At 41.8% G+C, this 56,527-nt stretch overlaps 1 protein-coding gene across 1 annotated transcript; it reads left to right on the forward strand.

Annotated features, from left to right (window-relative positions):
* Positions 1 to 452: 452 nt before the first annotated feature.
* Positions 453 to 28,481, forward strand: LOC128714111 (uncharacterized). The gene is made up of 9 exons (XM_053808986.1): positions 453 to 597; positions 5,314 to 5,421; positions 8,966 to 9,044; positions 9,341 to 9,358; positions 18,584 to 19,128; positions 22,558 to 22,695; positions 22,762 to 23,066; positions 28,069 to 28,293; positions 28,377 to 28,481. The coding sequence occupies exons 1-9, from the start codon at positions 453 to 455 to the stop codon at positions 28,479 to 28,481; spliced, it is 1,668 nt and encodes a 555-aa protein (XP_053664961.1).
* Positions 28,482 to 56,527: the final 28,046 nt, after the last annotated feature.

The following is a 56,527-nucleotide window of genomic DNA, read 5'->3' on the forward strand; positions in this document are numbered from 1 at the left end:
GTCTTCTGAACATTCCAGCCAGCACTCCACCACGAAATGTCCCAAGCAGACACGGTTTAGTTGCAATTGGAAAGATGATTTTTTTTTTATTTCACTCACACCACCGAGAGCGGTGGCTGCTTTACTTAATCGTTTCTTAAACGATGTCCTTTTCCCGGTAGTGTCTGGATCACTTACACGATTTACTGCGCTCGAGAAGCGTAAAAGGCGTATGCGAGCATATTTTTGGGAAGAATTTAATAAATGTACAACCGTCAGGCTCTGGGTATTTTCAGCGGGAAACAGGAATGTGAATGTCGAGTTGCTTGAAATAAACTGCTTTTATCGATCGTTCTGTAGTCGATTCCCTGTACTGATCATCACTCACTTACCAAGAATCTGTTTCCATTTGTTTCGTTTCATACTCTCCTGCAGGGTAGCCTTGTCGGGCTGTACCACAATAACCGGCCAAGATGAAGATGTCAAAACTCTCCAATCAGACCAACTCGCAGGACCCCCAGGCGGTGAACTCGAGAGTTTTCGTCGGCAACCTGAACACATTTCAGTGCTCCAAGACGGATGTGGAGCGAATGTTCCAGCGCTACGGACGGTTGGCGGGTAAGTTTTAGCAACAGTTTTTATTGTTTTATCGTTAATATTTTATTGCTGCCTTCACCCAGAGCATTCCAAGCGAGTTTCCACCATGAGAGATCTAGCTCTTAAAGATGTGCATTTTGTGTGGAATATGAGCGCTGCTCTATGCGCTTAAAGGTTCGAGCCAATCAAGGGCATTAGCCTCCCAGTTTTCGTCTAAACATCATTCGAACGGGACAAAAAATCGATAACCATGTGGATGCAGCGTAGGCAGGCAACAGCATAAAATGCTGGAAAATGTAGAACCAAAAATCAGGGACTGCAAACGTCAACCGACACTTTGCCGGTCGCTCACCATTTGGAAGCCATTTATCGCATCAATAATTCGTGCGTTTGATGTCTGAGAGCAGTCACATTGGTTATTCGATTTCTTCCCTTGCCGCTGCCTATAAAGTGTGCTCAAAGTTGTAGAACAAATCGATCGAGAGATTCGTTTCGAACTGCAACGAAAGGGAAAAAGTATAAACTACAAATGGGGTAATTGAATTTACAATAGTCTATTAGGGAAAGTTTCCCATTCGGCTTGAGACGGTGTCGTCTGCCAACAACGAACGATCGAACATCGTTGCTTCTTAGTAAGGATTTCCACCATCGGTCTACTGGCATGTAGCTGATTTGAACGAATGAAGAAAAAACAGGTAACGCTCTGCAAAATGAGAACAAATCGATGCCACTCTAGACGTCCAGACGAAAAAGACCAACTGTTGGGAAGGGAAAGCCACTACGCTGGACACTGGACCGTCGCTCCCCGGAAGGCGGAACTTCTCGTGTGGATAAGAAAGTGGAAAATCGTCTTAAGAAACTTAATTGTAAGCTCCTTTCAGCAACCATACCCGCTGTGCTACTCGTGTCAAAGTTCGTCAGTATCAAATGAATGTGTTTCTGCACCGTTTGCCATCCACTGCAGAACATTGAAGACGGGTCGGTGTCCAGTGATGTTTTCAGTTTTATTTTCTAGTGCTAGTGCAGTAGTGCATCCACTGCAAAATAACTTCGGTGGATGAAAAAAAACAAGGAACAAGCGTCAAAGAATCAAACGGCTATTAAAGTTCATTTAAAGCATGGGAAATCTATTTCCCAATCATTCAGCTATTGGCTAGTTGGAATTTGAAGGAGGAAAAAACGGAAGTTGATCTCAATAGAATTACAGAGCAGAGCGTTCGAGTGCATCGAGGACGTTTTCGGAAGCGAAAGTTTTATGTTGACCATTTACCACAATTTGTAAATCGCGAACTCAAATGATCGAATAAAATGAGCGTGATTTCTTGGTTGTTTCGGGTTCTGCGATTGGGATATTTAAGTATAGAAATACCAACAAATGTTTATCGGTTATGTCAATACAAATTAGCTAATTGTTGAATGTTTTAATTGGACGTTTCGCTTGACAAATATTCATTAATATTACTATTGTGTTATACAATACAGGGAGGGATACTTTTTCCACAAGCATAATATACTTGATAAAGCTATAGCCAAATATTGTGTATTATACAAAAAAGTTAATTATTTTAGTACAAAAATGCAGTTTTAGAAAAAAAAAACAGCTTTTGTTTGACGTTTTTCTACTTCCTTCATATATTTACACTATCTTTTTCGATGTGCACGATTCAAGGTAGACATTTCCATCAATTCTACACAATCCCAGTCCACATTACATTGCTGCGGCACTATTAATTTGAAACAAGCGCACCATCGCATGAGCGGTTGCTAAACCCCTTGCGGTATGCATCGCGCTCACCAAAACGAACCTTATAGCTACTAATTCGTCTGCAGCAACATTAATGGCCGCGGCCCCACTCGACACAAGGTGTATTCACACCTTGTCAAACTGTCATGCACAATACTGCGGAAATGGCAATGCAATTTTCACTCCATTGCATTTGCTTTCCCGCGGAGTGTCTTGCTTCGACAGCGGGCGCGACTTCCAGCGTCCATTTCCACCGGGGCGATTGTAAATAAAAGTTTATTGCATGCTTTTAATTACAAACTTTCCTCACCGTTTCTTTGCAGCAAACGTCGTCGGGAGTGAGCAGTATGAAACTTTTCATTTCCCACGTTTTATTTCAGTTCCACTATTCCGATCCTGATTGCTTGATGGTGTTTTGCTTTTCCCTTCAAAACAACCGAACGGTTGATTCTAGTGGAAAATGGGAAGTTAATGTACAGTACATCGAACGCACGAATGTGGCTCGATTAGTACATTTCAACTCACTTCCCTTACACAAGGTTTGCTGCTTTTTCTTTGCCAAAAGACCAACGACTCTGGCCCGGACGGGCGAAAAAGTTTACGTCCGGAAATCACGATCATTACGGTCACGGCTGTACTGCTCGGTGCTCACACCATGCGACGTATGTTTCCGTTTACGGGTGCAGTTTTGTTGCGAAAAAAAATAAGGAAACTTCCTTGCTAATTTCATGCTTCCCTGGCGTTGTATGCTTGGCAAAAATGCACAGCAAGGATGTTTGCAAAGCGTAGCGGCACAGTTTTACAAGTTTTATCAATTTTTAATATCACTCAACCGAGGGGAGTTCCCACTGTTGTTGGTTTGCTACCGGGCAGTTTTGCCACCGAAATCCGGCACTATTTTGATTGCTGTTTTGCGCCTGCAATGCGACGCCAATTGCAGACAAAGAAACCACCAAATTGTTGCTCGTTAGTTTTCACCGATTCATCATAGCACGGGCAGGTGTCCACACCGACAGAGATCCACCCTCTGGTTCAGGGGTGGTTTTGCAGCAGTCCCACCTGATTGCGTCATTATCACTGACGCAGTGGACTCGGTGATTTGTTCACAAAGAGCTCACTCCGTAAGGGGTACAATGGTAAATAAATCTCATCTAACGAAGCCGTGTACGAGCGCACGAGAGGATAAAAGAATTCTATCTTGCTAAGCTAAATAAACAGGAATGGGAGAAAAAGAGGCAAAATAGGCACACAATCCACGCTGCACATTTTTACCTTACCCTTTAAAAAATGTATCAGACACGCTAATGCAGGACGGTGCAAAAAACCAATCCCTAAACCTAAACATCCAACGGCACCAGCCGTCTGGCGCTGGTCGGACAGAATACACGAACATCCTGCTGCCCAAAGATGTAAAGCCTTGGGGTGAGGCACTCCACCAGAGATCCAATGGATGGATCGATGGATGGTTGGATGGATGTAAAACAATTCCCTCTTAACGAACGGGAACACTCAGCCAAGAGCGATTCGAAATAATTCCATACCATAGCCATTGGTGTTTCGCTACCGTTCGAACCGTGGCTGCATCCTTGTCTCCCAAAACCCGTGCGGATGGGATTGAATGATTTTTTGTGTGCGTGTTTTTTCAGATTGAAATATCCCATAGTTGGCACATGTAAAGATAGGGAGATTAGTCAGTGGTATGGTAAAGGTAATAAAAAAGAAATAGTGGGAATTATACCCCTAGAAACGCTTGGAACTCAACCCTCGAGCTAGCGATGAGCTGAACATCACTGATATCTGTGAATTCAAGGAAATAAAAGTATACTGAAAATCCCAATTTTTCAGTGATTAACTCGACATTCATGCGTGTGGCTGCGTAGCAGTTGTTTAGCAGGTAGTGATCGAAATTCAATATTTGACTGATTCAAACTTTAATTTGATTGGGAATTTCCTTGGGATTTCCTGTTCAGATCGAGTTATGATGTTTGTCTTTTTGTCTTTTGTATGTGAAATATGAAGCACCTTCAGTGAATTTTTGCTTGAATTAAATTAGTAATAGATATTAATTGATTTTTTAATAGCTCAGCTTACATTAATAATCATAATATAATTATACATAAACCAGTACTAGCATTAACACCACTGGAAACTAAAGTTTTATAAAAAAAATAGTTGTCCATTGTTGCACTATGCGCAGAATTGTACATTCTTTCCGAGATTTTTTCATCACACCACAAACTTCAACCAACGTCACATCATTCCTGCTTCTCACACACAGGAATGCTTCCACTCGAACATCACCTCACCGACAGTGTCGAGCTGCCAGCAGTTGCGTCAGAAAAAGAGTTTGAATGTTTGAATCCCGTGCGCCAGATAATCCTTTCTCTATTTCTGCCCATGCATGCGTGAATTATTCAGTCGATGAAATTGGGATTTTTTTTTTCCTTTCCGAGCTACAATTTCGATCACCGGCGTACAGCGAACGCGCGCCTCCAGAAACTCCCCAACGGTTGCACATTTTGGGCACATGTGCTGAAAAATGCATCACTTTCCCGCGTGGTCGAACAGCAATCCATCCAGCACTTTTCACGGCCTGCTGTGTGCATTTGTGCTGTGTAACACCTTCACAGGTGGTACATTCTTTTCCGATTGTGTTGCTCAATTGCAGTCATTCGGCAACATTGGCAGTAGTGGATGTGGTGTATGTGTGTGTGTGAAGCGTGTAAAACTCTGTTGCAAATGGTACACAAAGTAAGTTGTTAAAAAAAGAGAATATAAAAGCAACAAGAAAGATGAAAGTGAGATACAAATCATGAAATGATACGAGTGCGTTGGATGAATGATTGCATTTTGTTCGTCCTTCAGTCCAGCAGCCCTCCAATTGAGCCGTAATTGGTGTTTTATTTCTACACCTCGTTATCATAATCTAGAGCATCCATGGAGACTTTATCGTTAATTTATGTATTGTTTCTGTTACTTTCTCGTTTGTACAGGAATTTCCATGCATAAAGGATACGCATTTGTGCAGTTTACGAATCCATTCGATGCGCGGAACGCCTGCCACGGTGAGGATGGCCGAACGGTGCTGAGTCAAACTTTAGGTAAGTAATAAAAATTAGTTAGAAAAAAATTGTATGTTTAAAAAATAAAATGGTACACACATGAGGCATGTTTGCAAAATTTCATACTCGTGAGAATGACATGAGTCCTAGGTAAACATACACAATTAGCTTAAGGATGTTCGTTAAGCGTTCAAAGCTGATAGTGAATTTATCATCCATAAATCACTTTGCTTTGAACAAGTCCACCAATTCAGTTTAGAACATTGATTAGAATAGTTTTAGTGTTGTTAGTACAAAGGATATAACGCTAGAAGAAGTTGGCTACAATTGGACCAACTAAAAATGGATACATCATGTTATGATTGTACCCGTACCACACATACGAAAGAAAGCCGCCTTGTATACCCATCATCAATCATGGCTAGAAAATGATAAAAACTGGAAAACTTTCGCTGTCATGTCATACATAAATTATTTTCTTCTCCATCAAATGGAAAACTAATGCCCGGATGGACGCAAACAACAAGCCGCCAGTGAAAGTGCGTGCCAGACGCTGTTACGCTTAACGTTGCTTCTCTTCGTTGCTGCTTTGGTTCAGCAGTGTTTGTGCTAACCCTTTTTTTAAGGGCTATGGGAACGTGTTGAACAACGGCCTGGCGGAATGTTAGCAGGAGTTGTGCATGTTTTCGGTAATTTCCACAATGAATGCGTATCGTGTTGGCCAAAATAGGGGTTTGCTGATGTGAAATGAGTGTTTCATTTCCGTGAACAAACGACAAATAAGTTCTTCCTTCCTGGTCATTTGTTTCTTTTAATTTATGACATTCGTGGCTTCGCTCGGAAGGTCACATGTTGGAAGAACATATTTCACTGCACAGAACGTCGGTGAATTTGCAATATGTTATCAAGATACGTAAACACAGCATTGAGCCAGAAACCTCACACTTCTAATTGTTTCATATCCGCATGAAGTTTATAATAGATTTATTTATAAACGCTGTGAACTGTGAAGCATATAAAATAGTGCAGCCCTTTTGATTCACGCATTTCAAACAGATGTCTAATCCAAAGCTTGCGTTTATTATAAATCAACGCGGCGGACACGACATTGTTGCAATAAAATTAAATACCACAAAACAGCATTTACATTCGCAGCTGTTCGCACAGATCAGGGTGGTTTTATTTATCCGCATTTTTGTCAGCTGATGTTTGGTTGTTTTAGGTAGTTGAACAAAAAAATACATGTTTGCGCTATGATTAGCTTTTGCCATTAAAATAGAGATCTATTTGAAGATTGCAGTATGGTGTCCTTCGTAGCAAGTAGTGCTCGTTGCTTAAGCAATTAAATGTGTTGAAATAAAGCAAAAATATTGCAACTGTATGCGCTGTTGAGGTTTGTTTCGTATCCAGACAACATATTGCTGAAGTTGCACTTTAGCCTCATGTCATAAAATTGCAACATTTGCATATTCCATCACTCCAATTTTTGATGGCTTGGAAATGAACCCGTCCAAACTGTCCGAAATGGATGGAATTATCAAGCAATTAAATCCATCTTCTCACCGATCGAGTCAATGGATATCGTTTCGAAGCAAACCAAGACTGTATCCAGCGATGGATGGTCAAATGTACGGGTAATTTATGAGCGGCACCGGGACGGGAGATGGAAATGTTCTAATTTTAAAGTGTCACCAGACGATGCCAGATCATCGCGGTAAGTGGGAAGATCATCGGTGTCGCATATTAGCCATCTCTACCAACAACATCACCCGGAGCGATATACCTCGGTAATGGGAGAATGGATGGGAAACGGTGGTGTTTGGACGAGATGGATTCGTAATGTGCTTACATAACGCTTCTCAGCCATTTATTGCTGGCAGTAAAAGTGCTACACGGTGCGTGTAATGGTGTTGCCTTGCAACACGAATGATTGACAGGTGGAAAATTATAGACCCTCGAAGGTGTTGATGATGAGTCAGGCGGGAAATGATACATTGAGATTGAGAGATACGGGAATATCATAGTGAGAATGGGATAAAGAGATATGGAACGAAAGCAAACAATGAAAAACATTAGTTAATATATAACTATTTAAAAATACTTTAAAGATATATTAAAAGGATATTCGACAACAACAGTACAATTGCGTACTGCCACTATAATAATTGAGGAAAACGTCCTTTTGAATGTTATAAAAAACCTAAATTTTCCAAGCTCCGTAAATAGCTTGTCATTTTTTTTTGTAAATATTTATTCAGAAAAACATTCCAATACCTTGTAGACATACAATAAATCTATTTGGACCAAGTACAACCATTTGGTATTGCTCCTTTCCAATTGAATTTATTTAGTTTTCTTATCGCCACGATCATCTAAATCCTCCCAAAATAGACACCTTAATCACCATCAAACATACGATTGTATATAATCCCATCGCAGACATGTTTGCCCTCGCTCTCTTTCTAAACGTTTTGCGTTCATTCCACGCATGTGTATCCTGCTATGTAATTTCTGAGAAAACGCGACCATCGTAGACTAGGTCGATGACACACCATCCCATCACCTTGTCGGCACGTGATTTAAAAACGCGTACTTCGATATGGTCCACCACGCGGATCTGGTTTAGTGCGGTGGGTTTGCTATAATTTCGCCTGCCGCCAGCATCAAATCTACTCGGCGATGCTGCTTTTCCATCCCACAACAATTGTGTCCGCGTGGTGGAAATCTGAACAGTAACGTAGTGTTGGCCCACCTATCGGTCGACCGATTGGTTGCTTCCTTCGCGGAACAGTAGCTGACATTAATAAAGTGATCGTCGGTCCGATCGCGCTAAAGGTGGTCGACAAAAATAGTTGTTACGATCGTCAGGAAAATTTATCTTTCATGTATCGTTGTGACATACAGCGGCACAGCGGTTTAGATGCGTGTGAGATACCGATGCTCGACATACAGACCACTGCCGCCTCACCATGGCATAATAATTCGCAGAATCAAGGCGTCAATGGTCGTCGGAAAATATCATATGTAACGCAGCGAGTAAAGAAAAGTTTCGGAAAATGCCACCCATACTTGCACACCCAACACACATCAGCATGAATGTGGCGCGTCACGGTAAGCAGCATCCGTTCATTGTTTGCGAAATGACGCGAGCATGACAATTGAACTAATTATAATTAGCAAAAACGCGCTTGTTAGTGAACTATCTGCCGCTCCGGCCCATACATGGTGCCATCATGCCTGTCACCCATACGTTCCATCTGTGATCGGACCGCGAGATGGGATCGGGTTGGAGTTGGTTCATAACTTTGCCCATCAAACAAAACAAAAACCATCAGCTGGCAGTTGGCAGATGGCTAGCAGCCAAAGGGATGCGGGGTGTGGTACGACATCCCCGAGAATGCAGCGAGCCGTGGTGAAACACTAAAATTAACCTCCCCAAAAATGTCGCACGTCTAGCACAGGCTGGCATTGCATTGACGCTGCCCTCATTAACATTCTTTCGGCCGTTGGCCCTTTTTTGACCCTGTTCTTTTGAGGTGAACTTTCGTTTGATCGCATACTTTTCGTAACCTTTTTATTACAGATGTGAACATGGTAGCGGAACCGAAACCACATCAAACCGGTCGGAAACGGCAAAACAAATCCAAAACTGGAAATGATTGGTAAGTAAGGAATTGAAGCAGATATATTGTGGTTTGCAATTACATTTACTTTATGCTATTGGCTTAACGTTTAAATTCATTTGTTAGATATTGATTTGTGTTAATTACAATCCTCCAAATAAGTAAGATCGTACGATCAGATCTGATTTTCAATGATGCTAATGTAGTTCTAATTTGGGTCTTGCGTTTGGGTGTCTTGCGGGACTAAATCTTGAAAACGGTTTTTTTTCAATGCTAGACACTTAATGTCTTGTGGAAAGATTCCTAATCCGTGAATATCTTAATCTTTCTTACAGGGACTACTACTACGACAGGTAAGTACGGAACGATGCCGTCACGTTTTGCCAACAAGTGCTAACAACGTATAGCCGGGTGCCAGCTGTTAGAACTTCATCACTCATTTACTCATTCAACCGGCAGCCCCTACTGCTCCGACGCCGCCATTCGTTGTACACACATGATTTAACTAATTGGCTGCTTTTATGATGCGTGATGCTATCCACCACAGCCAGCACGGAATACTTGCCCATACCGTCTGCCCATTTCCAGCAGCTGCCAGATTCTTCCGCTATTGGCCTTATCTCCTTATGTTTATGTTGCGAGCGAAAACAAAATCCCCACACTCCACCGCCACAGTTTAATCGAGACGACAGCGGAAACACTAACGGCAACCCGGAAAATCATTAACGCCTTGGCGGGAGCGTTGCGAAAAGACGATGTTGAACAAGCGGAGCATTTATGAAATGAGTTATCCTCCCAGTTTTCTCGTTATAACGACGTACGGGAGTGTAAAGCTGGAAAATGATGCCGTTAAAAGTTCAAATTTTAAGCCCTTTCCTGGACGGAAGGTCTGTGAACATGGGTCGGAGGGGAGAAAGAATGTTTCGTTTTTGACATTGACCTGACGGAAACCATAGCAACTTTCTCACTGTATCTAAAGCACTTCCGTGTTCCATTTTTTTTCGCAATCCGCCGTTGAGTAGCAAGAAATGCAATGAATTTTGAACAGCTAGAGAACACGTTTTGCTGTGGGAGAAAGTGTTGAACATGTAATGGGACGGATGTACAGCCATACTTTCGCTCCTGAGTGGGAAAGTGGGAAGGAAAAACGATTAACGCAGAGCCAACCAACGTTCTGCATCGGTCGTTGGGCTGTTACAAAAATATTAGCCAATTATATTCTTCCGATGGTAGAACCAATGTTATGCGGTGGACCAAGGCAGTGTGCAAAGGTACTTGTGATATTTTTTCCTACCATAAAGGTTGTAGGTGAATGCGAAAAATAAACCCCAAAAAATGGCTAACCAGAGCCGGTGACGTTGGTCAAAAATCTGCCCTCAAAGCCAAACACTGCACTGCATTGGCCGGCCGACCGTGGACCATCTGTAGGATGAGCTAAAATGAAAGTTTAATCTTTTTATTGCACGCCGGTCGTTTTACTCGACCATTCATATTCATCGTCTAACCGAGCATCCCCGAGTTCGGGATTTCCTCATCCTGGAAACAAAGTGCTGGAATCCTCTTTCCCCTGTATGGTTAGTTGCCGTAAAATGAGAGGAAAAAAAGCATCACTCACGATTGTTGAAGCTCGCATCGTTTCCCTTCGTCTGCTTCTACGCTTAGCTTAACTTTACTGACCCGCATTCGGGACAGGTCGGTATTAAGTGAGTAAGCACGCGGGAAAACCGCACTGCCTGCGCCATACCCGACAGCCATCCATATTGTTTACCGTACGTAAATTGCTGTACGAACCGCTCCAATCTGTTCCGGGGCTGTTGCAGCTGCAGCTAGCGTACTTGCACTCTCTAATGCACATGGCTTTATAGTTTTCCTTTGCTTTTATACATTTTCGACGTTTTGGACTCCCTGCTAACCGGAGTTAATCTTTGTGGTTATTAAAGCTTAAGCAAGCTTTTTCATTCACTTTCACTGTGTTTCACTCGACCACCACGGTCGCTGATGAGCTTTCTCGGTAGGTTCCTTCTGTGAGCCAGTTAGACTTGGTTTATGCACATTCGCTTCCGTCTGTGAATAATAGTTTATGCCGTTCCTTTAGTCCTGTATGGCGTATAAATGGGATAAGTTTTTAGTAACTTTACTTTTGCGCTAGACTAATTATCAACCATAATTGGTGTTGCTTTTTAGGAGATCAACTAGGACGGTTGTAATGCGGATGAGTATTTTGTTGCTAATGTAACTTGTTTCGTTTGTTGTCTTTTTCCTCGCAACATGTAACATTAAAAGACTAGTGAAACTTAGATATGTTTGCTGCTGTAATTTGTTTGTATTTCTATTGAAAAAAAATAAAAGCAATGATAGTTCATTGCAAAAGGATTCTTTTTAGATGGTTTAAAATATAAATTAATTCGTGATCATGCTAAATTAAGGCGATTTCAAGGCATCGGTTCTCGAGGTACAATCATCAGAAGTTAGATTATTGCAAGATTGTGTATCATTTTTTCAATATTGCTTCTCTGTTCTGTCCACGCAAGAAGTGTATGATCTCAATTTTAATTCCGTGAAATTCCTTCAATATTTATGTTTCCTCGATGCAGTAATAAATCTGAATTAATTACAATCAATTTCATTACCGCGTGATGTATCGACGGTATCAAAACACTTGATGTCGCACAAATTGCTTTTTCAATCGTAGGAAAAACACGCCTCTTACTTACGGTCTTGGGTCATTTTTCTTCCAAATCGACTGGATCACCGTAATGAGCGCATGCCATCGCTTCGCCATGGAGGATGTGCTGCCCTAATTCGACCGACGAGCAATCGAACGTACTTCCGGTCAAAGTTTATTTATTTTCATTGCGCTAGCATTCAGTGGTATTTCCGGGCGTAGGAAACGTAAGAGAATGGTGCGAGAAGTGAAAGTTGAAGGTTAAGTAAATCTACAAACAAATTACATTTTCTCGTTTCCGAACTAACAATTTTTCCCGGTTCCATTGCTAGGGGAAAAAATTGGGCCTGATGTGCGCAAACAAAACCGACCGCCGGAGCGAATCGAAAAGTCGGAAAGATAAACAATCAATTATTTATGAAACAAAGGCGAAAGTACTTGCCACCACCTCGGAAGTTCCTATTGTTTGGAATCGATCGACTTCAACGACCGCATACCGAACGAGCTTTTTCGTTCTTGGTTTCCTTCACCGTACGCTAAGCGGGATTTTTTCCCAAAGGAGCGTTAATGTTTTTCTCTTTTCTCTTATCGCGTTTGTTGTTGTTTTTTGTTGTTCAAAATCAAAATCCATCTCAAACCGATGATGGCAATTTCAACAAGCAACAAGCGTTTGGTGGTTTATTCACTGCTTTTTTCCTTAAAGCATTGCCTTTATTTTTTCTGTTTTCAAGAAACAAACGACCTACCGGCAGATGAGCATACCCCGCCCAAGCACGATAACGATAGATTTCATCGGCGATAAGCCCCCGGTTCGTTCATAAATAAGTGAAATAACCCAATAAATCTTCTAATGTAATCTTTTAATAATGTTGATTTTAAAATTTATGAGATTTACCCTCACCGACTCACACACGCCACTCGTCGAGCGTTGTGGCAAAAGGTCGGGTTCGCGGGGATGTTAAAGGTTAGATCCACCGAATGTCAACGGTGCCGCGCTGAAGCACACTGGTGAAAGCCATTTATATTTCCGCCCGCCGTTCGGGGATGAATTTTTCATTAATCTCGCGCAATGGATTGGTATTGATGGAGGCAGGAAACAACGAAGCAGATGAGAACTCCGTGTGACCAAGCATACTGGTGGATAGAAATCGAATCGTTTAAGAGAAACAGAGATTTTAAACGGGCATTGCAGCCTCGTGGTATATTGATCAGTTGAGAAGGGAAAAAGTATGGGTTAAAACAAAAGAAATCTCTTAAGAGTCAATCGAATAACAATGCAACCGAACTTTTACCGAACTTACTGAAACGAAGAATATTTGTTGGTCTGTTTGTGTATTGAATATTTATACACCTAGGTTGAGTTTAAGAATTATAATTTTCTACTTAAAAGAAAAGAAAAAATGATATAAAATAGTATTAAAGGTTAGCTTCGGCGTAAATAGATTTTGTACGCCTAAAAGTATGCAACTTTTAACATTTCGTTGTTAATAACAGAAGCCTTTTTCAGGTGACTGTGAAGGGTAACTAGGAAGCTTAGTAATAGGTTTTCTTAGTTACGCTATTGATGGACAATACAATTAATCGCTTAAACGTTTCTTTTGGGTGCATTCGATACCTTCGGTGATTAGCTTCAATTTTTACTCGAATTTCACTTCGCTTCAAGAAGAAAGTGAAAAGAAATAAAAATACATTTGCCTATCCGTCTTGACAAAATCAATATCTCCCCCGAAATAACGATTCACCTGTTTCGACCTTTCGTGGTGATGTTACACTTTTATCGCTCTTTCAAGGCGTCACGCATGGGCCACGACACGCTTCCTTAATTTACGTAAGCCAAAGAAAATACCGTTTTGCCTTCTTAATCCACTTTCCTGCTTAGTCACTGTTTGGTGAATGGTTTTCGTCGCTCTATCTAGGTGAGGGTGGTACCAAATAAAAAAAAATACAGCTCATGCCCCGGTGGGTGGCTTTCCAGACAGATCACCTTCACCATTCCTGGAATTTCTCAACCATCAAAGTTTCGTTCCTTTCTGCTGGAAGGGACTTAGGGAGGTTGGGTTTTTTTTATTTGCCGCATGACGCGTGTCGTGTCGTGACTAGCAGTCGTTTCTGCTATTTTTCAATCTATTAACCACCGTCGCAACCACTTCTCCTTTTCGATGCGCATTAATTCGCTCATCCGTATTTGTCGGCCACCCAGGGAGCAAACATGGTAGGAAAGAAAATCCATCCAAACGCTACTTCACCTCCTCATGCCAAACCGCTCAACCCGCTGTGTGGAAGTTTATCGGGCTATCATAATCAATTAATATCCAGTTTGTCTCGGTTTCACGGCACATGGTTCACTGTTTGCCACAGGGCTTTTCTTGCCGCATATTTTAACGGTGCAAAGTAAAAGAATGGCGATGGATTTTGCCCACCACTACCAACGCATGTAAAACCATATGGTATCGATTCCATGGAGAATCGTTCGTATACTGTAGCCGCTGCTGCTGGAACTTCCCGGTTGGTTGTCAGCTCAAGACATTGAATGAAGTTAACCTACTGCCTGTTTGGCTTCTTCATCGACTTTATCGACAAACGAGCCCATATCACGCCATGAGTTGGCACGTTCAAATCGTTGTTGTATTAACTTTTCGGCTCTCTTTATCGACTTCCACAAGCCATCACTCAAACGTGGCCTCTGAGGAAGATATAAGCTGTTGAATAAAAAAGAAAACAATACTATACACATACACACTCACACGTGTCATGGTACGCACACAACTACAAAAAAAAACACAGGAATCCGGATCGTGATCCGAAACCATTCGAACCAACCAGCCACCCTGCTGTGAAGATGAAAAATTAACCTTTACTTCAGGCACGAACATACGAATGGACAGAAACGCTTTGGGGGGTATCGCTTCCAAGGTATGAGCCGAGTGAGTTGACATTAACCCCGACGGTTTGTGGGTCGATCCAGGGTGATGATGATGATGATACGAAAGTGAACCGACAGCTTCTTCTAATTGCTAATGCTAAATTATTTGATCAATAGGATATCAATTTGCTTTTCACGTGGTGTTCCGGAGCATTCTTCGGGAAGGCAAGTAGTAGAAGTAAGGTTCTAGGACCGGATGATTGATGACTATTTAGAAGGATAGATTTTCCATATGGCGAAGCAACAGAAGGTATTTTAGATGATGAAATAATAGCGGTACGGCTATTTTTGTTAATTTATAAGCATACAATGATTACTTTTTTACGTTTTAAACAACTAACGTAAAGCTTAATTGCCTTTAAAATTGACTTCAAATGATGTGCTTAAATTAAGTACTCAATTAAATGTAATATAATTAAATCCATATTTACAAAATTGAAAGCAAAAAAAAATCAAACAATCTTAAACCTAAACTAATAAAATCAACAAAATTTGTGATACGTTATATTATTGAAAATATTGACCCGAAATTAGCGGATTTTTGTTTTCCCAATATTAAACCATATAAAATACAAAATTTTCTTCAAACTGACTTTATTGTACAGTGGACTTTATTTTGGATGGAATATTCATTTCGATAAAGAGACTCGAAGCATTGAGTGTCTACGTAGTTACAATTATTGCTATTAAATACAGCTGCAGTCAATAGCTAATCCGGTGATAATAAGACAAACAATGAACTAGCAACCTTTTTATAATCACTCAACAAAAAGAAAGCAAAGGCAGACGATCAATCCTTTTTACTGATGAAGAATACAAAAACGCACGACTGTAAAAGCACATCGCTTCGTTCTACCAGTTCTCTACCGGCATGGCGATCGCTCATAAACACCATGCCACTGGTTCGGTGCAAAAAAAAGGTCCACAAAACAATGTGGCCATGTTCTTTGTTTGCACTTGCATACTTTTTATGGCTATTATCACCGGTCCAGTTGTAGCGATGTTATTGTAAAACAAACAAATACCGTACCAGGTGACAGTGAACGAAAGAACAGACGAACTGCAGACAAGGAGCATACTTTGGCAGCGTTAAGAGCGGTAGAATTACGACCCTCCAGCAACACGTCCACCGCACCGTGTAATGTTGAGCAAGTGATGCAAAAAAGAAAACATTTACCCACATTACCACCACATCGGTGCGCATCGGTCCCTCTCATTGTGTCCCGCAGTGCCTTTTCCAAACATTTTCCACACCTTTTCCACGGAAGGAATCATGAGACAGAAGAAGAAGGAAAATTCACGTTAATTCAACAGACTGCATAAAAAGTTGTCGCTTGCTTTTGTTTCCATTTCCTTAGGCTTATCCTCATCGAAGGATACATTTCTCTGTTTCCACTATAACCTCATCTTCGTCCACAACACGTTTGCCATTGTTTTACCGCCTGGTTTGGACCGTGTTTAGGGTTTTCGCTGTACTTTTAATGCCATGGTTTGCTTTCCCCGGCTTCGTGTTTCAGATGTTGTGTTTTCATTCTCCCTTCGTCTATTTATACCCCATGGCGGGAAAATATCTGCTTTATGTTTCGTTGCCAATACCACCGGAAGGAGAAGCAAAGCCACTTTCATCTTTTTTTATGATGACTTTTTTGTTGTTGCTGTTTTGCTTAGTGGCATTTGTCACAAGTCCGGAAGCAACAGTACACGGGACGAGATGAGCTGATTGTATAATTTTGAATTTTAATGATGCGCGTGATTGTCGTCCGGTTTTGGGAAGGTTGTTTTGTTTTTGTTTTTTTGTTTTAGTGTTACTTCGCTATGCAAGTAAGAAGGTTAGCAGGAGTTTATGATTATTTTTTCAATTCAATTTCTCCATTATTATCACTTGTCGCCGGTGCGCTGGATTCCATTCCTTCACTTACAGGGCGCTTCAGTTTCCACTGCTACACACGAAGATAACTTGCGTTTGTTTGTTTTGCCGCCAATTACGCACCTTAGCTTGAGTGCCAATCTATGATCCATCAGCAAACAGGAAGCTAATTCAAATTCATATTTCTTCGAGTGCGATAACGATGCAAATTAGGTTAGTGATGATTCGTTAATTTTTGCATTCTGCTTTAAAGATGAAATGGAGCTTGCTTTCATTGAAGACATTCTATCAGTAATTGAAAGAAACGATTTGATGTGAACAGGTTGAAAGTGAGAGAACTGACGTCTAGGTATTTAGCAAAAAGTTTAGTTTTTTCCTTTTTTTGCACGGCATTAAATGCTACACATTTGTAGATTGCCTACGTTTAAGAGCTGGCAACACATGATACAGGAGCAATACATGATTTATTCAAATGTAATTTTTCTATGTTCTCAATTTTTCTATCTAAAAAGTACATATTTTTTCCTTTGATGATGGATGGCTCATCTTCCCAGTAGTACTAACGTTAACTGTAATGTTATGTATGGCGGATTGCCTAAGCAAAGGCGCGATCAAAAATTATTTTATCGTAATATATTGTTTTCCAAGCAAACATCGCAAAATTTACTGCAAATTGACAACACTTGATATGAATTCGTGCATTTTCTTACTCTCGAGGACCAAGCACGAGCAGATTGAATTTTAATGAACCATTAGTCGTCACTGGCTGTATGCAAAGCAAATATGAACAAATTACTTTGCACAATAATCTCATTCATCTGTTGACTAGTTTCATGCACTTCACAGAAACAGAACAATACGGCTTAAAAGCAATCTTTTATGCAAATAAAACAATTCCACAGCCGGAGCACAATGCCATTTGCTGTCTTTTATCTGGCTTTATCCGGTCCCGTCACCTTCTCATCGCCCCGATGGAAAGAACGATTTAAATCATTTCCGTAAACACTGCCGATAGCTTTCTACTGGCACTGTTGACTCAATCACCGCTTCTGCTGCATGATTCTGTCTCACACACACACAAAGACCAACTTGCCAAGTGTTGTCATACAATGCTCGAGTGAATCTATTCACTACTTCAGCCCGATGAATGATAGTCGAGTGTCTGAAGTGGTGCTCGGTTGCCAGCGAACTTGCAGGGATCGTCCAAGTGGCCTCTTATGGTATCCGTTCTAGGTGCAAGATAGTCTTCCGCCGTGTAGTCCTCGCCCACCATCCAAGGTTCAACGTACCGAATGGTACGAAAAAGCGATAAGCAACTTGTCATCCAAATAACAATGAACACATTTTCCTGCTTCTTCGTAACAGCAACAAGCAGGCGTTGTACTCGTTGCTCAACCGTATCCAGCCTGCTTTTCCTGGCAGTGAAGTTGTGAGGAAACGCTGTCGATTTTCGCGAAGAGTTTTCCACTCCCTGCCAGTTCACCCTCATTGAATGAGCCAAACAACAAAGAGCTAAACAAATAATCATTATATTGTAATTTAATTGAACGCACCGTATGGAAGGAAAACCCGGGAAGCAAAGTTCAAAAAGACTTTTTCCCCATGGTTCGCTTCCTGTTTCTTTGCTTCGATCGGTTCGATCGAAACCGAACGAGAAGCGTGCATCGAAGCGGAAGGCAAGTTTTTCCACGCGGAAACTTTTTCTCATCCCTGCAGTTGGTTCATTTGAAGTTGTACAAGTCGTCACCTTCCGGTGCAGAAGCACTGGCAGCATGCAGAGACAAAGTTTACTCTCATTACCATCAACGGCATCGGTCGGCATCATTAACGTCTTTGTGCAAATGTTGCCGTGGCTGCTACTGATGTCGCCATATTCTTCTGTCGGCAGCAGGTCTCGGTCAAGCCCGTTATCGGAACGCCAGAAGTTGTGCCACCTAATTGTTTGTTTATGCTGTCGTTTCGTTTTATTCGATTGATCCAACATTTGGCACCTCATTTGCGGGTGGTAAAGCACAACTTTCTGCGCTTTATTTCCTCTTAGTCACCCTCGTCATGTGCGCTAATGAGGTGATTTCTTGACTTTTACTATATTTGCTGGATTCTGTTTTTTCTGTTGGTTTCAGCTACTACGCTTCAACACTATTCGGACCACTGCAGCAGCAACCGAATGCACAACCACGGCCCCTGAAGCGTCAGCGACTGATGGCACCGAGCCGTATGGGAATGACACCGAAAATGAACGGTGCAGGACCCATCCTTGGACACAGTCACCAGCAGCAACAGCAGCAACAGGTTCTCTCGCAACAACAGCAGCAGGTACAGCAACAACAGCAGCAGGTGCAGCAACAACAGCAGCAGATGCACCTGGTGGCACACTCTCAGCAACTGCAGCAACAAATGCAGGCCGTTGCTGCGGCGAGTCCCGTGACCGGGGGATCTTGCAACCTTGGGAACTACTATACCACACCGGGCGGCAACATTGGTTCGAGCAATGGCGTACCGATGCAAGTACCGAACGGATGCATTGGTTCGAATGGTTACATCAACAACAACAACTGTTTGATGAATGGAGTGGAACTGAGCGGATCGGTCGGTGGAGCCATTGGTGGGTGTAATATGTCGAGTTATACCAACGGGCAGCACGTAGTTGGACCATTCAAAACGTACAGTAAGTATTTTTGAATATTAAACATCAAGTTTCGACAAATACCTGGCAATATTTCTTTACTTTTATGTGTGGCATCATATTGGGTTAAAGATTAACTTAATTGAAATATTTCACCATTTTGATATTCCAACACTTTACAACTTTTGAGATAGTCCACAATTTATCATACTCTGCAACGTTTCTTACTGTATTATCAAATGCATTGAGTTTTCTCTAACTTTTTCGGAGGAAAACATACCAACCAGTACACCGAACACGATACCATCGTCTTTAAACCGCAAATATTAAAAGCCCTTCGTTCGAGATCACAATCTTTTCACGACGGATTAAAGCAACTCATCCTTCAACCCGGGCGGGAAGTTCACGCTTAACCCACAAACATTTCAAATATTGATTGCCACAAAAACCATCGTGGTTCGGACCATGGCAGCCATGCAGGCCAAACCCCTTTATCGAACGAAAGCTGGCCAAGGCTACCGGTTGTGGCAAAATAGTCCACCGCTGACAGTCACTTCCCTTGCCACTTTGTACGCTGACGGCAGTAACCAGCGGACAGGCGGAACTTGCACAATCTCATCGCATGCCACCATCATCGGTGCGGTGTCGAAGCCATCGTTCAAGCGTAAACTGTAAGGAAACCCTGGCCAAAGGATTCGCCTGCGGGCCTCTGTCTTCGCCGAGCGGACAAGAAAATGTTCTCATTTACAATTCATTGAATTTACATTCATAATTATACTCCCACTTGTCGAATGGGCGTTCGGTAGTTGGGCTCCCAACCGACCTGAAGCAGTGTGCGGATGGGAGTGTCCTGTTATGTCTTTCGCTTTCCCTCCAAACTGTATCAACTCTTTTTGCACTCAAAGTGTTCTTTGGGAAGAAAGGAAGCCACTACTGCAAAGTCGTCTACGTGCAGGAATTTCCAAGAGTGTGTGTGTGTGTTTCAAGGAACTTTCCACACCGTCCTTGTAGTTTCTACGCTAATGGTTGTTGACTGTTGCTTTTGGTAGGTCTTCCTCCGGTTTAAAATGTGTGTCCGAGGGCTGTGTGTAAGTTTCGCTGGGAAAGGTTTTCTTTTGATTTTCACGGTGACTTCCATGTAATGAGCTGCGAGAGCTTCCAAACCGGCAATCGACGTCGTTTTAAGGGGAAGCGGACTTCATCCATCGAGAAATCCTCATAACGGAAACATCGCCAACAACGCAACAAGCCATACGATTATCATCATCATCGTGATCATTATAACCGGGCCGGAAGTAACATTTCTACAGCAACACTCCGTTACTTCGCAGCTAATGACTCGCTACCGCAAGGACTCGCCGGACCGCGAGGGATGTTTCACCGCAGGAGATTCCTTTCCGAACGTTAGGCCTCGCTACCCTAAGTACCTTTCTCTCACTCACACACCCTGCACGAAGAAGAAATAGAACGCACCAATTTCGCCTGCCAAGCCCGACGGCCTGTTCGGGGAAAACTTTTCATTACACCGAGACGATCTTTCGCACTTGTCGCCCGGGGTCATATGGAGTGGGACTGGGTCTTCTCCTCTGCTGCTGGCAAACCTTCCCACCAACGGACGGTATCACTTCGATGAGGTGTTGAAGTTTGCCTTATCGTTGTTAATGTTTTATGGGAAATGGACTACTGCTGGGAGAGGTTTGTAACCGTTGGGCACCACTGCTCTACACTGGCTTTAGTTGATCCTTGATGTGGTTGGTCTCCCGGAGAGCTGGAGATGGCGAAGCAGACCCCGATGGTGTTAAAGATGGCTAAGCCTAGGTCTAGGAAAAATAAGACATAAATCATGTGGTGTAATTATGTGTCGGTGTGATTAAGATTTGTAGAATGCACCCGGAGAAGATGGTAGATGTTTTCTGAGGAGGAAAAATACGTGTAATTCTCGTTGATACGCAGTTTTTTCAACTTTCCAGAACTTTGGCAATTTAGTTTGAAAAAAATTAAAACAGATAGATGAACTTTGCCAAAGGAAAAAATAAACCCAGAAGAGCATAACGGTTAAGAACTTTGCTAAATCTACTACACAACATTCCTTGAAGTTGTCATTGCAAATTAGAATTGTGCAGAAATCGGTTCATTGCGGTGGATCACATTTCAGCACACAATTTGTCTATTCGTAATCTTTTTATTTCTAACCTCATTCTATAAATCGTTTTACTGGAGTTCGTTGCTTCACTACCTTACCGCACACATAACCCACCTTGTTTACTATCCAACCAGCTGACAGGATGACGGAAATAACACAAACACTATCAAACCATTTCAAACCACACCACAGATACTAGCATTTCTTCGGTTAAGCCCTTGATGAAGTAACAAAACAAACCCTTACACCGACCGACCCGACCGACCGAGTCCAGCTTCAAAGCTTCGTACCTTTGTGCTAGGATATGCATAGTTGGAAAAGCATCAAACACACTACCAAGGCACCCGCAAACAGACGAGCGTATTTTTCATCATTTTTTCTCACCAAACGCCACCAGGCGCCTCCATTACGTGGGCCAACCGAATGAACTGCCGGCACTATTCCTTCGTCACGTCGACACTAGCAGTCTGACAGTCTCAAAACATACCTGTTCTACCACACTAGCCCCTTCCCGGGTCATCCTATCTGTTGTGGAGGAGCGTGGTGTTCGGTTTCGGTTCACCGGCTCCAGCGCAGCACAGTTCCTCGTATTTGTAACAAATAAATGAATGGGGTCGCCTAGTAGCGGATAAAATATTCATATTTTAATTAAAGCACGGAAATAAAACTCGGTGATGATTTCGTTGCTACTGTCGCTGGTTGTAGCACAATATTTCAGCGTGTGCATGTATGTGTGTGTCGCAACGAAGTGCTTTAACTGTTGTAGGGTTTTTGTTGTTCCGGTTCTACCGCATCGGTTTCGGGGTCATGCAACTACTTCCGCATAACGTGCGGCACACACGCTCGTACTGCCGATGATGTACGACGAACAGAGCATAGCCCCGTGTAAAAGCGTTTGGAAATTCCGATACAAAGCGAGTGTCTTCCGTGCATTCGGTTGTCTCCGGACAAGAACATGCTCATATACACACCGTGGCATCACGTGCACGTAACTGATTCAACCACGAACGATGGCGGTGAAAAGGTGGCAAAGTTGGGTCGTAAATTTCAATCTCCGCCACGTGCAACACATCAACGAGCAAACGAACCTATTTCGGGAGGGAGAAGGGGCGAGCACTATGGATATGACTATGGGCCCGTTGCATATCGTTCCGCAACTGCCTGCACAGGACAAAAACCTAGTGCTGCGGAATGAGCTGGATAAATTGGATCATAACAACTTCCGCCTGCTAAAGGGGCAACTTTTAGCGACACCTACGGGTGCGCTTTATCCTCTTTCAATTACTGATCTTTGGCGGTGTTGTCTTGGTTTTTGTCTTGCCCCGCAGGTAATCCCGACACACTCATCTGCGGCAACTGCCGGGAACTGTTCACCGACCTGACCGAGCTGCTGGATCACAAGCGCAGCTACTGCAAGCTTCGATTTACCTGCAAGTGTCTCAGTACCTCACCGGTGCAGAAAGTTTGTAAGTGTGACCTCGCCAGCCCGGGAATGCAATTTGCTTACCTTCCTCCTTTATACCCCGCTGTAGATCCGACTCCGCAGGCTAAGCTGGTGTGCGTGGCGTGTAAGGATTCGTTCTCCAATCCCTGGGATCTAATGGTGCATGCACAGGCCGCACACATGGTAAACATCTACGAGCTGGGCGAATGTACGACCGGGGAGGATGGGAAGACGCCAGCGATGGGAGGTGACCGCACCACCAACAGTACGCCCACGATGCCTTGCTCGCCGCCTGCTTTGGAACTTGGCAAACTGAACGGAACGGGAGCGGTCAACAACCCTATGGGGAATGGAATCCACGAGCTCGATGACGACAAGCATGATCATGCGGAGGTGAGTAAGCAAGACATGTTTGAGTTAGACATCTTGTCAAAATTAAACAGCTTTAGCTGTAGGGTTACAAAATGTGAAGCTTTTTTGACATGAGTATTCCTTGTTTCTTAACCAGATTGATTTTCACAATCATGAGTAGTTAGTGACTTCAACAGCTCTAAAATGTCTTTTATGAATTAAATAAAACCTAGAACTGACATTCCGCTTTGTTTAAAATTTATGCAAATTCATATCTAAATTTAAATAACCACTCCGGGAGCTCAAAATAGACACTTAAACTTCTCTTAAATTTACATCACAATGACCTCAAAGTAATACTTGCTCTCTTACTCTAATGAATGAAGTAACAGTCTCACAAGTTCACAACACTTCCCTTCCACAAGAAAAGTCAACATCAATAAACGCTCCAGTAAAAGGTTTATCAATTTCTCAAATCTGATACTTTCTAATCTCGTCACGTCGATAAAAACAGTGACACAACATTTCACTCTCCCACCGAAAACCCCAAAACGTGACCGGGCCCCAAACGTTCCGTAGTTCCGAATGCGCCTTGCCCCTGCACTGTGCATGTAACTGATTTTAATCAAGAATCAATTACTTTCAACACCGGCCCTTGCTAATTTTCCCGGTTAGAAGGGGCTCCCACACTTCCTACATGCCGGGGAAAAATCGGACGTGACGGAATTTCCCATTTTCACCGCTGTTACGGATTACCGATTTCACATTACCGCTGCAATATCGCCTTCCTCATGCTGGCCAAACGGAAAAGTCCCGGCAACGTTTGAGATTCGGAGTTTGCTTTCTTTCTTTCCCGTGCCGTGCTTGGCCGCATCTTCTCTTCCCGTTGCGAACACGATGAAATTCGACAAGAAACCCAATCGGACATCATTTTTAATCTTCTCCAACTCATCGCAAAATCCGATCCGTTCGGGCACCGAGGAAAAGGGCGTGAAAAATGTTCGGCGAAATACAAAAAAATACAAAATGCTGGTGTTGAGTCGACACGATTAGGTGGAACGTACGAAGCGAACATGAACGGAGCAGACGGTTTCGATTTTATTTTGCTCCCTTTTTATGCTGGGAACATCGTGTCCTACATTGGCAACGTCCCGATATCACTCCATCTTCGCATCTTCGCAACGGGCACGGCCTCATTGCGGACATAAAAATTTATTCGAGCCCATAAAAATCACTTCGGACGTCTCTGCTCGCAAGCTCGGTGGGGCAGGGGTTGGCAAGCAAATTTCCCTTCGATAGCCTCCGGGAAAGGAGCTTAGCACGGGCGAAAATCGAACATGGATTCACTTCCACGCCCCCAACCGCTCGACCTCCAATCAATCGGCCCGTTCTCACACTTCGACCAGCGCATAATCTATTTCCTATCGGGGAAAACCATTCAATCTGCATTTGCTGTTGGTGTTGGTGGAAGAATACCAGGAACGTACAAGGAAGGAGTTTTGTTTCGACCAGGCCACTGACATTAAAACCATCCGGAGAAGAAAGCAAACATGCTCGGTTGCGATGCTGACGGCCAGTCCGGTTCGGGACTGAAGATTGCTTCAGTCGGGATTATGCATTTACGGGACTTCTCGGCTTGACTTGTCGTTGCCATTCTTTTTTTTTACCGAAAGTTAAACCACCGATGGAAGGCAACAGCAACAAGGTAGAGAAAAAAAACATAGTTTAAGCTGTGAAAAAACAGACTTCAAGCTGACAGGGAAGCAAAAGCGAACCAAAGATGAGAGCAGCAATATGTTGCACATGTTTGGTATGGTTTGCATTGCGAAGTTATTTCATTCGTCTTGTTTGCTATTTTGTGCTCGTTTGAAATGCATGTAGAATTATAGTAACAATTGTAAGCCAAAAAATATGTCCTTCGCAATGAGAATAGAACAAACGCAGATGATCATCTATTTATAATTAGAAATTATTGTACTTTTGGGATTATGCTGAATTGAAAATGATTCACTCATTTTGAACAGAAATAACATAACTTTAATAGAATTCAGAATTAGTTTTGTCAGTAGAACGGAAAAACCATGTAAACTTCCGTTTGATGCACAATTGCAACTAATGGACTCTAAAATAAGTAGCCGTAATACTTACATCTCTCCGAAAATCGTCTCGTTCAAGCGTAATTGATGAACTCAACCAAAGAATAGCTTCCCTCTCAGCAGTAAAATTCAATCAATATTTCATGATTTTAAACCACGAAAATACCTCACCTCATACAATGGCGTCCAGTTGACCATGTCCAACTGTATCACGACGCTACCCAACCAATCTTCCTGCTCTCCCTTGCGGATGTGGGCAAAATTGGTCGCAAATGGATGGAACCGTAAATTGAAAATGAAGATTTCAGATTACCACTATCGGGTGAATCTTTTTTCCGCAACGTTTCCACCCATCCCGAGGTTGTCGGATTGAGTGGTAAAAGTGATACTTCCTCTTACTAGCATTTCTCCTTTCTTCTGCCTGGAGCAAGCACAGGAACGGGGAAGTTAACTTTTCCACACCGTGCCACGGCTGACAGGTGTCCTACTGCACATGCACACCGGCCAACCATCTTCCAGATGTTTGTGCTCGCTTGTTTGGCTGATTTACGAACAGACGGAACTACCACAACTGTCTCACTATGGGCCGTGCCTTTCTACTCGCCCCATCCATACCTAGTGAAACTGTCTCACTATTTTAGGACTACATTCAAAATTCAACAGATTTATCCCAAATTTGTCGCTGATAGTAGCCGGAATTGGCCGTCCCACTCCTTTTTTTCGAGATGGAGTGAGAATTTTTCCTTTCGGTCCAGCATCCAGCACCAGCACGGTGCTATTTGTCTGGCATGAAAGACATCGTTATCTAGGCGAGCTGGATAGACACGGTGCAGCTGGCATACTTTCTCACACACGAACCGAACACCGTCTCAAACAGGGCCCATGAGACAAACGCTTTCTTTTGCGCACACACACACACACGTACTCCACACCCACAAGTTTATGTTCTTTGCCTGTTGAAGTGAAAACAACACTTTTGCTTTTGTACTTTTGTGCTGGCTTCTCCAAGACTCGGCAACTTCCAACTCCGATCGGCAGCCAGTTTATCAAGAAAGTTTGATCTTCGGCTTCGTGCGTGGCAGATGTTCAACGTTCCGGTGTGAAATGCTGCCGTAACCGTTCAAAGGATACATTTCCCCAAGGAGCATCGTTGTTGATTCTGCTTTTCTTCGAAGTTCGAACCTCTAAGCCCGTGGAGTGTAAACTTTGGTGGCAAATAAATCAAGATCCGTTTGTCTCTTTTTTTGTTGGTGACCTTTTCTTGGCCTTTCGCGTTGTGATGTAGTGAACTGTTTTGGGGTAGCCTTATCATGTTGAGACAAATGTAGCTAATTTCATCACATTAGGGAAAGATTACTGCATTAGCTAATATTTACTAATTTAATTCTAACGACTATTTTTAGCATGTTGTGATGTATCAACTTAGCATATTAACAATTTTAATAAATTAAGGACACTGAGAAGTTTAAAAGAAAAAAAAAACACCATAAGTTAAAGTTGCTACATTTGGCTTTAGTCATGATTACCTGATAATTAGCAACCGGTATGAATGACACCTGAAACCAATCGGTCATTCCATAGTCAGTCGACTACGTTCACAAGTACGCCTCGCTATGAATGTCTGAAACCATATCTAGCCTTCCGAATAGGCCACCCCGAACGACAGACACCAGAGACCGTCTGCCAAAGTAACCGCAGTCGGTGAAGAAAAAAAATCCACCCGAAAGCCATTCATTCATCCATCCATGCTCATATCACGCTCAGCTGTCCATCCATCGGTCCGTGGTTAGCCGGTCCCTGTTCGAATTCGCAACCAACAAACCGTATACCACACGTACCGAACGATAGCGAACGAATCGTCCGAATAGCCGGATATGCAACGTGCATTCACCGTTGCCATCCCGGCCAGTTAGGGTCGGTCGGAAATAAAAGAAACCGGCTCCGTCTACGCTTTCCCGGTGGAAGAAACGCCCGCCGAAGAGATAAGTCCAATGATAAAAATATATTATTCATTCGAAATAATTTTCCTAAAAGGTTCTTTGCCATGCCTCGCCGCACGCACACTGCCAATGCCGATACAGTTTCAGCGTTCCCCGATATTTATGTGTTCCCTCGTTTGGTTACCTTTTGGATGGAAAATTCTGGCCCCAAGATGGACTTGGTACCGTCGCTCGCATGAAGGGCTTGATGGTGGGTTGGGATATTCATAGTAGCGTGATGATGCGCTCTCCGTATGTACGGCACTACTTTGTCCACACCCACCCATTTACGGGTATCTAAACGTCATCCAGTATCATCCATTGGAACAGTCACGAACATCCGGTTCGGGGGGGCGGTGCGAAGCTAAGCGAAACTAACGTCGGATTAGAAATGAGGCAAAACAGGAATTTCGAGGGTATGTTGGGCGTTTCGATACGTACTCGTCCATACCTGTTCGTCGGGATTATTCATCCGTTTGCATTCGTGCAGGGACTTTTGCTCGCGAAACGGTAAAGAATGGCATAACTTCATACGCTCCAAGGGTTGCAAAATGGAATCGAAATGCTTGACCACCTCTCGTTTTTTTTTTCCTCCACCTCCAAGCTAATCCTTTTTCTTCGGAACGTGATTCCCCGCTTAAATAATGCCTTCATTCTATCAGCTCTGCTTGTTGACTAGCCGTCCTACTTACAGCGTTGTACAGCGGAACACACGTACCACTCATTATCGCATTTGTCGATCTAATAAACTAAATCACGGACAGGACCGGGTTGGGTAGTGTTTCCTTTCCCGGATAAAACGCCGGATTGACGCGATTTCAAGGTGTGTCTTTCGGGCCCGTAAAACGTAGGAGTGGCCATTTAATCTACGATCGCACCGCTCAATCACGGTACACTACGGAGTGACCTTCCCAGCTCGAAAGCCTTACAGCTCTCATTCCCTTCCCGGTGATGGCTTTCTCTTCGCAGGATACTCAATCGCAGGCGACTCCCAGCTCACCGGAAGCATGCTTACAGACGGCTTCCTCCAGCGAGGACATTTCTTCCATGAACGATTCACCCGTGAACAACGTCATCGCGAAGACGGAACCATCGTCCCTGCTGGGCAACGGGTTTGCGAATGCTACCGCAATGGACGCAGGGTTGAAGACGAACGGCCCAGCAAGGGCGTGCATCATGACCGCATTAAGTATAGTGAGTGTCTTGCAATGTTCAACATTTCAAAGCAAACTAATTCGTTGCTACGTGACGCTTAACCATTGGTACCTCTTTTGCAGGACACAAAGCCTAGCCAGGATCCAACGGTAGCACTGAAAATGGTATCATCCTCGATGGGCATAACGCTTACTAACGGCGCGGCAGTAACGGCCGTTACACAGTAAAGCATTTGTTATAAGTTGATTCGTGATTTTTCTATCGTGTGTATATGTTAATCTTTAGTTTTGTTTTAGTATTGCAACCGTTTTTCCAAGGCTTATTGTCATCCTTTCATATTTTTATTCTTCTGATTCTGAACTGTCTTATTTATTTTTCTTAAGTAGACTATTGAATCCATTTTATTTCCTTTTTATTTACAAAAATTTCTTTTGTTTACAATTTATGATCTATCAAATTGTTTCATAGGTGTAATGAAAACTTTAAAACAACAACACATCAACCGTTCTTCTAATGAGGGAAACGAAAAGTATTCTATTATCGTAGCTAGTAAGACAAACGTTTATATATATACACACACACAAACACATTAAAAAGGGATTTATGCAAATAAAAAAAAAACAATACAAAAACCCGCAAATAATCTAAATAAATTGAACAAGCGTTAATCTGACGCTAGATTTATAAACAAAAGCTGACAGCAGACACAGTGCTTAACAACCAAACACAAACATACGAGAAAAAAAAAAACCCCAAGAGCATAAACCAACTGTACGTAACAATACAAATATGGTTCGTCTTAACGGGAGGGCTTTGCCTGCCAATCCAAGCATTATGCCAGAAAAAAAGACGTGTGCAAACACACAAACACAGAAACAAGATGGCAAGCGGCTAAAAACGTTTCGAATCTCCAAACAAAACTTCCAAACCCTCCCTCGGACTGTGGACGATAAATGAATACAAAACAATGAGAGCTTATGGTATGATTTATGTTTATAAACTACACAGACCTGAGGGAACAAAACGCTGTGGCTCGTTCGTTCGTTTTTTTTTGTTGCTGGTGCTCGGTCGAGTGTTAATGTATCTTGTGGAGGTGAACGGAAAAAATCAGACACCGTTAAATAAATCTCTGTTTCTGCTACCAAACCATTGTTGATTAGATAATACCCCAAGAAGCCCAGAACACAAGCTGGCATCACGTTTCACAAACATTTGGCTCGGTTCGTGCAGCGAAGAAGAGGGCGTGTAAGATAAACCGAAAGGGGTAGCTAGGATTTGACTTAAACGTAAACCTACCCGCTAGTGCGAAATCCTTCTACTTGCACGATATGGAAATCACCTTGATATGCAAGGCGTGAAGATGTGTGTTAAACGTGTACATATCACCCACAAAACCCTACCGACACACCAGCACGCGTCTAAAGCTATTGAAAACCGGTGGCAAAATGTAACAGTCAGCACGTGACAGGCTACGATTCCAAACCGAAGCGAAGAAGCTTCACGAAACAGGTTTAAATCACTTACCGGTAAGCGTCGAGAACTTCCCGTCGTTTATCCCTTCCCGTATGGTATTTTATAAAAATTATTACAACTACTACAGAAGCGGGCTGAACATAATCAAAACCTCCCTTGCCTGCTGCCCACCAATAAGGCAATCCGAATATCGATGTTATAATGTTTGTACGTGGCAGCTTAAAAAAAAAATGGTCCCTACCCAGTTTTCTTTTTGGCGTTCTGATTGTTGTAAATCTTAAATTATCTTAACAGTAACAAACGTATGAGACATGCTATTCAGTGCGGGGCTCGTGGCCGGAGTAATACATAGCTTATGAAGTGTTAACTCATGTTCAGTTCAACCACACAAGGCAACATAATTTCTCTTGCGGTAGCGATTACTTAGTTTAACTAGTTGTTCCAATGTTTCCAGCAGATCGATTAACCATAAGAGAAGCTAATAAATTTTGTTTGTCCGTTGCAACACATTCTACAGCCGAGTTGTTACTGTGTTTCTGTTTGGTGATACATTTGTATCTTGGTAAACGGGTACATTTATTCATCTATTAATAATTAGCTAATTTTCCTCCCATGCAAGTAAGTATACGTGGTTCTTATTTCAGCATGATTAAATTTTATGTATATTTCTAATTAATTCCGGGAAATTTCGAAATTTTCATGTAATTCCTCTACGAAAAGAGCATGGCGAACACCCAAAACATCTCGAAACGTGAAATTTTTTCAGATGAAGGGTAGAATCTTGCATGTTATCATTACTACAACTCATACCAAAACAATCATTAAAAAGTACGAGTACTTGTTCTACAAAATCGATCCTGTCTCGTTCCCCAACAGCATACTTTTAAGCGGGTTTTTTCATCGTGCTCTGAATCGCAATGGAATTAAACCCTTATCTCAACTCTCAACCGCAGCAAATTATACACTGTAGCTCCAATTTCATCCCCTTATCATAACCTATCATTACCCAAAACTCCGCCAATTTCAATCGTTGCATCAAAAATGAATGCTTAAAGCTCGGTACGCAGTTTCATTTTACGACCACTCTTATCGGGGTTGGTGTGTCCAGGAACAACAAAAAAAACTGAAGCATATTAATTAATTACACCACTATTGCTACCGAGGGGACCGCAGCTGATTATGCAAGCTAGGTGCAATGTGCATCTCTAGCATTCAAACCACTGATAAACTCGGCGCCATGCCGTCCCACACGCTCTCTATCTCTCTCTCATGATTTACTAATTGTGACGATCCTTTAGTAATATTTGTAACATAAACATCGCTTGCACCCACTTTCACTGTTTGGTGTCCACTTCGGTCCGTTTATCGCCAAACACATCCAAATTATGCATTATTCAAATTCCCACACGAGTTGTGCAGTAGTAATGAAAGTGTCATCTGATGTACCGGTGATTTCAACTTGCACATTGGATTGTGTTTGCTTTATTTGTGCTTGGTATATTCTAGGGTAAGCTAACACATGATGTGACTGTTTAATGTTTGTACAAAACTGTACATTAACCTTTTTCCAAATCGTTTATAAAATGCGTTGAAGGAATTTTCGTTACGAATCAATGCAAAAATGGCATGACTTTTCAGTGTGTTTAATTTTTATATTTCTCCGTGGAAAGCAATTAAATTAAGAACTACAAATCGTTGTAAGTTCACTAGATATTAACTGTTCAAATGTTATGTTAAAATATTTAAATATTTATACAAAAGAAAAGACTACTTATCACAATGTAATAATAATTTCTTTTATATATCTGCAAAATCATTCAAAATGGAAGATCTGCCTTAAATCCGAAAAACCGAAAGAAACCGACCTAGAGAACATTTTTGTTCTAACCAAAAGAACTATCGATTTTTGTGATGCTGCAAGCTGCTTATGTAGTGGTTTTCGTTTTTCGTTTCGCAATAATCCTTTCACACATGATGATCCCTTTCAACATCCAGCCGTCATCTTTTCTTTCGTTCCACTGTTGACGGCATTCCAACACATAATTTACTAGCCTGAGACAGAGCGGAAAGAAACAGCCATTTGATCGACTTCCACCGTGCGAGTCCATCGTCAGACCGTCAGATCACAATCAACACATCGAGAGTCACTTCCTTCGGCCTTCCCTTTTCGGCCGTCCCATGCACGCCAAGTTCCACAAAGTAAGAAACGATTATCCTGTTGCGAACGTTGCAAGCGTTTCCTTAGCAATCTTCATAATGCATGGTGAAAATGTTGGAAGGTTTTCTCGTTCCCCTGTCCGGGCGCTTTCCATCACTGTGCCAGCGTTCGGGTTCGGCTGCCATTCGGTGAAAGGTGGAAGTTTTATCGATAATGTATGGGGCGGATGGAGGCTTTGGATTATATCCGAGCTGCAAACCGGGCAGAACATGCCACGGGACTAACACATAGTGGGGAGTTAGTATAATAGTGAAAAGCACTTATCATCGTCATCATCAGCTTGTTTCGGTTCCGTAAGGTTATTTCTTGCATTGTTTCCGTTTTCTACAACTTGTTTAAGTTTTTGTTTGGCTTGAAATGTAGGAATAAGATGTGAAAGAGAAGGCAGCGAAATCTGACAAATTAGCATATTTTATATGAAAAGGTGATATATTTTTTTAAATTATTGAATGTTCCAAAGTGTGCTATTTTCTTATACCTACCGCCAGTGCAATTTTATTGCAATCGTATTATTAAACACAAGTCACCATCAACCGTACCGTCCAAAAGCTGCAGGAAACTTTATTTACACTACTCCAACCAATAAAAACGCACTAAATAGTCCGGCCTGCCGTTGGATCAAATATAAATCGTCCCCGATCGGAACGGAGAGGATGACAGACAAATAACGAGCTTGTTGACATATTGTGCGTTTCCACACCGAACACAAAGTCCCGACTGGGCGCATCGGGCGTAATAAGGCCACAAGTGCTACCGCTTAAATTATGTCGACGATAATGATGTGTGTCGGTAATTAATTGTTTAAACTTTATTAAAAATTATCATAAATTTCATTTAATTGGATTGAACTTTTGCGCAATTGTGTCACGGACTCGTTGCTCATTCGTGGTGCTTCCTGTTGGAATTAAATACAATGGATTGTTCTCTTCGATGCACTCAACAAAACTCAAGCCGAGCTGGTGTTTGATTTGCTTCATGTGGTATGATTGGGTATGAATGTAAACAACTAGTTACCCTATGGACAGATGAGCTCTACGGGAAATAAGGTTTTTATTTGTTTCGTATGCTTGTTTCGTGCTTTTTATTAGAAAAAAAACAATTAGACCAGTCTATATAAATATATCAAAAAATAATAAATATATCAAATAGAAGAATTTATAACAATTTTACTACACAATGTAACTCTGACACTATTGTAAATAACTTACTAAATGTCGATATTCATTTAAAAGTCCTCACATCGTATATTCTATCTACTCTTAATCTATTCACCCCTTTGACGTCCCCATAAGTAAATGCGACAGGTGAAATAATGTTGTTCTTTGTTTGGCAATCTATTTTTCTCTGATCATTCGAAAAACCTTCACAACTGACGTTCAACGACTACCTTTGATCAGTGCTCGAGAGGAAGAAAAAGCTTCCCATCCCACGGACATCCCTTCCGTGAGTCACCTTTACCAAGGACCGGAAAAAGTAAATCTCCCCCGGGGGGTTGAGGTTGCTACGCGGAGCAATACAAGCAAACTGTTCCCACAGTTTGGGAAAAAAGACGACTTTAGCATTTCTGCAACGGCTACAGCTGACCGACTCTCTAACCGATCCTATCAAGCAATTTTACATTCTGCGTAAAGCCATCTCCAAAACGTTACTCACTGATGATGAATGGTCGCGATAATATTTCACAAGAAACGATCTCACCCACTGATCAAAGGCAAAATGATAAGAAAATATTTTCATTTCCCTGCATATCTTTTGACGATTCACCAACGGTGAAGCCTGTGAAACGGGAATCACCCTCTTCCGTTTTTGCAGTTGAAATCCGGAACGGCATTGTGTTACCTTCGCGTGGCTGCTTTTTTTCCTTCTTCAACCTTCAAAAAGATCCAAGCAGCCGGAGCAAAATGGAAAGCACCAATCGAGACGCCCTCCACAGCAATTGCACAAACAAGCGGAAGATCTCGCCTAGATGGGTACGAGGACATGAACGTGACATGTAGATAATTGCCTCGGTAGCAAAGATCCCGCTGTCGCTTAAACGTCAAACGAAGACGATTCGTGGGAAGTCGTTGAAGCGGAAGAAGCAAATTCAAAGGATCTTTCGGCAGGTTTGGCCGGGGTTAATGGTGTCGTTAACTGTGAAATTATATTCTTTTTAGAAACAACTGTTGGTCTAATGATACTCGCCCCTACCCTCACAACACCAGCACTACATTTTTCTCTCAAGCTAATGAGATCTTCTCAGCGCTGGACAAGCACGGTATGAAAAATTCATCATTTCTGTCGCTGTGTCCCATGAAGAACGGAACCGACTGGTGTGCGCGAGAGAACGGCTTAAGGGCAGTAGGGCAATAGGGCAACAAATGATCATCCATTAGTCTTTGATGTCATTAGCGGATGTAGGAATTAATGGATTTCATAAATTTATTCCACGTTACGCCCCGAGTGGCGGGTGTTATTCATCTCCGTACCCGCGTGGAACGCGTTGGGTCGTATTTCATGTTCCATGCCCGATCATATTGGAACGAATTAGTTTTAATGTGCACGATTTGCGTTGAAACGTTCTCGTTGGCAGTGGCACTATTTGAAGGAGGTTTTTGGCTGACGAAATAAACAAGTAATTAATGGGTAAACCGATTGGCTAGTGTAGTTGTAAAATCCAAATTGCTGAGTAAGTTATCTGAAAGAATGCTTTTGAATAAGTTAATAGATTTTTTTCAAATAAATACTTCACATTAAAAGTATTCAAAGTGTAATAACTTTAAGTTTTAAAAATTTACAAAAATGTTAGAAAAATTAGATAACAAAATGACCATAAATCACACCCTGACGTTAACCTTTACGCCTGTAACTGATGTATTCCCCGTAATAAACCCCACCATGGTAACTCCGGAAGCGATTTGTTAAGCTGTGTTGTTCAACATCCCTTTTGACCGTATCACACCAAAACCTGCTTTGTACCAGTATGAAGGTAGTAAAAAAATCAATTATTGTTAACCACAGCGCCCATCTCTTGCCCAATGTCCGAGAGGGAAGAGTGTAAATGTTACACGTGTTTAAGAAAGGTATTAGAAGCCGTCCACACAGGCAACAGAAAAGGGACGTGATTGTTTGTTGTGGCCTCAGGTCCAACCATTGAGATTCACCACGCACCTTCACACCTCCTCCCGGCAAAGCCTTCCCAGCCACAACAGGCCCAGCAGTTAATGAGTCAGAAAATCACCGAAACGAGGGTTTCCCTCTCATTAGCGGCGGGCTCTTGTTCGACACCGGAGGAAAAGTCCGCCGGGCAGACGGACTGGAGGAAAAATATGTTGCTGAGTGTGAAACATAAACGCGTCATTGAGAGATTTTCGTGACCGTAGGGCCACCTCTGTAACATGCAGCAGAGGGTTCAAACGTTTTAAGCACGATGATTAGTGGTTTTTAATTGGTGGTTCTTTTTTTTGTGGGAAACGTGCAAACGATATGGGACTCTTTACCTTTTGCCAATTCGCCAACATTTCCAACGTTTCATGCAAACAAGTGTATAGAAACGCATCCCGCTTTGCTGCCTAGGAAAAAAGGGGATCATCCGCCAATCCGGAATGGAATGGAACCCATCTCGGGAAGACTACAATTTGCACCGCAAAGAGCAACGCGCTAGGAAAGATTGTTTCATCAGCGTAACGTTTCCATCGAAATGGAAAACAATTTGCAATTTCACAAAAGCCACCTAGCCATTTAATCCGCCATTTAGCAAAAACCTTTGAAATGTGCAAGGATTTTCTCATTTCATTCGGCAGAGCACAGAGGGCAAGGTTGGTCGAGACGCGAATCGTTGCCCGAACCGAATGAAATGATTTAATTGTTGCTTTTAAATAATAAATGTCAATTTAACAAATAGCTACGAAGGGAAGCATTTTGAAAGGGTTTTTGATGGTATTACCGATGTTTCAGAAGGACTCTCGTGGAACGGTTGTTGCTGTTCCAAATTGGATAGTGATTTGCTGGAAAAGAACAATTTGCGATGATCAGAGATTAATGTTTAGAATAAAATTGTGTACGTAGTAATTCAGCTCAAAATATTGTTAAGTTGTTTTATTGCTTGTGTTTAATAAACACGCTTATGTGTAATGAATATCGATTGCCACTCATAAAAAAAAAACCAAACAAGAAGCACCACGAAATTAAAGGCAAAATTGGCTTACTCGCATGAAGATTACATAGTGACGCTTTAAGTTGATTTGAAGATCTAACAAACTGGTTATTGGGAAACTTCCACTTCACAAAAAAGGTTGGCCGTAAACGTAACATCAACGAACATTTCTACAACATTTCATCTTTTTACGATCTCCTGTTGACATTTTATAGCTTTATTACTGCTAGTGTTGATGCACACGGGCAAGGAACTCACACAGTCTCACAACACGGTTCCAACCATTCAACAACAGATAGGCCAAGAAACATATGGGAGTTTACACCGGACAGGAGATGAGTTATTGCAAAGTGTTTCACCGTTTTTCTTTTACGGTCAAAGGTAGCTGATGATGTTTTCCTTCCGCCGGAATATTTTCTCTCAAACACGGTGGAAAGGGCCAAATTGTTCACGTGGGAATTAATAGAAAAATGATACAAACAACTTCGGCAAAACCATTCCAAGGGAAGAACATAAATAGACGTACACAAAACATCTACATCGGGTTGATTTCAAAATAGGACAAGAATCGTGCTTATGCTGTTTGGTTACATTTTAGGTTATGTTTCCACTTGTTTTTTTTTTCTTGGAAACTTATGAAACCATTCCAATCAGTCCCAGGAGCAGTATAAAAACTTACCATTTCACTTCAATATTAATTGACTTCGAAGAAAAGGCCTCTGAGCGGTTAACATTCTCGCTCGAGCAACCTCATATTTCGACTGTTCTACCATGATATTCTTTTGTAGGTAATGTTGCACAACCCGAAAAGAATGTCCGTAACCGGATGGAAGAAAAAATAACACCAGAAAATGAATCGCCATTACGCGATGACAATACAGTGTCCCGAAAACTTTCACTACCATTCCGTGCACGGGAAGGGGTTTCCTTTTTTGTTGCCCAAAAGGTACTTTGCCTAAGACACGAAGCCCTGTCACAAAAGTACACAATCGTACAAAATGGATGGAACAACTGTCGAAGGGAAATGGACTACATTTTGCATTTTGATGAACCAAACAGACAGTCGTATACTGCCGACAAATACTAATTGTTATGCTGGAACTGCTTTTGCGGCGGGTTGCACATTGCTCATTCTACCAGTCTGTCGCTCATTATCGTACTTTGGGAGCGAATTATTCGTCCGCTTAAATGAACAAATTATCATACTTAACCTGGAACTGGTGCCATCATAAGTTATTCATCTTGCGTTTCGAGCGGCTGCTTCCGAAGTTGGACTTTCGCTTTCTTGAAGTGGTGTCTTCAATTAAGTTCTACTCTTTATATTATTTTACATATGTATCACCATTTTATTAAAACCTTGTGCATTTATTTTTTCCATATTTTTAATAGATTAAGTTTTCATGTAATAACTTTGCTTTGAGCGATAAAGAAAAATGTTAAAGATTTATTCTTAAAAAACTGGATTGAAATAAGAATAGCAACACCAACATAGGGACGAAAGAAAAACTCAACTTTCAAAATCAATAATGAATTTGATCTCACCTCATGCAAGTGCAACCATTCTTCAAAGTACTAATGCAAAAGTAAGACTTCAAGTAAATCAAGCAATTATGAGAACACGTGAAGAAACAAAAGAAGGGAAGGAGAATAAAAAGAATAACAAAACCGATGGAAAATGTTTGACGAACAGCATTAACGCGGAGAGGTTCCCAATCGAAATTGTTTTTCAATCTTCCCACGCGGGTGGAAAACTTTAATATAATTGTTTTGCCTTTTCGAACTCAATCAAAATTTTCCACTGTTACATAATGATGATGATGATGTTGAAGAAGCTCGCTCATTCGATGTTCGACTTCGTGGGTCACATTTGCAACTTCCGACCCCGGCCTGATAAGAAGTCACTTTCGCCCGCTGTTTACAATCTCAATTTGCTTACGTCAGCTCACTTCTCGACTTCTTCATGCATCTTACGCCACATAAGGAACTGGAGGAAAGAAAGTTTCATCGCATTCTTTCGTGCTTCCCTCAAATCTTTTTTTCCGTCGGTAAATGAATGATAAGAAGGGAGAAAAATTCGAAAGAAATTGATTCAAAAACACACACCGAGAGCCTCCATCCATTCGTCCAGGGCAATCGGAAGAAGCGAAAGATCACGAATCAAGAATCCCCACCTTCAAACCACTTGCACTAAAAAAAACTTTCACTTGTTCACACGAGCTATTCGAGGCTTTCACCGTGGCGTATGTTGTCTTTCCGAGCTGGTAATTCTTGGGAGTGCAAATGGCAGGAACTTTTACCACTCACCCACGCAGGGTGCAAACGGGCGGGTCAGCGTTTAAGTGTGGGGCATCACCGGAAAAGGTGAAAGATAAAATGTTCCACAAAACTTTTGAATTTTCATTTTCAATCTCACTACGAAACGGAGGAAACAAAATCGAAAAGGAAATGCTGAAGCAAAACAAGCACAGCAAAAACCCAATGTAAAACAAAGTTTTAAGAACAACGTGGTAGGAAAATGATGTTAAAATAATGCACCAACACAGAGATACTTACACAGTCACCATTCTCGTAAAGTGGTAAACCAAGAGTGCCAATGGAAAAATCGTTTTCTGTGACAGTAGAGCTTTTTCTTTCTATATTCCCTTTTACAGTGAGATTTTTTTAGTTCATTCCCACTTTTCGCACCTTTTTTTCGTAACAATTCTCAGATTTCACAACGCCTGGCAGCAAATCAGCAAATGGAAGAGTAATAAGATGAGGTCAAACTTTTCGTATTATACGTTCAATTGGAGCACTTTATTGCATGAGCTGATGATGCTACTGATGGGGGAATTGCATTTTTTGTGTTTGCTTTTAAGGATAATAGAATGTAAAACAACGCTGTTTTGAAGGTATTCAATGTTCTTTGCAACGAGTTTTGTACTCCCGTGTGTAAACGAAGTATGACATTTGTAAAACAATTCAGAAGTACCATGCGCCTCCATTTCCAATTATTTTTGTTTATAAGCATATTTGTGTTTTCTTGAAGTAAAATAATTTATAACATTTTTTATGAGTATTTTTTGAGCTTTACTAAAAAAATTAAAATTATTACATAGCCAAAACATGAGAAATTTTTTTTCCGCTTCCTTTTTGATTTCTATTCAGTAGAGTGAAACTTCGCATCAGAAGTCATAACTGAAAGACAGACTATTTCCAAAATAGAAAAAAAATCTCCTTATCACTCTTACCAGATGGTATTAGCTTACCTGCAAACACATTGGAAAAGAACCATCGTACGATGGGTTTTCAGCTGTACCTGAACTGTGTGACGCAGTAGCCAGCGATCCTTCACGTCTTCATCCAAAACACCAAAAACCTTCGTCCCTTACCCGTGTTTGACGATGGCTTCCATCAGTTTTGGTGCTCGATTTGTATTTTCTTTTTGTTCCAATAGTGTTTCACACCAACAGCACCACATCCCAAAACTCTTATCTTTTCTGGCTAACTCGTGCGCCAAACACGCATGAAAACCATTTAGCTAATAAGATGAAACTATTGCCAGGGCAACATTGAGGGACGGATTGAACAGAGTGGTGTAGCACGAGTGACACAACTGGATGATGGATGGAAATGTGGTAAAAAAGCGTATGCTGATGTGTTGACGACATAACTTTATCACTCTTCACTTCGGCTAATGCGGTTCGTTCCGGTGGTGAGAAAATGAGTGGGGATGAAAAAAAAACTAGAGAAATCTGCGGAAGAGAGAGTCATACAGCATTTGGTAATAAATCCACACTGTCCAGTGATGATAAATTTTTAATGTACTCTTTAGATGAAGAGTTATCACATTTTTCATTTGATATACTTATTTACGATCTAATTAAAATGGATCCATCAATCAACAAGCATATCTTACTTAGCAATCTTAGCTAAACTGATAACCATTGAAATGATTTTTATATCGAGCGATGATCAATAATACATGTCAAATGGGTGTAGTTTATCAAATATAATACCGGTTTATTAATTCCATCTATTTTATTTAAACTTCATATATGTTTTCTCTTAATTTCACATCTGCCCTTTAAAGCTCTTTAAAGTAATGGATTAAAATCATTGTGTATTTTTCTCACCTAAATTGGTATTTAATGCTAGTCCTCTTTTTCTAGCCAGTTATTTTAAAGCTCCTATACCATCTGTTTATCCTCGAACCACCGGGAAGCTGTCCCACAGACTGCCCACTACCCAACGGTCCCAAGGACGTGCATGGAAGGCATTCATCCGCATTAACACCTACCATAAAATATGCACTAATGTGACGGAGCTGTCTGCCCCGTGGTACGCACACGAATGGCGAAGTGCATAAACCTTACAGAGACGAGTAGACACACAGTGGAAGGTTCGTGTCTGGTTCGCTGTATATAGACTCGCTTTACAATGGTGGCCATCATACCACACATCGTGGTGCGCTTAGAGTGTGCGAGTTTCGGGTGGCAATACGCTATTGACCGGAGCGTCTGGCTCGCCTCGACGGTCAACAGCTTGATCCTGTTTACGCAAAACAAGCCACAGCTAATCAGAGGCATTTTATTTATCACCGCAGCTTGCAGTGGCGTGGGTGTTGCGCACCGTGGATACCTTGGTGCACGTGGAGCTGACGCGTACATGCGATGATGCGAACGCACCATTTGCCAATTTCGAACGTCAACAACCTTACCGGAAGCACCGGTGCGTAGGACATGAGGTAGGCTACAGCCTTCTGCTGGAGCAAACCCAACCTTGTCCCGGCTACATATCCGTGTGCGTATCATTTCATTTACGGTTTTGCTTGTGTGGGAAGTGGAAAGAAAACTCAACCCCGAGGAATCGTATTACCGTTCTGGAACACTCTTGGGTCTACTCAGCACAAGCGTGACCGTGCTTTCATGCGCACTAAACATACATTTTCATTACGGTTGCATATTTTGCAACCCATTTGGCAACATATTACGTGCGGTACGAATGAAGCAAAATGGTTGCAAAATCAATAACACCCGTACGCATGATGGGAACGGTCTAATATGCAATTGGGAAGCGATTATCCACAAAATATCGCACCAATTTCTAGAATGCGCTGCGATATTTTTGACATATTTGAGTGTGATTTACATAATCTTTTAAATTGTTTAGGTTGTGGGGATGATAATATTTTAAACAGTTCCATGAAACTATTTCATGAGGGCTTAATAATTCGCTCCTACACGCACACATTTCAAAACGAATTTCCTTGAAATAATTTAATTTACTCGCAAACGTTACTGACATTAATTAAACATCCATAAGGTGAAATATTAATTTTCCCCCATTAACATGTAACCTACTCTGAACGTAGAAATAAAAATCACCCCGGTTTTTCTGGATGTGTTGAATTATTAATTGAAATGGTTTATTATTGAAGCTGTCCATCAATCAGGGTTTGGAATTTTGGCACAGCAAATTTAATTACGCCATCAAGTGAACGATGATTGTGTGACATCTTTCGATGACGATAATCTAATTTATCTTCACGCGGTCATTAAAAAATGATGGAAATGAGGACTACCACTACTACCTATATGGCGACATCAAATAACTCCGTCGGTGGTACTCCGTTACGCTATGACGAGACACATGAGTGATTTGGAGAAACGATCACAAAAGTCAAGTTGGAATGATTTTTTTTTAAGTTTATGTTTTAATAAATCAGTTTAGAGCGATATTGACATAGTTTAACGATTTATAAAATCATAAGGATAAAATTAACTCAAATGACAACAACATTTGTAATATTTGATAAAAGCCACAGGAGAATATTTCAGATAATTTTTCAATTGCATGGAAACCATTTATCTAACGAATATTATATCAAGAACTTGAAACTAAAGTGTTATGGTTTTCTCTTGAAATTGAAATTTTCAAATTAAAAAGATGATTCTGTTGGTTTACTGAATGTTCTGCTCAAGGCGTTTACTTTAGTGGAATAATCCGTATTTATGAGTCCTGTATGTTTACTGTGAATCCACAGTGAAAAGTCACACAACACAGTCAGTGGTCAATCCTACTAACCACATAAGACTTTCCGTACAGAGAAACTAGTTCTGCAAAGATAGAGACAAACAAATACAAAGAAAAAATCTAAACTTCAGCAGCAACAACTGTGCAGCAAGAAATAAGTATGTAGCACCACTATACACGAACCATAACAGTGTTTCAACCGTCTCGGTTTCGGTTTCATGCGTGGTCACAGGCGCATAAATGCACCGCCACTTGATTTTCACCCGATGCTTACGCTGTACTTTATTATTAAATACATGCGCAACACCCACAACACACAGTGTCTGCATGCGGCCGTAACCGAGGTCATTGAGAATGTCTGCAACAACAACAGTCAAACTTACCGTGAACCACTAACAAACGCTCACGACCTGCTCTCTCGCGTCTAATCCTGCCCCGAGTCGGGTCCAAGTGCTACAATGCAAGGAAAAATAATCACATCTCTGCACTGCTACCAGCTCGCTTACCTGGCACAAGTGGGTCGGTTTGTCGAGACGATGCAAACATCATAAAAATATGCTCCGACTAGCGTGTCCTTGCGACCCGGGCACAAACATAACGTCAAGAATCATAAATCGGATCCCGCACAATGCGCGTCCCGGTGCAGGAAAAAGGCAACGGCCACGGCTGTTGGGTGAAAAATGAACCTCGCAAGTTTAAAGAAATCCGTTTGCCCCTAGGACATGAGCGTTCTTTTTTTTTTGTGTGTACGTATGTGAGACGACTGTTTAACTGCTACCACAATAAGTACACCTCTACTAAGGCCCAACCACACCGCTGAGTTAATCCACTGCAACGGTGTGGAATTAGAAGTCTGAGTTGGACAAAATGTTTCCCTTTTTTTTTTCGTTGCAGTTGTTGTTCATTTCTCTTCACAAACATTTGAAGGTTTGTTTATTTTGTACGGCGCTGAAAAAGTCACAATATGAGCGCGATGCCAGTTTGACAACAAAACGGCAGCGTTCGTTTCGTATGTCATTGTGGCTGGCGTGGAATATGTGGCATTCGGCATACGGTGGTGCAGCGTAGCACGACTTCCGGCTGTCGTTTGTTAGCTTTTTGGGGGGCAATTTTCTGGAAAACCCCATTTTGCTACGGTTAAAGAAGGTGGCATTGCCTGTTTCTTTTCTCGCAAAGCAATGCGTCGGGAAAACGGCTTTCTTTACCTTTTTAGATGAGCGGACCGAGAAAATTGCCCGCTTATTGTGACGGTACCGTTTTCTACTGGCTTTTGTAGAGTTTTTTTTTTTGGTGTTTACTCTTGCAGGTAAAGCAGGTTCGGATTGTGTGAGATGTTTGGGTGTGGAATTTGCGTACACAGTTGATACTGAAAGACTGCGTGAATGCAACTCCATACATCCAATTCCAAAGAGTTTTACTGAGGGTTGAAGAAAGTAAAATGTGTGATGGTTTCATTCTTTGCAACATCCTTTCATATGGAATAAATGCATTTTTTTTAAATAAAGATGAAGGACATAATTAGATTAAATTTTATTATTAGACCAAAGTTACAGCTAGAAGTAATTTCATGTACTTTTTTCTAAACGATTGTTAGTAATAAAACCCACTCAAGACTTACCATCTTGCACATAACATAAAATAAATCATGTCCTTGACAGCATTGACCTTACTTAACATTAGTCCTAAGCAATTGGCCCAGCTTCATTGTAACGTCAATCCTTAACATTGTGTAAATATGTCCCACTCACCACGTCTGGATGCTGTTTGAAAAAGAGCTCTGGTTGTCATTTACTGTCCCATCAGCTGCACGTACGTACTGTGCTGTACGTGATACTGAAGGACATCTTAATCCACTGGTACACCGAAAATGATACACTAATGGTCCCATCAGCGGTCGCACCGCTGTTTCGCTTAACTTTGCCCCGACTTTGCCAAAGCCAAATAGCAGCTCATTCAAACCACTTAACTCCTCTTGAACCGATTAACCATCAATTTTCATTGGCACACCACCCACCAAGCTTCGTGTGTCCCGTTCGCTCGCTTGCCCAGATTCATGGTCACCTTCGCTCCGCCTTTCGGACGGATAAATTCCTTCCGCAAACATTTGCTCTCCATTTATTTATTTTACCGCGCCAGTCTTCGCTGTGGGATCCCATGCGAGAAGCCCTTGAAGCATCCTTCAGGACACCACAAAGCGGAGATATGGCAGTGTCCTGAAGACTGCTGAAATGCGCTGTAGACCGATTACGGTCAGAGCATGATGATGATGATGGTGCTTTTGATTCTCGCATTTCCACCTCGGCACCTTTCCAACCGCTAAGACGAGCCAGCAAGTAAGTAAGTAAACGACCAGCAACCAGGAAACGGGCATCACTCGCCGCACTCTTACTTACCAACCGGCGCAGCGTGGTGACACTTCCGGTGAAGGATCGGATACCAGGCCCCTTTTTTATACCAGCATTAACTCAAAACTTCTCGTTCAGGATCGCCGCGCATCGTTTCACTCAATGAAGTGGATTTTCGGAAAAGTGGTGTTGGTGAGGTGGAAAGCAACACGGAAGAAACGAGAAGTGCAAAAAAAAACTAACACCGGAAACGGAACACTCCCACAATAAAGTGGTAACTGTGAAGCGGAGGTAATTCACCGGCAACGACACAGCAATCGTGGGTTAGTGTGCGCTTTGGCTTAGCATGAGGGAAATCTGGGCAGCTTCCGTAACTCAGCACGGCACAAGCAGGAAATCTTCTTCGACACCACCAACAACCTGTTGCGGTGGTTACGCTTAACAGCTTCCTGCATTGCGCGTGCAGGAAATCCTTCGGAAAACCGGTGGCCATCCGTAGCTTTAGCTCACATGTATTATCCAACCGATTTTCTGCCCGTTTTATACATACTTTCGTTGAATATCAGTTGTGATGGGTGTTTTATGTTTTTTTTTTTTGTAAAACATAACAAAAGTAAGTGATCGGAACTATCGTCTGTATACAGATTATTTTAAAGAAACGTCCCTGATATCCGATTATCCTAAGGTATTATACATATTTCAGACATGTAAATAATTGTTTGTATCAATCCATTATTGCTATTTGATTTTGAATATTTTATTGCGGTTTAGTAATTTGAGAATATCTTATTCAAGAATGAATATTCAAAATAAATCTCAAATTATGTTTACAATTGGCAGTTTCTTTAAGAATGTGAATACCTTGACAATTTCAATACACTGCAATTGAACTGTTAAAGCTTAGATATTTTTTTATGAAAGGACATAAATACTGTACAACCAGTTAAAAGTGTAGTCAAAATTGAGAGAAATGGAAGAAACTGTCTTTACACTTTTTTCCAAACAAAGCAGGCGTTGGTTTATAAAGCGCCACCAGTTGGCAATAAGAAGGCATCGCTGCAATCTGTCCGCAACCCGTCCTACCGTGGCCTAGAATTGTCAACGGCAGCAAAAATCCACAAATTAGTTTCTCACATTGTCAACATTCTCGGAGGCCGAGGTGAAACTTTTCCGTCCCATTTGAAACCAGACGCGGTGACGCAAGTTCGGACCGACGACATAGTTTTAGCGTTTGTTTGGCTGGTTGTTTTTTTTCACAGATATATTTTTATCCCTTACCATTCTTCTTGTACAATTTTCACGCTCATTCCATTTCACATGCAACGTCCAATCACTTTTCATACGTTTTTACTCCTTCAGCTCCAACATACGGAAGCCGTTTTCCCCGCCCTAGGCATACTGGTTATGGCAGAAGCATGGCCACACTCTAGCACAGCTGTCATCAGTTTTATTAGTTGCTGAGCAGCCTCCAGCGCCCATTCCATCCACTGCCGCGCCACGGTTCAGCGGGGCTTGAGGCTTTTCTCTGGCCACACTTTTAATCTTCCTCATCATTTCACATCGCAGCCCCTGCTGCAGCTGCTGGCGAAGAGTGGCTCATTTTTCAACCGCATAACTCCCGTCCGAAACTCACATTCGCTGGCAGACCGGTTCCATTTCGATTCCATTCCGGTCCGCTCACGTACCGGCTTCGCTTCGCATTCGAGTTGGCTGTACATTCTTTGTACCGTGGCCTGCCTTTCGCCTCATGAATGACGACTGTTGCCTTGTTCAGAAGTTTCTCCTTTATTTGGCCTCTACTCCTTGCTCTACTCCCTTCTTGGTGCGATAAATTTCTTCAATGAAACCGTGTTACCGATAGCTTTGTGGAGGAAAATTTATATTGCATACTTATATTAAATTTGGTTTTGCGGTTCCCGGTTAAACCTACCAACCCACAGCATGTCCTGTCAATGGTTTGAACATTTTCCGTCCCGACGTTCCAATGATTAAACCGACTAGTCAAAGCAAAACCCTACCATTTGTGGGAACAACGATAGAATGGAAGAAAAATTATGAAAAAAAATTTACTTTCGGAGCGGTCAGAGGTGTACTGGTAGCGGTTCCAGTCTTCATACGACAGGACCAGTCCAAAATCTCGTTCGGACCATTGCCTCGCAGCAAAGACTGACACTCCGGCTACGTAGTAACATGAAGTGTAGTAAGCCAGAAATGGCAGGTCTAGAAGGCTGCGTTACGCTAAGAAGTGAAAGAGAGAGAATTATTTTTCAATGATAACTCAGGAAAAATTTAAAACTCCATTCAATTTCATAACCATAATCCTGTAACATAATTTATTTCTTTCTAATGGACCAAAAGTTTCAGTATTTTTTTACTTTTCCCTAGCTATCATAAATTTAAAACACATAGTTTTGTCCCTTTCAATTACATTTTTTTACGAATTCCGTTCTCCCGGCTCACCATACTCCTCGTGAACCAACAAATGTACAAAACTCGTCAATTTATTTTGTATCCCGTTGTCACAAGCAAGTGGTGCACATTTTTCTCTATAACGTAAACACTAACCAAAGAAAATGAAACGCTTGGAATATTAATGCCAACACGGGTCATTGTGTTGCTGGTAAAAAAAAAATATCTGTAACGAAAAGTAAATGCATGAAATATGGGCACAAAAGCAAATCAACAACTTCGCGGGCTGGATAAAAGCAAAGTCAACAATGAATCATAATCCTCGGAATAAAACACGACCATCCGTAATAAAGACAATGTTCACGGTACACCCACGTCCGTATCCTCGCAATTGCTCGTAATCAAATGAATATTTATGAAGCCGACCGGATCGGTGGCGGTAACAATTGTGATGATCCTTTGGAATAAGTATGAAATGAGCGTACAAAAACAAAAAAACACAGCCACCAACCAATCCGATATAAACGCACAGACACACACACTTCGGTCGCTACATGCGCAACCACCGAACCACCGAGTGGCTGACAAAAGATTAATCTCATCGGTCGGTGATGGTGCTGCAGGATTTAACAGAAATAACTCGCCTGCAGCAGATAAAACACGAATGTCACCTTTTATTGCTGCCGGAATTGACTTGCAGCGGTCGGATGTGCAGTTGCATCGCACAGAGGCAACATGCGTTACCATTTTATTTGTTTGTTTGGGCCACTTTATTGGCAAACAATTTGCTGCCAGCATAGTTTCCTTGCCACTGGCAGTACTATTTAATGGCTAGGAAGTAAATCGTTGTGGTTTAGCTTTTTGTTCCAAAGCCAACAAAGAAACAAACATGTGTGTGATTACTTCTGCCTCTCCTTAGGTTTTTATTGTTGCTACCCAAAAGAGCAAGTGATAATCGAGATAACAATAAAACTAGCCTACGCTCTCCTTACTGTCGTTGAGATTCTTCACCTTAAGACAAGTACGTTCTGAAGTGCGTCACTCTCGTAAAATCTACTTTTCTCCAAGCGTACGTACACCATTCGGAACGGGCGGTGGAATGCGATCACGAAGGCTCCACGAGCACGAACATCCCGCCTCTTGATGCGCCGTCACGCAACCGGATTCACAACACACGAAACGACACGAATCCCCAGGAGGTGTAACGACGACAGGGAAGTATTTTGTAAGCGACACTTTCTCCTCGGGGACGTACCAATCCGACACGCACGTATCGCTGTCGATGTTGATGAAATGGAGAGTTTCTTGTTGCCATTAGGTTAGGAGGAGTTAGCGAACGCTTTCGTGCCATCATCACTTTCGGCGGAGGTTACTTACGAGAGTACGAAGCAGGAAAAGAGTTCAACGCGTGTATTGAATTGATGTTTTTTTCGGATATTTGCAAGCAAGCGACAATGGAATTTGTAAGAAAATATTTAACTTCATTTAAATCACTCCACAAGCTTAATTCTTCCGCTTAATTGATTCTTAATTGGAAGGAAAATACATAGATTCAGAGATATTTAGCGAAAATTATGTATTAAAATTAATTAATTATACGATTTTCTGTTAATTTCTACAACTAATGGTATTGAACGTCATTTCATAAATTTTCAATTAACGATCATTCAGTCGACTTGATTATTGATTATTCTAGTCAAACGACTTTAATTTCGCAACAAAAAAAGTCTACAAAAACCATAAGAAATAACCAAACCATAAAATAAAAATATTGATCATTCTGTTTTTTTCTGATGACGTTTCCTACCAGAATGTCCTTTTTTCATCAATGTTGAACGATCATTCAAAACAATTTCTCTATTTGTCATTTATTTCCGAGAAAATGCCCATACAGTACATGTATTTTCTCCACCCAGACTGTCTGATTTGTAATTATAAAAAAATCTCTTTTTGACCCACTTCTCATTGAAATTTACTTTATGGCTACATATTCTACAAGCTGACAGCTGCAACACCCTGACACAAACAAACTTGTAAAACATTCGTTGAAAAAAACTCCTTTAATTAAAATGATGATGTCGCTTGTTTCAAAACCTCATTTTATATTTAACATCATTATAAGCATACTCAACCGATAAAAAACCACACACACGCAGATCTCTTGTTGGTGGTTGAGCAAACAAACGCGACAAAATTCCAATGAAGCGTTTGATTAAAAACATAATGCCTTCGTGTTGCGTCGGTTAATTTGAATTTCCATTCAAACTTTGTTAGCGCCACCATTCAACCCGAATTCAATGGGGGGTTTGGTTTATTTTTCATTCCTAGAATTCAATCACCGTCAACGACAAAACCGCTTAACGAAATAATTGCATCCATGTGGGAATGCCGCCCGCTAGCGGTGTAAACAAATGAAAAATATTGTACATAGCAAGGGGGTTTTATCGGTGAAAAAGTAACAAAATTTCAACAACATTATACGATGAGGTATGTCCCATTTGCCATTTGACCACCTCGTTCATGGGAGATGAGAATGGCGATAGTTTGATTTTTGTGTATCGCGACGGTCCAATAAGGGTGTATAAAACATATCTGCGCAATCATTAAAAAAGCCTCCCCGCGTTAGGGGACCGACGGATGGCAATCAATTGAAATACAATAAAAATATTAAACGAAAATAAAATGTGATTTCTCGCAGGCGTGACACTCACTGCAACGCCGGATATCAATCCCGGAGGGAAGGATTATTATGTTGTGACTTTATTTCATGGTCGTTTTGATTAACTGTTTGGAAAACACCGCCTTCATGGTGTTTATACAGCAAGCGTTTTGCATTGTGAAGCACTCGAGTGGAAAAGATAAACGGTACAATTTCATTTCGATCGCAGAAAAATGTTGATTGCCTTAATTTATTGATTTAAGTAAAAATTTAAACATTAATTAAATAAAATTGTCTCTTTCACTATCAATTGTCGTTTGGCCAGTTATCAAAAGAATGTAAATTTAAGTTAAACCATTCTGTAGTAGAGTACATTTGAGATTGCGTCATTAATTCCCACATTCTCCCAGTCTTGTTCCCCAGAACACAATTAAAGACTAGCAATTTGTGAACTATCTTCCCCCATTAGCTTCAAACATCATCCGGTGACATGATCACTTTGCTTTTCCGACTCCCGGATAATTACCACGCACGCAAACCCGTTCCTGGCCGTATATTATGTCCTGCCCCACAATGACCGCAATGACCACTGACAAGAACACGCCACGGTGATAAAACTTTTTTCAGCTCTGCACGAATGCTTCTCCATCGAATCGGAAAAAACAGCAACCGTCAAGGCATTTGACTTTCCACGAAGACAGAGCGGACGAACCATTAGGAACATCCTGTGCCTTCGGCAGGTTGAGTGCAGGCCACGCTGTATCTGGTAAAGTTAATTATTCAAGTGCGTGCGCTGTCAATGCAACTACGGGCATGGGCAAAACATGTAAGCTTCACCAAGATGGTTCACGGTTTGGTGGTGGTTCGTACTAAATTACCTTGCGCTCGGCAATTGTGCACGCTCACTTAGTGTGACCGAGCTAAGATGTCGATTTCTGTCCCACCCTTGCAATTCTGACAGGATGGGCTGTCGTCCGGGTAAACATTTGGGCTGTAACGTGAGCAATGTTTATGGAGGTCGTTTTTATGCCCCATAGCGAACAAGACCAAGAGAAAAAAACTGCTAATGAAAAGACACACATGGTCAACAATTTCTGCATGTAACTGATTTATTGAAGTGATATGGTGTTCTCTAGGTTTTTCGATACATCAGCATTCATAGAGCTGCCTGGATGTGTTTTATAGTGTCTTATTCTAACATTAATTAGTCTATAACTTAAAATTTCAACTATTTTCAAAAAAGTCAAACAATACTACAATTTGCAATCGCATGATTTGTATTCCTAGTACGAGTATTATATCTGTTACACTCACGATCACACATCATTACCAAGAAGTTACTTAATCCGTTTTTGGTACCACAATTTTTGAATATCTTTTCAAATGCACAAAATTGTACATAACACCCAACATAATTAACGGTTGAATGACGTAACATAATTATAAAATGCACCTTCCACTTCCAAGAACACATTGCTGAATTTAGCTTCCTTTACACTGGTCATGTGATATTTTAATGTTCACGCTTTCAAAAACTAAGCTCCATAAATTCCAGTGAAATGGTGTCATTAAATTGTGCTTTTTTATGCGATCCCTATGCACCTTCATCATACCTACGCACAAGAGCACGATCTATTAACTTCCAAACAAATATCAACGACCAAAATAAACACCAGCGCACCCTAGCGGTCAGCACACAAAGCTCCAGCTCACATTTTACAACTCAATCAAATCTCAACAAATTTGCAGTGATGATCATTACATAAATTACCCATTTTGGCACGACCGGTACTGATTCTGTTCGTAGCACATATTTCCGACACCGTGGACAATAATCACCAGTCGGGAGTCGAAACAACCAGTTCACAGTGCACGAAGAAATGCATCAACCAAGCGTGCGAATAGCCTGGGCGTTAGAAATGCATGTGTGGGCAAGGGTTTGTGAGTGTTTTTTTTCTTGCCGAGTTCCCTTCAAAATGAGTGGAATGGAGTGCAATTTTCCTGAAATTTCCTATTCATACCATACCGCATTTGGTCCACCACCAGATTCCTTTCCCAGGCTCGCAAGCGCATCATAATGCTCATCGCACAAGGCGACCAGGCGACGATGGCCACTCCGTTTGCTGACGAAGCATTGGTCTCCGGTTGCCATTTCCGTCCAATTTCGTTTCCAAATAACTTTTTAATTAAACACCAAATGTCACCGAGTGGGGTGTACGTCCCAGTACGGGCCAAATCCGACAGGATTTTGGTCGCCACCAATTTGGCTCGCAGTTTCACTTCACATGCGATTGCGCTCGTGCAGTTGTGAGTGGACAACAGCGAGTCAAACATTGGCAACACTGTGTTCGAGTGAGAAAAAAAAACGAGAACAGGAATAAAAGTAAAGATCTAGCCATTCCATTTCCTGCACAACCGTACGCCAAAACACAGCGACACACACGGGAGCCGTCTCGTACGGAAAATTAAAAGGAAATGACTGGAAAAATGCCGTCCAGGGACAACGAATGTCTGGCAGTCCCTTTCCCCCTTAAGCTTGGTCATGTTTTTGTAGAGGCCCTTCTTCATGTTGGCGCATGGAAACTTAAGCAAATGAGAAACCAAATCTCCCAAAATAACTATTTGATCGATGCCAATTTCCCAAAACCCATATATCAAACATCCGTATCGGTCGTTAGCAAACTCAGGCAACTGCAACTGACCAACAGTTCACCCGGATGTTTAAACACGTACCCAGTAATTTGATGATTATTCTCTCGAGATTTACAAAATGTGTGAGCTAGCGTGATGAAGCGAACGGAACACCTGCAACACCTCCAGGTGAGAGCTCGTGCTGACTTCCTGAGCCTGCCGATGCCGGGTTAGCTACCATGGCGCGCTGGACGGTACACGGAATCTAATTTGTAAGTGCTTCCGTACCACCTTCCAGGGAAAGGCTCCCGGGAAAGGCGTCAAGAATTAAAGCCAATGTACCGGAATGGTCGAAAACATCTGCATCACGGCCACCTGCTGGCTTGCCCGATGATAGTTCAACCCCATTCCAGCAACTCCCGCAAGTCAACGATGCGACAAAACAGAGTGCACGTTCTCTAGCTCGCCTTTTAATTAAACTGCTCATCATCGTCCTCATCGTTGGTGTCGATAAGTTGGCAGGTTTATCAACACTGGCCGGGTAGCGACTCGTAAGCTTCTACACCCTCCCATAGCAGGTGCATAAAGTGGCGTTTGAAATCAATCGGGGTCCAGCCCGGTTGGTTAGTTGGTTGGGAACGGAATGTTCCAGCCTTCGCTTCATTCCATCGGTATTTCATCTATGTGAAAGCACGAACACAATTTAACCACCTTCACGCATCTCCGGATCCTGGCACCTTAAATGGTTGACAGTCGTAAAATTTATCCAACAACACGCATCCGGTGCGTCGTCGTCGTCGTCAATATCTCCGGATCGGATGAAGGTTGTCCGGGCTCGATGATGTAAGGTATTAGTTTGCAATCATTCGCAACCACAGGGCAATCAAACGCATACGTTATGCGTTCGACGCATCTGAATGGTGGGTACTAATGGTAGATGTGGTAGGACATTAGATTAGAAGGTTTATGTTAGTATTAAATTTAAAAAATCTTAGCAATTTTATACATGAGTGACGGCTACCCAACACATGTTGGCTAGACTTAAATAAATTCCAGAACAATGTGTACAGCCAAAAATATATAACATTTTACTAGTACTTTAAATTAATGTAATGCTCCTCCAATAGCCAACGAATGACTGTAAGAGTACATAGAGCCTCACAAAGATAAGTAACTTGACATCAGTTTAATGAACATTGAGTGATATATTCTTATTTTTAACTTCCTGTAATTTGTGGTTGGGTTAAACTCTAAACAGTCCGAACTAAGTTACTCATTCTATACACTGTGCGTACAGGTTCACCTTCGGGCAGAATCTCGCCTCAAATACATCGGGATCGATAATAAATTTGAACCTCCTCTGCCAGAACTGCACCACGGCCGGGAAAATCTCTCGGGTAAAATTCATACAAAGTAAGCTTCTTTAATCCGAACCGAACGTCATCGGAGAAAGTTGGCCTCTCTGCCGGTACCACTTTTCCAGTCGTTTACCTGTCTTTTCATCTTTGGCCAGGCAATGAATCGAAAACCCTCCCGGGTTTCCCGGAACCGGTGAACGCCATTGGCGATCGTTCCTTCGACAGCACTGCAAACGAACTTGATGATTGTACTCTTGCTGTAGGTATGTTCGCTTCAATGTGAAAGAGAGATATTTTACTGCTTAGTAAATGGTACAAATACCTTCACTGGTTGGGACGCTTCCACCACTAGCTACGAATGCCGTACGTTATTGGAATCATTGTGTCTCACACCTGAACCGTTAACAGTCGACCGGAATAGCTATTTTCCGATTTTACACGCCCCGGGGATTTCCTTGCTGTTTCTGCAGGTTTCCGGCGTCCTCTGGCCGGAGTGCAGTTACATTTAAAATGTTTTCTATGTACCTCCTACAAACTGCGGTGCAAGAAACCAGAAACCCACAAAACAATCCCCAATCAAACGGACCTCACACCGGGACATACACGCTGCAGGGATTCATTCGACATGAGATGATAAAACAAAACTCCACTTCAGTATGCCCGCAGTCCATTCGATCCAAAAAACTACAGAGGACATCTTCCTGCACTGTAAACGACGTCAACACTCCGGTACGAAGAAAGAAAGCTTTGGAAGTTTGTCTGCATTACTGTGTAGGTGTTCGGATGTTCGGTGCCCCTACAACTCGAATCACTGGAACAGCCCGTACAACAATCACCCTAAATGGTATCCTAAGCGAACGAAGCAGTTGGCAACACGACTAGCCCAATAGACTTTTAAAAGAAAGTGGATTACATACACGAGTGAGAAAAACGCTTTAAGCGACTTAAATTTGTGTTTTTAAGGTGGAAAACATACCTATGTATAAGTACGATGCAAAAGTTTTATGTAAAAAAGGGTTTAATTGCAGGTTGAAAATGGAATCAATGTTTTAATGCTCTTCCTCAAACCTCTAGAGGCTACTTTGATGCTAGGTATCGCATAAAACTTGCATTATCGCTACCGGACATCAGCATTGCTCAGGAAAAGGCGCGTTGCTGATGAAGACTAATTCAATTAACAGCGTTTATCGCGACAATTATTCGCAGACGCTTGTTCCTTCGAAAGCCCATTAGGCAAACGTTCCTCTTAAAGGCAAGTATCGTTTCCTTACAAACAGCCCCCTCTTGCTAGGTCCATCTTCATTATCCGCGTGCTTTAATTTTAATCTAATTTTATGCTTAATTCTTTACCGAGCCTTCTTACACGTCCAGTAAAGGAATACAACGAACCAAAAACAAAATGACTTTAAAGAAAATTGTAGCGAACAGTCTGTTTGCTCCTTTTCTTAAAATGTTGGATGTACTGGAGAATGGAAAAAGGAGGAAACAAAAACACCACCATCAGTACGCATAATCGTTAAACTTTACAACCATCCACGACAAAGTGGAAACGTGGTCCAGATGGTCGACGACATCAAACGGAGGGGGTCGGGGGGACCGATTTTCACGACCATTGCCTTATCTGCATCAGTAACGGTGCTTTCAGGAAAATTAACTTACCCTCAAAACCAAACATTGTGATTATCGGAATGCTTTCTTCATATTCACTGTGAGCTTGGCTTGCAAGTCGACGGTACTGAATACAAGGAGATGGTTCGACTTTCTACAGCAATTTTCAATAATTTCGTTGGTTTAACGAAAGGAAAATTAGCTTATGAAAGCGCTTTATATACTTTATAATTGTGTGACTTTTTTAAGTTTGAGTTCCCATAAGAAGGGTATAATAGATGAGTTAATTTTATGTACGTTACAATGGTTTAATGACTTTGTAAAACAAATGGAACAGTAGCATCAAAACAGACCATTGAATCAGATATATACTTTTTTGTAACAAATCAATAACATCCAATATTGTGTGCCTCCAAGAATTCAAAAGCTTATTTAGGAACCTGTCTAATAAAACTAGAGATAGGTTTTTACTGCCTTACGAAAGACGAACACGAGTACTACGGCAGGTGAAACAGACGACCACCAGGAGCGTTAATAAAAAAAGCAAAAATGCTTCATGAGATGTGGCTCTCGTAACCAACACTCTTCCACACCTTGCGGCCAGATGCGTTTCGCGTTGCATATCGGTGACAAACTTCGATGCACCACTGCATCATACCGTACACCCACACATCCAGTTTCACAACCGGCACAGAGAGACAATTGAAAAATACTAACCGCGACCACAACTCGACGCCATCGCTATGGCAACGTGGGCACGAATACGCCACCGCCACTGGGAAAAGGATTAAGCAGAATTAAAGTCTCCCTGGTGACGGTGTTTTGTTTTCATCTGTGCCGCACCGTTGTTATTGTACTCCGATTGGAGTGGAAAAACAGTGCAGAATGGAGAGTCTGGCCTCCAACAGTCGTCAACCCCAAACAGTCACGGTTGTCACCAGCAGCGATCCCGTTGCGAACTCCCTACCTTCAAGCACGGGCAGTGCAACAGAAATCTGTGACTCCGTGGTAAAATCATGGGAATGAAAGTTTCCCGACGGGTTCATCCGTAACGCACGACTCGGGCAATGATGGTGATGATGATCAGGATGGCAATACCCATCATGCACATCCCAGCACGGGCTGTGGCAATGGGAAAAGTTGGTAATATTTTTTCATTTCCATGCCTCAACACGTTCCGAATATCGTTGCACCTTCGCTAGGTGGTATGGTCCCGGGGTGGGAACGAAAGAGACAAAAGAAAAAAAAGTACACAGTGATTGTCAACAGAGAATGTTTGAATAGAACAATAGATGTTATTTAAAATTTAAAGGAAAAAATATTTACTATCTATACAAGGGTTAGTTAACTTAAAACATACAGTTCCTATTTGAGTTACATTAGAAATTACAACTGGTGCAGGCATTTTAATATAATGGAGTT

This window comes from Anopheles marshallii, chromosome 3 (genome assembly GCF_943734725.1).
Source record: "Anopheles marshallii chromosome 3, idAnoMarsDA_429_01, whole genome shotgun sequence".
NCBI lineage: Eukaryota > Metazoa > Arthropoda > Insecta > Diptera > Culicidae > Anopheles > Anopheles marshallii.

Excerpts from the sequence above, each read along its gene's own strand:
- LOC128714111 (XM_053808986.1), top strand. The coding sequence starts at position 453 with ATGAAGATGTCAAAACTCTCCAATCAGACCAACTCGCAGGACCCCCAG. Across the intron at positions 598-5,313 it reads GCGCTACGGACGGTTGGCGG|GAATTTCCATGCATAAAGGA; the intron begins GTAAGTTTTAGC and ends TCGTTTGTACAG. Across the intron at positions 23,067-28,068 it reads ACAAGCATGATCATGCGGAG|GATACTCAATCGCAGGCGAC; the intron begins GTGAGTAAGCAA and ends TTCTCTTCGCAG.